The following is a 72,089-nucleotide window of genomic DNA, read 5'->3' on the forward strand; positions in this document are numbered from 1 at the left end:
CATATGTATAAAATTCATTCCATGTAGATTTACCTCATGTTAATATTTTAGTGTCATGATGTGAATATGAAAGGAAAAAATAGAGAGGGCAGAGTATCTTGTGCTCCAATCCCAAATTTCTGCCCCGTCTACTGCATCTGTTCCCCCTGCAAGATGGATGGGACAAAGCCAGGGGCTGAGTGTACAGTACCTTCTTTGCCAATGCAAGACATCACACCAGGGTCATGATACTAGGCCTTGTAACAGTGTAGAATACTAGGGCTCTACATAATGGTGCAGGTGAACTCCTTTGTTTTAGGCATCCTGTCAGGTATTTGAAGCCTTCGTGAAAATGCAGTGGAATTACTGCTGAGTTTCTTATATGAATTCAACTAACTTTAGTCAGGCTATAAAAGCTTCTCTTCAACATAGAATGAACTAGAGCCTCGGACAGGAGGTTGAGCAGGCAAAACACTTGGAACAGCCAACTGTCTAGGAAGCTTAGGCTAAGATTTGTGTGTGTTTTGTTGTTATTTGTGTCACCAGTTAAACCCAAACCCCAGGTAGGGAGTAAATTTGAGAATATTCAATGTATGTATAACCTATTGTGGCAAGAGCAGGGTGGGACTGACACCAGTTTACAGGCCTAACTACCAATTTTTTGTCAGTCTTAGCAAGCTGGTGCCATTTTTCCTCTTATTTTCATGCAGTCATATTTTTCAGACTGTTTTATGATCGGTGTACCGAATCTGTTTATACTGTATACCTAGGTGTTTGAGGATAGCTGTTATATCAAGTTTATAGGGATTATTTTATGTTCATGAAAAAACAGCTAATTGTTCCTGCAAAAGTCAGTATTATGTCATTTAAAGCTGTGCAGAGTTTCTTGTAACTTGTGATGGATTTTTTTTGGCCTTCATTCTCTCCAAGAAGCAATGATGTGTAAATTGCTTATTTGGGGCTATTTCATCCTTCTTTGTCTTGATCCATGCTCCTGTTTGGAATGTTCATGATCTTTCTGTGTATATTTAAAATAACAGAAGATGCAAGTGTCAAGCTAAACAGAATGTTGATGTTACACATCACTTTTCTGTGTGTGTGTTATGTATTGCATAAGTGATGTAAAAATAAAACTCTTCATGTTTTGTAATGGGAAGCTAAGGATATACCATTAATGAATTACCCCTCAGCAAGAAATGCTTATCCTTATTATCCAGGATATTTCACTCTTCTATGCAGCTGGGATACATCTGTTCCTACTTGGTTGTTTCTACAATTATATGAAAGTATCAGATGTTAATATGTCTCTCTCATTCAGGGTAGAGGAAAAAAAGGCAAATTATGGATTTGTTTTTCTTTGAGCTTTTCATTCAAGTCATTCTCTTGGGTTTCTGGCATTTGATCCTTAGCAATGGCATATCCATTCGCAGCTGTGTGTTTATGCTCGGGGATCGCAACCTATCATCATGGAATTCAAATTACAGTATTAAAATCTAGCTATTTTTTTGCCTTGCATGAGATACCATCTTGCACCAAGTTGTGTTAACCCAAAGTAAGTTGTCCTTGAATAGGCTGCATGTTTTAATTTGTGATGTTGGTTTTCATCTTGTAGCATGTGAATTGCTTGCTTGTTCTCAATAGAGAGCTGGCATCTGACTAAGTCATCTGACTTAGGTTTCTGCTAGACCTTGTTTTCAGCTACACGGGCTCTTCCTGAGAATCCCAGGCAAGTGGAGAGTGAGTTTAAGAAAATCCAGGGCAGGGCCCTGACAGGCCCTGTATCTCTGCCCCAATAGCCCCATGTCTGCACGGTGGTCCCACCCCCACACTTGGAGCAGTGCTGGGCAGCCCCCCGCTCATCCTCACCCAGAGAAGTAGTGGCATGAGGCAATATCAGCAGAGGAGCAGGGGCACCCTTTCCCTCTGGAGAAGCAGGGCGACCCTCAATACTTACCCAACAGCCAGAGTATATCTGCTTGTCTGGGTGGGTTGCGCCAGCTGCACTCAGACCTCTGCTTGGGCAGTGTTGGTGGGGCCTCCTGGGCACTGGTGCTTGGAGTTAAGACCCTATTCAGATGAATTGAACACTTCTTAGAACTGTTGTTTCATGCTGTCTGAAGAATCAGGCAAACATCATTGCATAGGTTAACTGTGATTCATGTTTTCAAGCTTTCCTTCACAACCATGAGGAACATAAGAATGCCCACGCTGGGTCAGACCAATAGTCCATCTAGCCCAGCTTCTTGTCTTCAGACAGTGGTCAGTGCCAGATACCTCAAAGGGAATTAACAGAACAGTTATTGAGCGATCCATCCCCTGTGGTCCAGTCCTAGCTTCTAACAGTAAGGGGTAAACATCTACTTTTTAAAAAATGAAAGCTGAGATTCTGATATAATCACATGTCTTCAAAGAGGCAGGGCCTAAGGGCCCAGAGCCACAAAAGTATTTAGGGTAAATCCCTTTATTGATCTGGGTCATAGTGTCTGGGCCTTAATGTGGTCCTGTCAAGTGAAATGAGGAGAAGATGACCTACAGCAGTGGTTCTTAACCAAGGGTACACAGAGGTCTTCTGGGGGTACATCAACTCATCTAGATATTTGCCTAGTTTTACAACAGGCTACACAAAAAGCACTAGTGAAGTCAGTACAAACTAAAATATCATACAGACAAAATGAGAAAGTCAGCAATTTTTCAGTAATAATGTGCTGTGACACTTCGTATTTTTATGTCTGATTTTGTTAGCAAGTAGTTTTTAAGTGAGGTGAAACTTGGGGGTACACAAAACTTGGGTGAAACAAATCCGACTTCTGAAATGGGTACAGTAGTTCCTTTCAGTGACGTAGGGGGTCTGTTGGCAGAGAAGCATGTACAGGAGCATGGGCAGGAACAAATGGAAGAGGCAGCTGATACAAAGAGCAGAAGAGACGGTGAGAGCAATCCTTTTTCAAAGAGGAGTAAATACATGTTGTATTAAAAGCAGATAAAAATACACAATGTCTTTCCCAATACTGCTTTTCTATATAAACAAATGCTTTAGTTGCCAAAAGGATGTTGCATGATTTTGAATAGGTGATGGTCTTTCTGAAGTGTGGTCCACATTTATGAACACTATTAAGAATCCCCTGATCTTTGGAATCATTGTTATGTTACTGTAAGTTAACAAGAAAAGTAACGTGTGTTACTGCTAGATGGTAGAAGTAATTCTTAGCTACAAATAAAATTATTGTATATCTTTGTTCAGGTAGCGGTAGAAATTTTAGTGAAATAGCTGAAAGAGCTCATGTAAAATAGACCTTGTTACAACATTGACTTTTCTCTTTCTAACATTTCTCTTTCTGTCATTTTGGCTGTACTTAATAAAATTGTTTCATAACTGCTGTTCCCCTTATAATTCCTTTACTGTAATTGGGTTATATTATGTTGTACAAAGGTGGAAAACATAGAAGTGCTCGGTACAAAGGGCATGTTATTACTTCAAAAACTCTGCTTGGGTGACAAGAATTAATTAGAATTCTAAATTATTACATAAATCTTCTGTTCTACGGTGGGAGCTTTAGTGAAATGCTGACACTGGATAATTAACAGGCACTATTCTGTCTCTTCATTTTGGGTTGTCCATAAAAGATTTGATGCTTCCTTTCCTGAAACAAACAAAAACAGCTTCTGAACTGTCAGAAAATAACAGCAGTTCTTGAAGGCTAATCATTACCAGCCTTTGTCATGGGGTTGTAATTGTTTCATGAATTCTGCTTCAATCAGGGAAAAATATGTTTAAGTGCCAATAAATTTTTTATGCTGCTATGATTTTTTTCTCCAATTTATGGCTTTATTCTACCGTTTGTGTCTAAGCAACACTGTACGTGTTAATGCAAATTATTCCAAACTCTCAGACAGTGAGGCAGAATCTAGTGCCAATAGCACTGGGTTAATTTTCTGATTAATATATGACAAAAAGAAATGCTGCTGCACTGGAAAAGGCAGATAAAAAGGCTAGGAAGCTGGGTTGAAGGTCGAAAGGAATAAAAGATTTAATATTAATTTGAGTGACTGTAGCAGTTCCACATTTAATAGCTGTCCATCTTTCTCGAACCAGATGCCCCAAAACTTCGCTGCCCAAGGTTCTATCACTTTGACTGGCATTGCTTTTAGTTAAGCAGCTCAGTGGTTTGCACCGTGTACATCCCATTGTGACACAAGTGCTGGCGTTGTGATTGTATGTCACTTTCATATGTATAGTAGAAGAGAGAACATGATTATACATCTGATATTTTACTTTTATTCTGCTCGATTTTCGGTATTGGTGAGTTTCCATTGAAGTCAATAGGAAAACCACCATCAATAGGAGCAGAGCTAAATCAACACTAAGAGCTTCCGACTAATCCCACCCATGCTATGCAACCTCTTAAATATTGTTCATTGCAAGAGATTCGAAGTTCTATTTTCTGAACATACAGTACTCAAGATAGTCTCATTTAACAGGCTAGAAATACAGTTTGTTCCTGAAAGTAATTCTTTAGGTAGAAAGAACTAAGGCAGACCCATCTCAGAATGGTACGAGAGAATGCTAGAAGCCACATTGAAGGGTCATGTTTGCTCACAGGAGTATCTTATTTCAGAATTGCTTTTAAGGCTTGGTTATACCCGCACTGAAGTTAATGGCAAAACTCTTAGCATCAGGCCCTTAAAATGTTGCTGAAATAAATTGGTGAAATATAGAATCTTCTAACAGTTTAAGTTCTGGGTGTAAAACTTCATGTACCTGCATGTATTTTTACATTTTTGATTGCTATAGTGTGTGAAGATGTAGATCTTTAAAACAAATTAAAAAGGGATTCAGCCTTGATTGGCCCAAACCATGTTGCCCCCCCCTTTTTTTTAAATAAAGAGCTGAAAAGGGACATTGAAACAGATTAGATTTCAAGTTGCCTAAGTATTAATAGTAATATAGCGAAAAATACCTTCAGATACTACTCCTGCCAATGAGTCCCCTCCCATTTTGTGTGGTTTTATTACTTGTTTTCCATTTAAAAAAAAGTTTTCTGTCCTGTTGTGAAAGATCCACACAAATGGAAGGAGAAACTGACTAAGCAAAGGAAACAGTTTCAGAGGAACAGCCGTGTTAGTCTGTATTCGCAAAAAGAAAAGGAGTACTTGTGGCACCTTAGAGACTAACCAATTTATTTGAGCATGAGCTTTCGTGAGCTACAGCTCACTTCATCAGATGTTTACCGTGGAAACTGCAGCAGACTTTATATACACACAGAAATCATGAAACAATACCTCCTCCCACCCCACTGTCCTGCTGGTAATAGCTTATCTAAAGTGATCAACAGGTGGGCCATTTCCAGCACAAATCCAGGTTTTCTCACCCTCCACCCCCCCACACAAATTCACTCTCCTGCTGGTGCTAGCCCATCCAAAGTGACAACTCTTTACATAATCAAGTCGGGCTATTTCCTGCATAGATCAAGGTTTTCTCACATCCCCCCCACCCCCATACACACACAAACTCACTCTCCTGCTGGTAATAGCTCATCTAAACTGACCATTCTCCAGGTTTAAATCCAAGTTAAACCAGAACATCTGGGGGGGGGGGGGTAGGAAAAAACAAGAGGAAACAGGCTACCTTGCATAATGACTTAGCCACTCCCAGTCTCTATTTAAGCCTAAATTAATAGTATCCAATTTGCAAATGAATTCCAATTCAGCAGTTTCTCGCTGGAGTCTGGACTTGAAGTTTTTTTGTTTTAAGATAGCGACCTTCATGTCACAAAGGAAACAGTGAATCTTACTGCACAGGGAGTGGTGTTAACTGTACAAAGTGAAATTTAGAAAGAGAGAAATTGGTTTTAGTCCTTAGATTTTACTTACAATAAAAGATAGGTTTCAGAGTAACAGCCGTGTTAGTCTGTATTCGCAAAAAGAAAAGGAGTACTTGTGGCACCTTAGAGACTAACCAATTTATTTGAGCAGATAAACATTTTCACACAGAAACCTGACTTTTTCTAAGCTGATGATGTCCTTTTAAAGTAATTGCAAATAATCTGAGGTAATAGACAAAGTCCACAAATAAAAGAGAGCCTCATCCTTTCTCCTTGTGTTTTATAGAAGTGTATTGGATTTAAAAACTAGAACCATAAGATGATAAAATTATGGATTGCATCCTTGATATTGTCCCATGTGTTTTCCTCTGTAGTTTACAGCCACTTTAACAGCTGTGGATCAAGTATTATCTGAAGGTTAAGAAAAGAACATGTATTGCGAGAATTAAGCATAAACTTTGATACAGTTAATCAAATTTAGCACCTGCCAGATCCTAAAAACAAGCCAAACCTGTACTTCATTAGCATTTGCAGTGTGTGAGAATGTGGCTACAACACAAATAGGGCATGTGTTTGCTAGTTGGTATATGCAGTAATTTATAAAGGAAAATTAACAATTCAGGCATGGAAATGGCTGATTTACTGTAGAATTAAAAAAAAAAAAACCAAAAAAAACCCCCAACAGCCTATGCAATTCATTGGGCCAGATTCATCAACCTTGCTCACTTTAAGTAGGCTCTTACTCCTCAAAACACTACTCAGCGTGTCTATAGCTGGAATTTATGGAGTCCTAGATTTGACAAAATACTGCTAGCCTCCTCTGTTGCACAGACACATTATCAACAAAATGGTAACACAGAAGAGAGCTGCTCTTCTACTTTACCATTACCACTTATTTTACAGAAATACAATGGGCCAGATTCTTTGATAGTGTAACTTTAAGTCAATGGTTAAGTTAATTTTTCAGAGAATTTGACCCTAAACCAGCCCCAAGATAAGCAGTAAAATGCAGGGTGAAAAATGTGTCCCTTGACTGTAACTTATTTAAAGTTTGCAGCGTTCCATTGGAGAATGGGTCAAAATTGAAGAACACAACTTAAGATTTTTTTAAATGTACCATATTATTTTTGTAACATTATGACAATACCATAGTTCCCTGGTTCACATAAAGGCAAAAGGTAATGTACTGATCACAAACCTGAATTTTAAGGTTTCTTTTTGGCCCTGATCCTGCAAACTCTTAGGCACATTCTTAACTTTATGCACCTGAGTAGTCTCACTGAGTTTAATAAGCATTTATAGTCTATCATGTAAACTAATTTACAAACCAAAATCATCGGCAATGTAAAAATCACATTATTGTTTCCTAACCTTTAGGAGTATATATTGTAGAGTAGACAATTTGCATTTCCAATTGTAACCCAGCATTCTTTTGTTTTGTTTTGTTACATATACTGGGACTTATTTAAACTGATTCTCTGTAGCACTGTTCAACCAAAGATATCACACTGGTATTGAGAGGCTTCATATTTTTAAAGCAGTATGATTTTTTTTTTTGGATGGGTAAACAAGTCACAGAGAGGTAAAGAGACTCTCCCAAGGTCACATAAGGTATGTCTACCCCACAGTCGGGACAACACGCTTAAGCATACCAGAGCTGGCTGACTGAGCTAGCTTGCTAAAAGTAGTGTAGTGTAGCTGTGGCATCATGTTAGCTGCCCATTTGTTTGCCTAGGATCTCAGGTGGGATTGTACTCAAATAGCTAGCCTGAGTTGCAGTTCATGCTGCCACGGCTACCTTGCTATTTTTAGTGAGTTATCTCAATCAAAGCTAGCTCAGATATGCCTACCTGTGCAGTGAGCCCTACCAGAGTCAGTGGCTGAGCCATTCAGAGCCCAAGTGTCTTGTCTCCTAGTTTGTACTGTCAAATAGTAGCCTCAGTAGGTTCACAAATATCCTGCTGAAGCTGAACACCTGCATTAGACATCATAGGCAAACAAAACTCGAACAAACCACCACTGGTTATGAACTGAAGATTAACTTGAACTAATGCTTAGTTTAAGTGCGGCTGAGGTTGTTTTAATGTTTCTGACAGCTTAAACTTGAGGGAAAACCTTTTGTGAAAAACCATTTACTATTTCTGAGACTAGTAGTATAATTGCTACTGGATTCCTCTCAAAATATTGATAGTCATGTATTACTAGTTTGAAAAAAATCTATCAAAATATCTAATATCTATTTAATGATTATGCAATAAACACATCCGCTGTTCAACTCTCATGTAAAGATTAAAAGAATGAAACATCAGGGATAATAGATAAAATAGGTAATAATCAAAGTTAGTGTAAATACCCCAAGGTCAGGCTTGACACAGCCCTGGCTGGGATGATTTAGCTGGGGTTGGTCCTGCTTTGAACAGGGGGTTGGACTAGATGACCTCCTGAGGTCCCTTCCAACCCTGATATTCCATGATTCTATGAAACGACTCCATTTATAAATATCAGATATATATCATTTCCATATGGAAAGCACAGAGATGCTTTGTGATATCATACGGAACTGTGTATAATATGGGAAAATACACACTATCTTTTCTGTATTGTTCTGGACATTCATACTAAAGTAATCACCTGAGCCAGCTTCTTTAAAAAGTTTCAAAATTAATATATTTTATTGTCTAAAATGTACACATAATAAAATCTGTTTATACCATATCATTGAAGGGTACACTGCAGGTCATTTACATTCTTTCTTGGTGGTCATACAGTGTACACAGTGAGGGGATGGGGGTGTGTTTAAACATCGTTGGCTTACCTGATTATTTTTCACAGTGAAAAATTACATTCAAAGTTACAAAACTAAATATATAGACTCATCTTCAGCTTTGATTTGTTTTTTTCTATGTATATATTTTATATATAGTAGGTGTATATCTTTTGGGTAATGAACTAAGGAATATGTGATCTCAGGTTATTTACGCATAGCTAATACACATTGCAGTATATTATAGCTTTTCGTGGCTATAAGATGATCTCTTGCAGTGGTTTTCAACCTTTTTTTTTTTCATTTGTGGACCCCTGAACAATTTCTGAAAACTGACAGAACAGAATTAAACGATGAATGTTGCATATGCTCAGTACAGCATTGGATGCAGCATGAGAAAGAAGCCCACAGGTTTGTGCCCTATGGTAATGACAACACTTCCGGGTTTTGACCTGTGGATGGGGATATTCACATGCTTTTGATTGATTGGAAAAATGGAATGCCTTTCCTGGGCTCTGAAATTTTTTATTTTCATAGTCCCCCTTTTATGGACCCTTAGATGTAGTCTGGGGACCCCCTCATGGCCCCCAGATCACAGGTTGAAGACCACTTCTCTATTGGGTTCTTGAGGGAAAAAAGGCAACTTCTTTTTATGAAAGAGCTGCCAAGCAGTGGCAACTAGCCACTAATAGATCCATCCCAAATGTTCTGGCCCAAAGATTTTTTTATTTTATTTATTGTGTGAGAGTTTTTATATTAAAAAGTCTGTTTTTATGAAAATTTTGGGGAAACTTTTTGTGTGCATGGGAAACATTGTCCCCCCCACCCCAAGAAAGCACCAAATTAAAACCTTTACAGTATTCTGTTTTTCCCCTTTTTTAGTGGCAAAGGGAGAAAAAGGGGCAGAAGGACCAATTTGAAATATTTTGTTACAATTTTTGGATTTAAAATGTAGAATAAATGGAAAAATTGCTCTTTTTTTAAAACCTGTGGGATGAAAATGATTTTGAAATTTTTGCACTTTTGTCAGAAATAAATAATCTTTATTCAGTTGGTTTCTAGCTATTGCCAATATTCTCCCCCAGTTAGACTGTAAGCTCCTATAGGCAGGGATTGTGTCTTCTCATGTGTTTGTATGCCTCCTATTAAAATGGGCCCTGATCCTGACGGGCCTCTGGGCATTACCACAATACAAATAATAATAGGGATCATTAAAGTACATAGAGACTAAGCAAGTTAAATAAAAATGTACAGGCCCAGATCTACTATAATCCTCCTCCTGTTTTCTACAGCGTGGAAAGCTCTACAAGGCTATGCCTACAGGGTGAGCACAGCTAAGGATTTGCATGGTTTTTAGAGTTCAAAACATGGATGGGAGTTGTGCCATTTGATTTCAGCCTAGAAGTTCTGAGCACTGTCTTTGGGCCCAATCCTGCATTCTTTCTGCAAATAAACACTCCATGGAGTCTGGTGCCTAATCCAATTTACAATGAAGTCACACAGAGTCTTTGCATTTATTTCAAAGGAAATTGGATCAGACCCTCCCTGGAGCACAAATGAACGCAGTATAGTATTAATTATGAGAACTTTGGTATGATTGGTAGTGATTGAGGACCAGAGCTAACATTTCATTCAAACTGCCATTATATTTGCCACTTTCTCTAGTTTTCAGTTTTTCATCATAACTCTAATACTTCTTGAGTATTTGTAATAAAATGGAAACATTTTAACTGTCACTCCCAACTGGCCAACATAACAGGAAAGCTGCACCTATGAAAAACATTATCTATTAAATGATGACCCAGGCATTAATGTTCATAATAAAGACAACAGAAGCAACTCTTATCCCATACAAGAGTAATAAAGTTACACAAGAAGGCTTATGAAATTTAAAATTATTTCTAAAAAAGCAACAAACAGTTAACATTCACCATTTTACAAATTATCTCCACAAAACCACTGCAGAAAACATTCTACATTTAAATCTTGTTGCTTAGTTTTTTTAAACGTATATTTAAAGTTATAGGACACCATACTAGCCACTACGGTTATCATTACTCACTGCTACACTGCTTTAAATTCATGTTATCCCCCCCAAAACGATCGGAATGAGTGTATACACATGGATTGGACTTAAGGCGTCCGTCAATGGCAATGAGCCTGACAACTCTTGCCATTGGGATTAGCAATGTGCTAGTTCAGGGTTGGTAGCAAGGTTGCTGGGGAAACAGACTTGATGATTGATAACACAGCCTCGTCAGCTTGCACCCTCAGGTGTCATGGGGTTTTTGCCAAGCCCTTCAGCATGATGTAGAGGAACAGCGTTGAGGAGACCTTGGCCTTGCAGTGGGATAACAATGGCTTGATGAGGATAGATAGATATTGTATAGCTGGATCCGGTTATGCTGTTTTCAAAGATATGCCTTTCAAAACTTTTTCTAGCTATTACTAACACAATGAACGGATTTTGTGTTTCATGTTATAACATCACATACTAAAAACAACTTTCTACAAACTCCAATGATGAAAATTTTCAATATAAGAAACCTCCCACTTTGTAGGGGTTTTTTTTTCAGTGTTTCTGACATTTGGCCCTCTTTCCTTTGCAAAACTTATCTTGGGGAACATCAGCATGTACAATTGTAATATACAGTATTTTTCGACAGAAGTCACATTAGATGAGAGACAAATCATTACTGGAGCTACACAAGGAAAAGAGAAAAACCTGGGAATCACATACACAGCCACTGATGCTGCCAGAATTTCAAGTACATGATGAGAATCTTAACAAAATGATAATTCTGGAAAATCAGAAAAGCCTTTTGGCATAATCACTCTGCAGTATCTTGATGAACACTGTAAAACAGAAATCATTAAGATAATGCGCCAGATTCATCCCTGATATAACTCTATTGTCTTCATGGGAATTTAGCCCAGTAAGTGCGCATGTATATGATGAAGCATCAGAACAAAAAGTACAAGCTAGGAGGATGTTCAGTATGAAACATGAGTTGTATAAAGTACTATTACACAATAAATAGAAATAAATATAATGCACATCTCAGGTATACCATTGCTTAAACATGATTCTGCCAGCAGAAAGGAAATACAAAATATTCATTCAAACATGGCAACAGCATATATGTGTGAAGTGACAGGAGTGGGTGAAGCAATTCCTGTATTTAGGGCTGTACACTGTCCTTGATTCACAGCTAGAGACTCCATTAACATCTGCAGGAGTTGCCCATACTAACAGAGAAAAGTATAGAGACAGATTCATAGTTGGTAAAGTGCTTTGGCCCGTCTCAGGATGAAAGGTGATCTATAAATGCATCTATTTTAAAATAGCACATTATAATGACCTCCTCACACATTAAGCTGTGGGCACCTTTGGCTGGCTTGTTGGAAAAGGTGTGTGCCCCTGTAAGGGCTAGAGAGCCAGGGAATGACTTTGCTGCAGCTGATGACCAGGTCAGCATGGGGATGTTGATCCATCCCTCCCAGGTTTACCAGAAAACAGGGGGGACTCTAAAGGTCCATGCTGGTGCAGGAAAAGCCCTCTTTTACCTGAACCAGACGGAGCAGCACCTATTTGTGGAAGTAGTGAAATCCCAGGTTTTGTCAGGCTTTGCTGTGGGTATTGTGTTATTTGCTCCTTTCTTGGGGTGCTGGGAAGAAATTTTTCCTTCACTGCCAGATTGGCCAAGGTGAAGTGGGGTTTTTCCACCTTCCCCACAGCGAGTTTTAGGGGGCTTAGTTGGGGCAAACATGAAATGGGAGTTAGGCTATAATATCACACATCCTCACATGGTTGGGCGGATGTCCATTGCCAGTACTCCTTAGGGAATGGATACAGGGATCAGATAAAGTGGATTGGTAAAGGATTTAAGAGAGCAGAAACAGGAAGTGTTTGGGGCTCCTCCTTTATAGCCACCCCCTAGCCCTCATTTTGGTGAGGTGCCAGCAGTCAGCTGGCTGGGGACCAGGATGGGTAAGGGGGTAGGCTGATGGAAGCCCCCTGGGTACATAGTGAAATGATTATGGAATTACCTACACTGTACACTTTTATCTGCTGGGTACTCCCAGACATTTAAGAATAAAGTTGTGGCCTAATTACACACCATCTAGTGTCTCCTGTTCTTCTTCCAGCGCATATGGACAATGTGTACAGTATATTTATTAAACCCTGTATTTATTAAGCCCTTAGGAGTTTGTTCTCCTTAGGCCTATATAACTAGTATTTATATTGAGGGCAAATTATATGTGCCTGATTAAAGGCCCATTGAAGTGAATGGGAGTCATCCGAAGTGTCTAAGGAGCCAAATCTTACTCCTTCCTTCTGACCATAGGCAAAGAGCTGAACTGCAGCAGTAGAACTGTCTCTCTTTCCCCCCCCCTTGGCTCCCCCCCCCTTACACATAGCCGGTTCAGGCAGACTGTGTGCAAGAGACCAAGACTTGGCTGGTGGAGAGCATTCCAGGGCAGGTTAGGAGGTATGAGGCACAGAAGCAAGAACACTTCTGTGCTGCTGCAACGGCCCATAGCACTAGCACCAGGGATGAGCCTGCCCTTAAATGTCAATTTGGTGGCTTTGCGGAGGGCCTGGGAACTGCACATATTGTCCTTCCCACTCTTCTGACTGTGTTTTAAAAAAGTTAGCAGTGCTGCCTCCACTTAGGGTCCCTGGAGGCTGCACACTTGGAAGCTTGGTCTTCCTTTTTTTTTAAGATTTCTTAATTTTAATCTGTAGTATTTGGGTTTCTTATCCACCATCTGTTAATTTGTTTTTGCAAATGCTAGACTAGGAACCACACACATTTAGCACCTATTCTCTTCCTCTCCTCCAATAAAAGCCATGACTAAAGAATTATTTAGCAAAAGATTAATCCCCCATTCCCTCTAATTACCAATGTGGGGTTGGCTGTTCTTTAAAAACACACCACGTGCACCCCTTCTCTACCTCTCCCCTAGTCACACACCAAGTACACATCTCTCTTATTTCCTCCAGGATTTGTACAGGCTTAGAACCCCGAGCAGTAGTTTTCCTGCACTTGTTACTAAGCCACAAGCTTCCCTGAGGCCAAAATGATCAAAACCACTGACCAGTGCACCTCCCTGTTCATTTTCTGCTGTTAGACAATTGTTTTTTCCCCCAGATAATTTAAAAAATAAAACTCGCCAGCCTGTGAGGTGGTTACTCCTATGGAACTCATACCCCAGATGGGAAGATGAATTGGCTTTCACATGCATGAGAAGACAGGGAGATCCTCTCTCATCTTAAGCTGATATATGAGTGTCCAACATACATAAAAGGCCTGGTCCACCAGATAGCATTCACAGCCAGCCAACCTGCAAATGGGAAAGATGGATGCTCTCTGGTAGATGAGGCCCTAAATATCAATGCATATATATATAATACTCCTGGTTCAACTTATTTTGTATTTAATGCAATGCAACTACTTTGGATACTATTCAAAGTATAATGGACCAAATTTTGCCTTCAGGTACGTATCTCGCCTTTGTTTTAACTGAATATCATGTACATATCTGAGAGCAGATTTAGCCTAAATGTAAGGTATTAAATACATAAGTAGAAAGTTTATTTAGGTAATTATCATTTACATATATTTCATTGTCTAATTCTGAGCTATACTTTTAATATTAAAATCAATATTACAAATAACGATAATGGTGCCTTTCATTTTCCACAGTGAAAATAAATCCTGGAATAATATTTCTCTGTGTATAATATCTATCTATATTCTGTGAGTTGTAGGATTATCCCTAACTTCTATCAGACTCAAAAACTAGTTAAATGTGTCATCTCTAATTTGTGAAAATACTACATTTAGGATAATAATCTCACTGTTATGTATTTCTTTATACCATTCATCTGAAATTATCAGGAACTTTTTCTGAAATTTTTATCTTTCTCTGCCAGACTATTTTGTAAACGGATGATTTGCTTTTGGAGACATTAGACAATTTTGAATTAGAATTGAACAAAGTTTTCTGGAAAGTTATTAGGTGAATTAAAAAGGAGGTAAGAAAATATGATTATATCATTAGTTTAGGTTTCCTCAAAGAGGTGTCACTATTCTCATTTAGAATTCTAGAATCTTAGAAATGTAGGGCTGGAAGGGACCTCCAGAGGACATTTAATCCATCTCCCTCACTGAGACAGGATTAAGTATACCTAGACTATCCCTGACAACTGTTTATCTAACCTGTTCTTAAAAATCTTCAGTGACTGGCATTCTGTAATCTCTTTAGGTAACCTGTTCCAGTGCTTAAATATCTTTTATAGTGAGAAAATTATTTTAAAAGTTAGAGGTTTATTGGCAAGAATTTGTCTGCAAATATTTTTTTTTATTGGGCCAGATTTTGCTCTCAGTTATTCAGGTGTAAATAGGGGAATAATTCCATATCCTTCAGGATATCGTTCATGATCAAATTCTGCTCATAATTACTTTGGTTTAAATATAGAAGTTGAGAGCAAAGTTTAGTCCTACATTTTCATTTCTATGATTGAGAGCAGAATTTGACCCAATAAGTATTATTACATTTTTGCTTTGTGGAGTTTTGCGTGTCCAGAAATACTGAAGAAAATGGAACATTTTTAGGAGTTTGGAAGTTCTGAGTGGATTGAATTAATGTGTTTTATTTTTCATTTAGTGCTGTAATTATTCTATGAAAATAATTTTGGCTGATCCTTTGAAGCTTGCTAACGATCTCTATCACAGGATGTCCATATTTTGCTAATATGGGGCAGATTCTGATTCTCTTACTCATATAAAGTAAAATTTTATTCCATGAGTAATCCCACTGAAGTCAATAGGGGATATTCATGGTCAAGTGAAAGTAAGACTGGTTAATATATAAACTATGGCCATAAAAATACCCACCCTACATTTAACATACTGATAAAAATGTGTGTGTACAAAGTAATGTTTCCTTGTATGACATATAACTAATAGAAACATAGATTTATAAAAATATATATATTTAATAAATAAAACTGCATTTTATTTCAGATATAAACTTTTGCCATGTTTAAAATGAATAATAGCAAAAAGGTATGTGAACACAGTCTTGAAGTCCTTAAATCTCAATCTGAGATGGGAATGAGACCTGCATATATCTATTTTCACCATATTATAAATGTAATGATACGTGATATTTGTATCAAGGAAAAATGGATATTTTTCATATTTCAGATGTAACTCTGTTCTCCACCATCCCCACCAAATATAATGTGAAAGAAAACAAACATTCTGTTTGACTCTCGTAACACTTTGTATAACAATTCCAAATGGTTAGTTTAGAATTGCTTATGTATGTTGAAAGCAAATTCTGCAGAGTTCATATAATTCACAAATGATCATGCCTTAACCTAAGTTCTGAGATCTTTCCAGGAGCATCATGTACGCTTCTTCCAAAGTTCTGAGCTCTGAGGCAGGATGCTAAAAGACTCCCAACTGCCATCTTCTTGGGTTGCTTCAAATAAAAATAACAAACAGTCCTCTTGACAATATAAAAGGCCACTTCTAAATCTTCCAAAGATGATATCTAGTAGATCATTTAAGTAATGTGCAATAAGCTGTGATGGTCAGGACTATGGGTGAACTTTGACACTCTTGCTATTTCATATACAAGGTTGTTCTAAAGCATATAGCATGAAAGACATCACTCAATGTCAAAAGACCCAATAGTCTTTTTCATGGATAAACTTAAGTTTTCTGATGGTCGATAGGAAAGGGAGCTCATTTTTGTTGTTAGCCTTGGATGTGCTCTGACATTTGGTGGAATGTATTTTAGTAGCTGCAGGAAATATTTTTTAAACTTTTTTCCAAAAAAACCATAAAGAAAGGGATTCAAGCAGTTGTTGAAGTAAGCTATGCAGATGGTGAAGGGCATGGCGGTATCCACAACATCAACAATTTGGCAATCTGTTATGATACGTAGCTGGATTAATACATCCAGAAAGGTAAACACTTGATGAGGAATCCAGGAAAAGAAGAAGAAAAGTACTATTGCCACAATCATCTTAAAAATCTCATCATTTCTGGTCTTGTTTTTCTGAATTTGGTAAGCCTTCTTCAGCGTCTTCCAGATTAAGGTGTAGCTTGTTAAAATTATCAAAAAGGGAATTAAAAAACCCAACATGTTCTTAGATAAACCTAGCCCAACAGGCAGTGTTGTATTATGGGTCTTGTACCGAAAAGCACAAATTGTCATATTCATATTCTCAACAAAAAATACATCACGGTGAATTAAGACAGGCAAACTAGCCAGTCCTGCTAGCAGCCAGATGCCGATGCAAGTTATTTTGGCAACAAGCATGGTGCGCCGAAGTCGGGACTTCATTGGATGTACTATAGCCAGGTAACGGTCAATGCTAAGACATGTGAGTAGAAACACACTGGCATACAGGTTGAAACTTACCACAGCTGATGCTATTTTACATAAACAGTTGCCAAAAGGCCAGTGGTATTCCATGGCTGTGTAGGCTGCCCACAGTGGCAAAGTCATTAGGAAACACAAGTCAGCCAGGGCTAAATTCAACAGAAAGATGCTAGCCACAGTCTTTAATTTCATGTAGAAGCAAATAACAATGACCACCAAACTGTTCCCAAATATGCCTACAATAAAGATGATGCTGTAAACAGTTGGAACCATAATGTATATATAGCCATGCCTTCCTGAAACGGGGCAGTCAACATGGATTCTTTTAACAGTCTCTTCGGTAGATGAATTAAGGCTCATCTTGATCTTTTCCGCTGCAGGTTGGTTTCAGGCACAATATAAACTTTATCTGGAGGAAAAAAAAAATCACGAGTGAGGATTTTTTGCAATTAAATTTCAAGATTGTACCTTATGTAGCAATGATGAATCCAGTTCACTGAAGGAAATTTTAACTACACTTCTAAGGAAATGAGGATGTGAGAAATTAATCTACTTTTCATTAACTGAACATCTTCATTTGATTCAGTTGAAGTCTGGGTTACAGGCCAAATCCTTAACGAGCCCTTGTTCAAGCAAAATTCCTATTGCAAACTGATGGGCAAACATTTTCCAGTTCTTTATATTTCTCTCAATGTGTTCTGTCTTCTCTTTGTATTAATGTACCCGTGGCTATACATGCTTATTTTATGTATTTAACACTACCAAAATCCTTAATTCTTTTTAACCTCTTATCATTGTATTTATTCTATTTCATTTTACACTCCCCTGGCCATATCTTGCCATCATTCTTTATGAAATCAGAATTTCAGTGCACAAATGGATGTCGGGATAGGACCTTTGGTTTGTTTCAGGTGGAGGCAAACATTCAGTGGTTTGTTCTAGGAGTACAAACTCACAGGTCTATTTTCCCCAGAGCCTTTGCACAAAACTCCCATTGATATTAACTGCCTCAATCCTGTAGTTGTTTCTTGCCTGGAACTCTTATTGACTTCAGTGGGAAATTCACACAGAGAATTTCTATGTAATTGGACCTAGGTGGAAATGATATGCCTGGAACAGGTAGAATATAGGTGTTGCTGCACAGGACCAAATATGGAGTATGATACAAGTTGTGTATGATATTTAAATCCCCTGCCCACGTTTGCTCTCTCATTGAGCCAATGACGTATCTCACCCAGCCCTGTTCTCTGATTTGGGATGAGATCTAAAGCCAGGTAATGAATTAAGGGCCTGATCAACTCTCGTTGAAATCCACAGGAATCTTTCCATGGACTTCAGTGGGACTGGATTGAGCCTCTGCATTGCACTGCCCAATACCAAAGCCGTAACAAAAGAACAAACCCAGCTAAGGGAATCCTCAATACTGGCCCACAAACAGTATGAGGCAAAACTCAAACAAGGAACAAACACAATGCCCAAAATGAAAAGGAGTACTTGTGGCACCTTAGAGACTAACCAATTTATTTGAGCATAAGCTTTCGTGAGCTACAGCTCACTTCATCAGATGCATTCTGTGGAAAGTGTAGAAGATCTTTTTATATACACACACAAAGCATGAAAAAATACCTCCCCCCACCCCACTCTCCTGCTGGTAATAGCTTATCTAAAGTGACCACTCTCCTTACAATGTGTATGATAATCAATTTGGGCCATTTCCAGCACAAATCCAGGTTTTTCTCACACCCCCCTTCCCCCCCCCACAAACTCACTCTCCTGCTGGTAATGTCAGTACTGTTCTGGAAGGTAAAAACCACTCCACTCCATTGTATCCAATTAGAGACAGGAAATTTTTTTCTTCCCATCCCCAGAACTGGAAGTCAGCTGCTTCTCTAAGCAAACCAGCAGGTATGGTTTATATACCACAGTCTTTAGTGGAGAACAGCAGGCTGAAACTGACAACACTCAAATGGAAAAGTATTACTTATAAGTTGCCTTATTGCATACAAAAGAAATGGGGAAAAGAAAGAGGATGTGTAGCGGCATTTCACATTTTTCTGTGGTTCTGTAAATAAAAAGGAAAGTTTTCATTTAGCATAAATGATTCCTTTATTTCTATGACACTATCTTTCTAATGTCACTGCAGTAAATACTAAAGATAGTAAATTTCCATGGTTCCAAATGTCCTTGCTTTCTGTTCCAGTTCAGTCATGGGGAAAAAATTGAATTTTAACCACCTAAATAAACAACTCTGAAATACGGTGAGAATTTTGTATCTGTCCCAACATATGTTTAGCTGCTCTCTGGAAGCCATGGCAAACTATATGAATTGTGTTGAAGAGATTTGCTTTGCAGCCTTCAGAGGTTTGCCAGCATTTCTAACTCTCCGAACATGCACAAAACCCAGAAGACCAGAGCCTCAGCTGCTATAAATTGTGATGGCTCCATGGATTTCAATGGAACTATGCCTGCTTACACCTTCTGATGGTTCAGCCCACAAAGTGTTCTTACAAATTCTAAAATGATATTTTTCATAACATTTTAATTGTAAATGTAAAATTCTGAAGTGCTTACTCAGGTAATACTATTAAGAAGGACAATAGATCTTTGCCAACTGAACTGAACATGCGTAAGGACTTTAGAATTTGGCTCAATATTGATAGCTTCTTTTTAAGGCAAGCTAAAACTCAGATTCAGTATAATTTTCAATGAGGCTGCAACTTAAAGCAGAAATAGCTAATGACTATATGCAAAAAAGCCTCCCTGTGATAATAGGCAGAGAATAAAAAAAAACGCAGGTAATTACATTTTAGAAGAATCTTCTGTCTATCCAGGCTACTTTTTCAATAATCGTAAAGATGATGTGCCAAATGGACCAACTTACTCGGATGTCTTTTAGATTCTATACTTAGATGTCATGTTTGCCAGTTCATACAGTAAATATGATACATGTGCCATAAGGCTAGAATTTTATCTAAAGCTGTGAATTCAGGCTTGGTACTTATTTTGTTCTATGGTATCTGTCCTCTAATGTTCTTTCGACATAGTAGTTTAAGCCTAATTTCTTAGGACTATTTAGTGGTTACATAGGCAGAACTGAGTGGGTCTTACAACTTAGTGGTCTGTTGCATTCACCAGAACTGTAAACACATAAACCACTTACAAATTACACATCCCAGTAATTTAGATTGAAAAATATGATGTTTAATTGACAATGGAAAACAAATCTGTAAAAATCCAGGGCCAGATTGTTTTTGTTCCACACTGAAACTTTTAGAAAGGTTTCAGAGGAAGGAATCACAGCTCCTGTTACCTCTTCAGTTAGTACCTAAATATGGATCTAAGTGCCTAAATTTAGGAGCCCAAGTGTGAAAAATGTTGGCATAAATCTACTAAAAATATGTCCACGCTGCGTAAACATGTGCAAATTGTGTGAAGTCTATTTTATGGGGCACCTTTGGCTTTGCTAGGGCTTCTGTGGTGTGCAAGGACAGGCAATGGAAAACTTCAGGGACTAATACTGATACTTTGTTGTTGCTCATTATTTGTACTGCAGTAGTACCAGAGGTTCCAATTAAGATCATGCTAAAAGTTTTACATAGACACAGTGGGAGACACCTCCTGTCTCAGACAGCTTAAAACCTAAATACACAAGACAGACAATGGGAGTATTATTTTCCCTTTTTTAAAAAATGGGAAACTGAGGCACAGAGAAATTAAAGCTCAGATTTTTAAAGGTATTTAGGTGTTCTGCTCAGTATTGCAACATCTACCTGACTTAGAAGTCTACGGGCTTGTCTACTGAACTAAAAGGTACCTAGTTTGTACCAATGTAGTCTTGTTAGAAGAGGACTAAGTTAACGCAAACTATGTATCATGCTGGCAGTGCCCGCATGGGGGAGTTACAGCACAACACTTTGGTGCTCACTGCAGTTCACACTCCTGTAGTCTGCACTGCAGCACAACATAGAAATAGCTTCGGAGTATGTCTACACTGCAGTTGAAGGTATGATTGCAGTTTGGGTAGGCATACCCATGCTAGCTTTAATTTTGCTAGCATGCCTGAAAACAGCAGTGAAGACACAGTGGCTCCTTACCCAGGATTCAAGGGAGGCTTGTAAAGCATACACAAGCTGCCATCACACCTCCGACTGCAGTGTCAACATAGCCTAAGTCTCACTGAAAGTTAATGGGACTTAGGTGCCTAGGTGCCCAAGTCACTTTGGCCTTCCAGTATTTAGCCGAGGAATGCCTGAAAACCTTTACAAATCTGGGCCTAAGTGACTTGCTCAAGATCACACAGGAAATCAGGCAGAGTCAGAAATTGAATTAGATCTCCTGAAGCTCAAGCCAGTGCCTTAGCCACCAGACCATCCTTTTACTTTAATAGGTTGCTCTTTTCTAAAAATGGAGTGAGCCTCAAATATGTTTTTTTCATGAGTAATGATCTGTTAATGCCTCATTTATCCTTCTGATACACTTCCTTGTTCTAGGAATAATGCTGGATTTACTAAACTGATTAATTTAAAAAAAGCTAAAAGGGCAATTTCAAGATTTCAAGCTTCTTAGGAATTACATGAAGACTGGAATATCTAATTAAATGTAGCTTTAAATACAAAACTTTTATCAAGAACTACAATTAATTCCTCCCAATCTCAGCAACTCCTTCTGTAAATTACAATCTAGGTACCTTGTTTGTTACAAATGCCTCAAAAAAACAAAACCAAACCTAAAAACCTCCTAACCAACCCTCAGTTATTTTTACCATTTTTTTCAAGTAAAAAAGTCACGCTAAACCCGCTAGCACAACAAATACCTTATATTCTGATTATCAGTGGCATGCTAATTTATTAACCCCTCAGGGCTCAAATTCATGGCTGTCCTTGCCTCACAAAATCTGGAATGTCACAGGTTTTAGCTTTATGGCCAGTCACACTATCCAGAGCTTATAAGGAAAATAGCTAATACGCCCCTGAAGCACGTTGTGGAGCCACCCAACACGATATGAACTCGTGTGAATGCATATTTTTGTAACTTGTGCTCTGCAACAACATGATCCATCTTTTCATAGCTTGCCTCAGCTCCAGGCTGGGACTGTACAGTCTATTAGTCATTATAGCCCTTCTTCATTCATATAGAATCATAGAAGTATTTGTCCAGAAGGGACCTCCATAGATCAACTAATCCAGTCCCCTGCACTCAAGGAAGGACTAAGGGCAGATTTACCCTACAACCTAAGTCGATATAACTTGCATTGCTTGGGGATGGGGAGACTTTTTCACACCCTTGAGCGACGTAAGTTTCATGCTGTCCACATCGACGCTATGTTGGCGAGAGATGCTCTCCCACTGACATAACTTCCGCTTCTTGACGAGGTGGAGTAATTATGCCCATGGGAAAGCGCTCTCTCATCAGCATAGCATGTCTTCACCCAACGTGCTGCAGCACTGCAGCTGCATGGATGCAGCTGTGCTGATGTAGCACTGTAGTGTAGACTTGCCCTAGTAATAACTAGCCCATTCCTGACAGGTGTGTGTCTAACCTGTTCTTAAAAACCTCTAGTGATGGAGGTTCCACAACCTCCCTAGGTGATTTGTTCCAGTGCTTAATCACCCTGACAGGAAGTTTTTCCTAATGTCCAACCTAAACCTCCCTTGCTTCAATTTAAGCCCATTTCTTCTTGTCCTGTCCTCAGAGGTTAAGGAGAACAATTTTTCTCCCTCCTTCTTGTAACAACCTTTTATGTACTTGAAAACTGTTATCATGTCCTCCCTCAGTCTTCTCTTCTCCAGACTAAACAAACCCAATTTTTTCAATCTTCCCTCATAGGTCATGTTTTCTAGACCAATCTAGACCCATTTCTCCACATCCTTCCTGAACTGGACATAATACTCCAGTTAAGGCCTTATCAGCATGAAGAAGAGTGGAAGAATTACTTCTTACAACACTCCTGCTGATACATCCCAGATTGCTGTTCAATTTTTTTTGCAACCATGTTACACTGTTGACTGATATTTAGCTTGTGATCCACTATGACTCCCAGATCCCTTTCCGCAGTACTCCTTCCGAGGCAGTCATTTCCCATTTTGTGTGTGCAACTGATTGTTCCTTCCTAAGTGGAGTCCTTTAATTTGTCCGTAATGAATTTCATCCTATTTACTTCAGACCATGTCTCTAGTTTGTCCAGATCATTTTGAATTTTAATCCTATCCTCCAAAGAACTTGCAACCCCTCCCAGTTTGGTATTCTCCACAAACTTTACAAATGTACTCCTTGTGCCATTGTCTAAATCATTTATGAAGATATTGAACAGAACCAGACCCAGGAATGATCTCTGCAGGACCCCTATTATATGTCTTTCCAGCTTGACTACTAATAACTACTCTATGGGAATGGTTTTCCAACCAGTTATGCACCCATCTTATAGTAGCTCCATTTAGGCTATATTTCCCTAGTTTGTTTATGAGGAGGTCATGTGGAACAATATCAAAAGCCTTACTAAAGTCAAGATATACCACATCTACCACTTCCTCTCATCCACAAGACTTGTTAGCATGTCAAAGAAAGCTATTAGGTTGGTTTGACATGATTTGTTCTTGACAAATCCATGGTGACTGTTAGTTATCACCTTATTATCTTCTAGGTGTTTGCAAATTGATTCCTTAAAAATTTGCTCCATTATCTTTCCGGGTACTGAAATTGCAGACCAGTCAGCTTAATTCCCCCAGGTTGTCCTTATTCCCCTCTTTATAGATTGGATTTATTTGCCCTCTTCCAGTCCTCTAGAATCTTTCTTGTCTTCCATGAGTTTTCAAAGATAATCACTAATGGCTCAGATATCTCCTCTGTCAGTTCTAGGATGTATTTCATCAGGCCCTGCTGACTTGAAGACATCTAACTTGTCTAAGCAATTTTTAACTTTGTTCTTTTCCTACTTTATTTTCACTGGCATTCACTATGTCAGATGTCCAGTTGCTACTAACCTTTCTGGTGAAAACTGAAACAAAAAAGACATTTAACACGTTTATCATTTCCAGATTTTCTGTGATTGTCTTTCCCCCATCATTGAGTAATTGGCCTGCCCTGTCCTTGGTCTTTCTCTTGCTTCTAATGTATTTGAAAAATGTTTTCTTGTTCCCCTTGATGTCTCTAGCTAACTTAATCTCATTTTTTGCCTTGGCCTTTCTAATTTTGTCCCTACATGCTTTATATTCATCCTTTGTAATTTGACTTATTTTCTACTTTTTGTAGGACTCTCTTTTGCATTTCAGATCATTGAAGATCTCCTAGTTAAGTCAGGGGAATCTCTTGGCATAGTTCCTATCTTTCCTACACAGTGGGATAGTTTGATCTTGTGCCCTTAATAATATCTCTTTGAAAAACTGCCAGCTGTCTCAAACTGTTTTTCCCCTTCGGCTTGCTTCTCATGGGATCTTATCTACCTACTCCCTGAGTTTGGTAAAGTCTACCTTCTTGAAATCCATTGTCTTTATTCTGCTGTTGTCCCTCCCATCATTCCTTGGAATCATGAACTCTATCATTCCAGGATCACTTTTACCAAAAGACAATTATAGATTTGAAGGCTGGAAAGAACAATTATCAATCATTATATCCTCTAGTCTTACCTCCTGTATGCTAGCTAAGAACCTGATTCTACCAGTGTTGTGCTGAGCAGGACCTTACTGCATGAGCAGATCCATTGATTCCAAGTAGTAAGGTCCTACTCTGTGTGTAAGGTTGGTGGAATTGTGACATAAGATATGTGCTGAATACAACTGTGGATTTCATAGTCAACAGTGTCATGTCTAATGCAACATTTGGTAATGTCCCTCTGCAGAGGGGTTAAGTATTTTCCTCTCAAAACAGGCTGCAGCTTTTTATGGTTGTGAAGTCTACAAATCTTGAAGCACTTCTAGTAACCAGCAGGAATACTGGGCTTTCTCAGTAGATTGGCCCCACCTTTAGAATTTATTCCCTTTGGCAATGCACCATGTAGCTAAAGTCTAGTGTGCTTTGGGGTATGCATCAGTATTTAGGTTTTGACTTCCCCCTCCTGCTCACATGGTAGCTAATGTTTCTGGTGACAGTGGTGACCTTGATTAATGCTAATTATTCTTGTCTGTGTTTTAAATGTTTGTAAACAAGCACCTACCTTATATGTTCTAAAATTCATTACAATCAGCAATAAAATCAAGTTTGGTAATTTGAGCCTGACCCTGTAAGTTTGTGAGCACTTTCTGTGAGGTACTGAATGGCCTCAACTCCCTTTGAAGTGAGGGGGGAAATAAGGAAGTTCAGCATTTTATAAATAGAATCAGGGTGTTGGCCAGGAAAGAGTTTTGAAATGCTGTACATGAATACTAAATTAACACAGCCATTTCAAAGTTAACAGGCCAAGCTCATTTCTGGTGTAACATCACTGATTTCAGTAGAGTTACACCAGGGATGAATTTGGCATGTTATCTCCTTCAAAGTATATCAAGCAATTGCAAATATTTTATTAATTATTCAAATGCACATGTACAAGAAAAGAAAATATGCTAATTCTAATTACAAAATGAGAAATACCAAAATTATAATTAAAAATACTACAGAGCTAAGGAAATGGAGAGTGGAGAAAGAGGTGATTATTAAGAAGGAATAAGGTAAGATACTTAATTTTGTTGCATTTTCCTTATAAGAGATTTTGAGGCATCAGAAAGAAAAGAATGTTTTTGTGGATATATTTGAAATGTTAGAAAAACACAGAGTAGCTCTGTAAAGTTTTGGATGCAATAGGAATATGGAAGGACATTTCCTTTGAGTGCAAATAAAGGGTGTAGACCATGTCTTCCTAGGAGATGTGTAAATTTCCCTTGATTGACTAACAGTGACACACACTTGTAACCTTATCACCTGGCTGTATAACCTTACCATCTATAAAAGAAAAGGAGTACTTGTGGCACCTTAGAGACTAACCAATTTATTTGAGTATGAGCTTTCGTGAGCTACAGCTCACTTCATCGGATGCGAATACAGACTAACACGGCTGTTACTCTGAAACTTACCATCTATGTTGTGCTCTATGTATTTGAGAGCACAAATGACTTTATATCACTGTGTGACTGAATTTCTGAATGGCCTGACATCTTAAGTTCCAGTAAGGAAAGCATTGCTAATGCTCAAATGGGACTTTTACCGTCCAAGGAACTCTTAACGTTTCAAAAGAAGACACAGTTGGTTTTGCTTCTCAGGAGATGCACATACTCCTCACTCCTCTGGAAACTTTAAAGCAATAAAAAAGCTTCATACCTGAAATGGAAACTCATTCCTTCTGAAGAACTACTCAAGATGGCAGCTCTGTAAGGTGTGATGGAACATCACTGTTGATATTAATTCCTTGCAGTGAACTGTGCTCTTTTTTGCTAGATGTCATTAGGGTTTAGTTACATTAAAGCTATACAGAATAGAATACTTTAGTGTAGAGACACTTCACCTACTGCAATCTGTATCATTACTTCATTAATAACTGCCAAAGCATCAAAATAGTCTGAACGGTGCATAAAAGACAAACACAGAGGCTGCAGACAGACAGATTTTATTCTAGCCAGTACCTGGGAACTTTAAGGGTGACACGGCAGTAGTGTTTGCTGAAAGGATTGATTTCAAGTGACTGAGAATGGGTGTGTGTGTGTGGGGAGAGGGGGGCTGCTTGACAGTCAATCTGTAAGCAGGTTTCAGAGTAGCAGCCGTGTTAGTCTGTATCCGCAAAAAGAACAGGAGTACTTGTGGCACCTTAGAGACGAACAAATTTATTAGAGCATAAGCTTTCGCGGGCTACAGCCCACTTCATCGGATGCATAGAATGGAACATAGAGTAAGAAGATAGATATAAGCAGTGTGTCTGGGGAGCTGCTAATCCTTGTTGTACATTACTGTCCTGTTTGACCTTTTATTTTTTTAATTACAATGATTATAATAAGTCACTGGTAATGCCGGGTTTCAGACTGTTCTACCAGCTATTATTCACCACTCTATTCATTTCCTGTGTTGGATGAGCATGCATCCTAATTAAACTGCCTGTGGTAACAAGGCAGGATGCTGGGCCCAGGCAAGGTAAATAGTGCTTTGCCAACTGAAACATATGATGAGATACCACTGACTCCAGCTTCCTGTGAAAACTTCATTAGCTATAAATGGGTAACCAGATGTCACAAGTCAGGTTTGAAACAAACAAACAAAAATGCTTTCAAAATTTGTGCTTTGGCACTGACTCTACTGATATAGGCAGACCCAGCCTTAAGCATTTAGCTGTATTACAGTAGGTAATACACCCTTTTTCTTCTCCTGATGCTGGCTGGATTATTTGTTCCCCCTATAAATGAGAAATAAGACTTTTCTGTGTTTATAAGGATGAAACCTTCTTTTCATGTAAGACGGCTGTGGATTTAAATGCTGACATAACTCAGAGTAAACTTCCCGAGACAGGCTGGAAAATGTTTTGGAATAATATGTTCTATACTAAAAAGTGTTTGCTTATTGTTCCTTTTTTAAAAAAAACTCGATCCCGGGTATTTAGTCTTCCTTTCGTTCCTTCTCTAGGTCTGTTGTTACTGGTTGCTGCAAAACTGTTAAGGTTTTACAAGCTTTTTATGTCATTGTCCTTTTCCTATACAGCCGTATAAACAACATGTTCATCCCCACAGCCATAAGTGACTGTAATTTCTTCTACCTCATATGATCACAAGTTCATCCTCCTTTCCTGCTCATCTACCAGGACCTCGCTTCTCATGGCAATGAGACAGACTGCATCTTGTAAACACTCTGCCACCAACTAGAGCCAAAGCCTACCCACAGAAAAAGCAGGTGGTGGTAGAATTTGTGTTTAACAAACACAGATACCAAAGATAAGGTAGCAGATATACCTAATGACATTCCTCTCTGCCTCTACATGACAAGATACTTGTTTGGCAGAAAAAATACAAGTGCTTAAATAGGATAGTTAATGCAGGGTGGTCCTAATTCTAAAGAGCCCTGTGATCGACGGATTGCTCCTGTGCCCATACTTATGGTACAGTGGGAAGACTTGATGGTGAACCCTGATGACCACTGCCAGAGAGGCTGCTTCCTCTAGGTTGCTGGTTCAATCCAGTACAAGTCAATAGAAACAATAAGTGTTTACAATACGATGGCTACTCAGTGGCCTGTCTAGAACAAGCTGCTGTTTCCAGTCTGTTCTCTAGTGGGCAGCTTTCCATGTAACAGCTGTAACTTGCAGTTCCAGATGGAAACATGTTCAGATTTAAAGATAAGTTTATTTACATTTTTTTTACAATGTATACATAGTAGGCTGATGGGCACTATACACCAGGCTTTCCAAACTGTGCAGCCTGACCCCACTTTAGTTCCAATCCTAAATAAGAATATGCAAATAGCTGCAGGGGATTTTCTTTCATATTTTCTGTGTGCCTGTCCAGCTCCAGCTAAAACCTATCACACACCCAGCAGGGCTTGAGCGGAGCCACAGGGTTTTCCCTGCAGTTACAATTCCTGGACTTCAAGAGCTCCTGTGGTGCTGCCACTGAAGGCAGGGAGACTGGCTCTTCTCTGCTCTCAGTGCTCACCTTAGTGGCATCCAGCTGGCATGGAACAACCAGGTGGGAGAACAGGCAGCAGCAGCCTCAGGGCCTTGCTGGCAGGGAGGCAGAGACCGGAATTGAGGGTGGCAGGGCTTCAAATGGGATCAGAATGCTGCTTGGATCAGAACTAACAGCCGGAGACTTTCCCCGGGGTGTTTCTTATAGGTTTTTAGGGAGCTATGACATGTGCCCTGGTCTGGCAAGACACGAACGCCTCAGACCTGCCAAGCTCAACCTGCTGTTCAGCCACAACCTGCCCTTCTGCTGGGTCAGGGCTTTCTAACCAGTCCAGAGTTACTGCTGAGGAGCCCACATGGAGGCTGAGGAGACTGTAAGAAATGTGTTCCCGCCTTTAAATTACACCACGTATTTTATAAGTATTGGAGTCTTCCTGTTTGCATGGGCTTTACATTCACGTGACAACCTCCCCACATGTTCCATGATGCTAAGACTTTAACCTTTTAAAAATGTAATCATGAAGAATAGAATTAGAGAAATACAATTCAGAATTGGAAGCCTTTCTCCAGATATGCTCATTTGTATCATACCAGCATACAGAAAAGAAACCTACAAAAACAGCTTTAATAATAATTGTTGAATTTGTTGCTGCTTGGGCAAATTTTGGAATAATTAGATAAAACAGTGGTTTAGCATGTGCCACCAGAAATTCCAGGAACTATATGCCTTCCTGTCCATTTCTAATGTATGTGGACTCTTTCACTAATCAGTTACCATAATCACATGAGAACTCACTATCAGTATTATTTGTTAAGTGCTTTCTTTCTGCTACAATCTTTTGAATTGGATTAAGCTACTTTTTGGTTTTATATTTCACAAGTATTAGTGAATGTATGTCCTTGTATTGATTGTTAAAACGTACTGTGAAAAAGTGCTATTGTTTGAAAAACAATGCCTATATGTAATATCAGCAATGATATGCTTTTGGCTGACCCTGTGCTACTCCCATGTAGGTTCCAGTCCATTTGTACAAGTATATAATCCCAGTGAGCTCAGCAGGACTACTCCTGTGTGTTCAAGTGTTTGCAGGATTGGGGCCCTAACTTGCAGTAATTATTTTGGTTGCTTTCTTTCATTGTGTTTCTATTTAGGCTTTGTCAGAATGACACAATTAGGCTAATTACTTGTGTACTCTATGTACCTGGTTAATATTTTCAGCTGAAGTCATGCATGAGTAGAGAGACTGAGTTATTGCTTGCCCTGGACAGTTAGATGATCTAAATATCATTTTTTTTAGAACAAAATACTTTTAATTTTAAATATCTTAACATTTTCAGTTTGTGACAAGAGTTTTCAAATACTTGACAACAGTTTTTAAGCTGCCATGGTAAAAGCTAGGCTGCTTTATGGTATCATAAAGCATAGTTCATAGTCAGCAAATAAACTGCAAGGGTGAGGCCTGACATCTTAGGAGGATGTGAATTTCTCCATTAGAGCGAAACACTGACTTTCCTTGTCAAATTAGATATCATGTTATTGGCTCTGGAGTAGCAGAGGCCCAGCTATTGTTAGCCTGTAAACTGGTACTATTTATGCACTGTGATGCTGAGAACTCTCCTCTATATTTATTCCTTCTGCATACTTCAATACTTAGAAGAATCAAATTATTTTCATTTTCTTGCTTTTCTTCCTTACTTCCAGTTGGTTTTCATACTTTCTTTCCCCCCACCCCTATCTGCTTTCCTACTTTGATTAATTTTTTCATTTCGTTCTCAAACCTCCTTCAACTTTGCTCAGTTTTACTAGTGCAAGTTTCTGTAAGGGAAAAGTGCAGATTAATGTGAATTCTCTGTGGGAAATCATCTGCTTTCAGAAGGAGTAACCAAGGTTGAAATTATGGGGAATGTATTTTGAAGGATGTTTCTGTGTTTTTTGGAATGGAAAAGCAGTGGAAAGAAGATAATAGCAATAATCATAATGATGCTGTTTAATTTGCTCCAAAATCTACTTCACAATATATATGACATTCTGACCACTAGAGGTCTGTATTTCCTATTTTAAAAAATACAAAAAACGTTCTTTTATTCTCAAGTGTCATTCAGTGTCAACCCCAGAATGTTGTTTACGTGAAGAATTGCTTCAAAGACACAAACGCATTTAAGCACCAAAGAGTATACCAGAGGAACAATTTTAGGATGGATTATGGGACATAATAGTTTTCTCTCTCCAATTGCTATTAATCTAGGATATTCCTGGTTTTGCTGACATCTAACCTAGTATCCTGCTCTAGTAAATCATGGAGCAAGATCCTGACACTTGTTTTTCTAAGGACATATGGAGTTTGATCTCCCTAAATTTCCTGAGGCAAATTTTAAAAAAATGTATCTTCAGTCTGGGAAAAAATTATAGTGTCCTATAAAATTTAAATGAAAATACTTGACAACTAAATATTATTCTGTAAGATTTTTAGCTCTGTGTTATTAATTATACAGCATTTTTTTCAAATACCAGCCAGAGAATAATACTGAAAGTAATTTTAGCTAATTCTAGGTCCACTTGACTTAAACATTCATTTTCCTATTTAGTGGGCAGTGTTTTTGTTGTTGAAGTTGTATGAAGATTCCACTTCAGATCTACTTTGGTTGTTATTAAAAGAGCACCATTTTTTTTAATTGGAATTTTGGAAAAGTACATGGCAATGTGATTCTATATTGATTTTTAGTGCCCAAAACCGTCAGTTTTAGCCGTAAAAGTCTTGACATATTTAATTTCCTGTAAAATCAGTTCCAGGTTTTAAAATAGTAGTTGTCTGGTTTTCCCGCCCTCCCTCCCCCCCGCTTCTATTTACACACCTAACTCTCACATTAACCCTTGGGACCTTTGTGAGACATGATGGTGTTTATATAATTGTTATACTAAAATAATTATCTGTTGAGCTAGGCAGTCCTCTAGTCCCCATAAAAGTAAACATCATTATAGCACTTTCCTCCATATGAGACTTCTAAATCTATGGAGAGGTGAACCTCTGTAGTAGTTGATTGCTACAGTGGTATTTATTTATATGAGGACTGGAAGACTATCATGTCAATAGAGGAACAACAGGGAGCCACAAATGAGTTATATTACTTCATGCCAGACAAACAGAAATAAATTGTGTATTCTATTTTTCACTACCATGTCTCATGTTTGTGTCAAATAAGGTAGTTACGTTCTGTCCGATGATGAATCCTTATGGAGTTACGGAATGACAGGTTGTATCATCTCAGAGCCAGCAAAAACAGCAATATTTTTGAGAGAACACAAAGGGATCTGAGAAAATGAGAGGTGACGGGGGGAAGAAGGGTTGGACATCTGTGGTGGCTGTAAAACCCAAGGTGAATGGATGTCATCAGCGCCATCAATATTCTAGGCTGGGTTTAAAGAAATAAAGAAAAAAAGGCTTTCACCTGCACAGACCCAAATTCAGCACTTTGCATGAGAGTGGACTATATCAGCAGGAACTATATCAGCAGGCCTCACATAAATGCTGGGGTGGGGGACACATCTGCCCTTTTGCAGAGGAACACTCCATGAGGCTCTCCTTGGGAATTTCCCCCAAAGTAATGTCATTGGAGGAGGACTGGATTTGCCCCTTACCCCTACCAACACACAAAATGAGTTCTTCTGCCCCCAGAAGTCAGCAGATCCTTCAAGATTCAGAAGAAACAAGGAGCATCTGCATAGAGGGCCTGTGCTTTGAGGTTCCAATACCCTTTTCACTCCAATGTCCTATCTGTGCAGCTCCAATAGGACTATATTGCCAAGGCCTCTCTTGGCCAGGATTTCCCTGGCACTCCAACTCAAACAGGGGTTCCACAAGGTTCAGCCTGAGGCAGCATTCTTTCTTTCTAGTAATCTGCATGGGGTTGGTGAGGAGAATACAGCAATTACAGCCTTATTTCCAGCCCACCCTCTTATCACAGAATCACAGGACTGGAAGGGACCTCAAGAGGTCATCTAGTCCAGTCCCCTGCACTCAAGGCAGGACAAAATATTCTCTAGACCATCCCTGATAGGTGTTTGTCCAACCTGCTCTTAAAAATCCCCAATGATGGAGATTCCACAACTTCCCTAGGCAATTTATTCCAGTGCTTAACCCCACCCTATTGACCAACCTAAACTACCCTCGCTGCAATTTAAGCCTATTGCTTCTTGTCCTATCTTCAGAGGTTAAGGAGAACAATTTTTCTCCCTCCTTCTTGTAACAGCCTTTTATGTACTTGAAAACTGTTATGTCCCCCAGTCTTCTCTTCTCCAGATTAAACAAACCCAATTTTTTCAATCTTCCTTCATAGGTCATGTTTTTTAGACCTGTAATAATTTTTGTTGCTCTTCTCTGGACTTTCTCCAATTTGTCCACATTTTTCCTGAAATATGGCGCCCAGACCTGGACACAATACTCCAGTTAAGGCTTTATCAGCATGAAGTAGAGTGGAAAAATTACTTCTTGTGTCTTGCTTACAACACTCCTGCTGATGCATCTCCAATTGTTGTTCAATATTTTTGCAACAGTGTTACGCTGTTGACTCATATTTAGCTTGTGATCCACTATGACCCCCAGATCCCTTTCCGCAGTACTCCTTCCTAGGCAGTGATTTCCCATTTTGTGTGTGCAGCGTATTGTTCCTTCCTAAGTGGAGTCCTTTAATTAGTTCGTAATGAATTTCATCCTATTTACTTCAGACTATGTCTCCAGTTTGTCCAGATCATTTTGAATTTTAATCCTATCCTCCAACCCTCCGAACCTGGTATTGTCTGCAAATGTAATATGTGTATTCTCTGTGCCATTACCTAAATCATTGATGAAGATATTGAACAGAACCCTAGGTGTGCTCCATCACTGCTCTTTGTCTGCATGGACCTGCCCATTCTGAAAGCCAAGAAATTGGAATAGGATGAGTGACCCACCTGCCGTGTATGGGGCAGAAGAGAGCTGCATGGGCATCTTTGGACAAAGTCATACCTCCAGTACAGGGGTGGGCAAACTTTTTGGCCTGAGGGCCACATCAGGGAATAGAAATTGTATGGCGGACCATGAATGCTCACAAAATTGGGGTTGGGTGCGGGCGGGGGTGAGGGCTCTGGCTGGGGATGTGGGGTTGGGGATGAGGAACTTGGGGTGTAGGAGGGTGCTCTGGGTTGGGACCGAGGGGTTCAGAGGGCAGGAGGGGAATCAGTGCTGGGGCAGGGGGTTGGGGTGTGGGGAGAGGCTCAGTGGTGCAGGATCTGAGCATCGCTTGCCTCAAGCGGCTCCCAGAAGCAGTGGCATGTCCCTTCTCCAGCTCCTACATGGAGGCATGGCCAGGTGCTTCTGCATGCTGCCCCATCTGCAGGCACTGCCCCTGCAGCTCCCATTGGAGCGCTGGAGGGGGCCATTGGAGCATGTAGAAGCCGGAGCGGGGCCATGCCGTGACTTCTGGGAGCCACGTGGAGTGGCCCCTGACCCTGGTCCCCGGATGGAGCACCGGAGTGGGACCGAGCTGTATGGTGGGGCCCCCAACCCAGAGCCCTGGCTGGAGCGCTGGAGCAGGACAAGCCCTAGATTCCGCTCCCCAGCGGGAACTCGCAGACTGGCTTAAAATGGCCCGTGGGCCATAGTTTGCCCACGCCTACTCCAGCATATCAAAATCATAGGGCCTGACTCCCGTTGACATCAGTGGGCTTTTGATCTGGCCCTTAAGGCAGGACTAGCCACGTACTAACAACAACTTTTATTCAGAAAAATTTTTGCTTTAGTAAAACATCTTGTTACTACTAAAAGGAAGAAATAATGTTTAATAATACTACAGTGTATCAATAAAAAAGTGTGCCAAATTGTCTACACATTTGTTGTGTGTAAGCCTGTCAAGCGATTAAAAAAATTAATTGTGGATAATCGAGCGATTAAAAAAATTAATCGCGAATAATCACGCAAATAATCACACTGTTAAACAATAATAGAATACCATTTATTTAAATATTTTTGGATTTTTTCTACATTTTCAAATATATTGATTTCAATTACAATACAGAATGCGAAGTGTACAGTGCTCACTTTATATTATTTTTATTACAAATATTTGCACTGTAAAAAACAAAAGAAATAGTATATTTCAGTTCACCTAATACAAGTACTGTAGTGCAATCTCTTTATCATGAAAGTTGAACTTACAACTGTAGAATTATGTAAAAAAAAACCTGCATTCAAAAATAACACAATGTAAAGCTTTAGAGCCTACAAGTCCACTCAGTCCTACTTCAGCCAATTGCTCAGACAAACAAGTTTGGTTACAATTTGCAGGAGATAATGCAGCCCACTTCTTGTTTACAATGTCACCTGAAGGTGAGAATAGGCATTCGTATGGCACTGTTGTAGCCGATGTTGCAAGATATTTATGTGCCAGATGCGCTAAAGATTCATATGTCCCTTCATGCTTCAACCACCATTCTAGAGGTCGTGTGTCCATGCTGATGACCAGTTCTGCTCGATAATGATCCAAAGCAGTGTGGACCGATGCATGTTAATTTTCATCATCTGAGTCAGATGCCACCAGCAGAAGGTTGATTTTCTTTTTTGGTGGTTCGGGTTCTGTAGTTTCCGTATCGGAGTATTGCTCTTTTAAGACTTCTGAAAGCATGCTCCACACCTCATCCCTCTCAGATTTGACGGCACTTCAAATTCTTAAACCTTGGTTCGAGTGCTGTAGCTATTTTTAGAAATCTCACATTAGTACCTTCTTTGTGTTTTGTCAAATCTGCTGTGAAAGTGTTCTTAAAATGAACATGTGCTGGGTCATCATCCGATACTGCTATAACATGAAATATATGGCAGAATGCGGGTAAAAAAGAACAGGAGACATACAATTCTCCCTCAAGGAGTTCAGTCACAAATTTAATTAACGCATTTTTTTTTAACGAGTGTCATCAGCATGAAAGCATGTCCTCTGGAATGGTGGCGAATATTTAGCATATCTGGCATGTAAATACCTTACATCGGTGGCCACAAAAGTGCCATGTGAACGCCTGTGCTCACTTTCAGGTGACTCTGTAAATAAGAAGCAGTCAGCATTATCTCCTGTAAATGTAAACAAACTTGTTTGTCTTAGTGATTGGCTGAACAAGAAGTAGGACTGAGTGGACTTGTAGGCTCTAAAGTTTTACATTGTTTTGTTTTTGAGTGAAGTTATGTAACAAAAATAATCTACATTTGTAAGTTACACTTTCACGATAAAGAGATTGCACTACAGTACTTGTATGAGGTGAATTGAAAAATACTATTTCTTTTGTTTATCATTTTTACAATGCAAATATTTGTAATAAAAATAATATAAAGTGAGCACTGTACACTTTGTATTCTGTGTTGTAACTGAAATCAATATATTTGAAAGTGTAGAAAAACATCCAAAATATTTAATAAATTTCAGTTGGTATTCTATTGTTTAACAATGGGATTAATCGTGATTAATTTTTTTAATCATGTGAGTTAACTGCGATTAATTGACAGCCCTAGTTGCGAGTAACCTACAGAGTGGTAATTCCACATGTAGGAACCACATCAATTGTAACAATGATGAAACTTTTGGTTACAATTTTGTGTTTGCACTAATATATATAATGTTCCTGGACATTGTAAGTATTTCTTTACATTTAGTAGTATATAGTTAATTCTACATAGACCTAGGAGCTGTAATTTCCCATCTCTCATTTGTGCTCTGCTGCCAGAAGTTGGGATATCTTGATGTACAATTTCTATTCATACATGATAGATTGCACTACCCTAGGACTGTGCAACTTTACTGGGATTCAGACATTAACACTAAACTGGCTTTTTGTTTTAAAATACTTTATATATACCAAAATTTGTTGTATGCTGTTTGCTGCTTTGCAGCACATTTGTGGAAGGTTTAGCTGAAACAGTGCTATTTTCCAATTTGCCATACAGTTTTAGCAAAGTACTTCACTTTGTAAGTTTCATTTTTCAGATCAGTTGGATTTGGTTCAAAAGGTGACCTTTGATTTCCATATGCTCTTCTTCCTTATAAAGGGCCTGACTCTGCTGTGACTGCAGTTAACGGAAAAACTTTCTCTGACTTAGGACTAAACTCAAAAATGCTGCAGAATCACTACATTCCAAAACATTACAGATTCACTGGATGTTCATCACAACTTCAAAAGCCATTGGTTAGGTGATGCAGAGTGGGCAAAACATGATGCCAACAGAGGCCACTTCTCTCCACTGAAAAACAGCCTATAATCAGCAATCCCCATGTCATGGTGTACTCCTTGCTCTCTCACAGACTTCTGCAACCTTGTGATACAGGAATTGCCCAGAATCCACATGTTGGCAACCCTGGCTGTATACATATTTATTTTCCCTCAGCAGTCAAGGTACCTGCATTGTTAGTTCCAAACCTTGACCCTATGTCTCTTTGCAAATGCCACATTAATTTGTCCTGAGGTCAGGAAGAAGCCACTTGCCCTTCCCTCTCTCTCCAGGCCTAGTAAAATACAGATTTTTTCATCAAACAAACACTTCAAGGTTTACTTGCTACCCATCCTCATTGCCCACCTTCTCTGCAGCTGCAACCCCTTTTCCTCTCCCTCATCCTCATCCCCCCTATGTCTCTAGTTCCTCCCCCACTGATATAACAAACATTTGGATTAGACCAAGTGGTGACTATTCTGCTGTGTTCACTGTAAATCTTCCCATAAAATAAAAACATATTCTATTATAACAGAGACAACTTGTGGCAAGCAACATGAGTTATTAAATCTTTATTGCACAGGCGTACAAAGATTTGGACTGGACACATCAGTGTCAAGGTGTTCATCAGAGTAATGGCATTGACATATTCCTTCCTACTGCCTAGGAAAACAAAGTGGCTGCATAGAAACCTTCTCATGTTTTCAGGCCCAGTGAGAGAAATTTGAGGCCCTGGTACATCATATTCAGTGGGGTCCCAACCCCTCCCATTTCACTTTATACAGATGTTACAGATGTTTTGGGGCCTACTGAGTTCGGGGCTCAATACAATTGACACTCATTCACTCCCAGTTCGCCCTGCGTGTTTTTTTCTTTATTGGTGCATGCATATTGTAATCCTTCTGGACTATACATCTTCACAAGCGAAGAAGTGAACTTGTTCTTAAATACAATAGTCAATTTGAGTCCCCCAAAGATTTAGTGGGGGCTGTGCACTTCCTTAGCAGAGTGAGTTTGACCTGCATGAAATCAATAGTTTGAGCTGTAGCTCTGTGCAAAACTACGCCCGTAGAAACTTTTTGAAAAATGGGCTATTTTTTTTTCAGGGTTATATCTCTGGAACCCCTATCTCAAATGACTCTCTCCCTCCCACACTTTGGGTCAGTAACCCTACCCTGAACTCTCCAAACACAAAATTTCAAAGGAATCTGACTAAACATGTTGATTTTAGAAGCCTTAAAAAGGTCAACCTTTACACAGAAATTGTGACACAACCATAACTGTTGCACCACAGTAATAACAGAGACAGTCCCTAACCAAAGAGCTCACAACCTAAGTGAATTTGTGGATGTGGCCAGGAGTTTGAGCATGAGTTGGCGGGCACTGGCAGAGTTGTAGGATGTAGGGGGATTGGGCTGCACTGGCAGAACTGGGGAGTGTCATGCCTCCCTCATCTTTGTCCCACCCTTTCTCCCCTCCCCTACCACTTATCCCCATTTATCCCACTATCTATAACCTCCTTCCCCTCGCTGCAGCCCCGAGCCCCTTTTCCCCCCTATTCCCTCACTCCACCCCGAGACCTCTCCTGGGAAGCATTCATATGTTCCTCCTCCTCCCCACAACTTACATGGCCCCCAAATTGCCACCCATGACTCACAAATTGTAGCAACCTCCAGCCATTCAGTCCAAAACTCCTTTTGTTTAAGGTGGGGGGCTTATCATTCACTTATCCTTTATTACACGAATTGAAAGGTGAGTTCACAGCCATCAACCTCAACAAGGTCTGTGACATCCAGGCTTGATTATTATAACTTGTATCTAGAACCACAGGTGCTGGCTTCCTCTGGGCCCCAGGGGTGCTCACCCCATGCACTGCCCCAGGTCCTGTCCCCACCCCGCCCCATCTCTTCCTGTTCCCGCTCCACCACTGTCCTGCCTCTTCCCACCCAGTTCCACCCCCCCGCACCCCATCCCTGCTCCTCCTCCTTTCTCCCAGAGTCTCCTACACACTGCAGAACAGCTGTTCATGGCAGGCTGGAAGTGCTGGGAGGGAGGGGGAGGAGTTGATTAATGGGGCTGCTGGTGGACAGGAGGTGCTGGGGGACATATGGGGGAGCTGGCTGCCAGAGGGTGCTAAACAGCCACTGATTCTTTTCCATGGGTGCTCCAGGGCTGGAGCACCCACAGCGGTGCCTATGTGTATAAATGAAGCCACTGCCTTGATAGAGCTGAAGATGCTACTAAAAACAGTGCATTGTCAACACAGGTCACAGTGAATGCATCTCTGCATTGGCTGTCCCTTCAATAGAGTCCAAATGAAAATCTTTGACCTGATATTCAAAGCCCTCCACAGGATTGGGCCTCACTACCTGAGAGATATTCCTCCCCCCATGGCTGTGACAGCTACATTCCATTGGAACAATGAAAGTGTTGACCATCGAGGAAAGGATGTTGAGTGTGAAAGTCAGAACGTTCACAGGGCTGAATGTACACTATGGAATTCACTTCTGCAAGAAATAAGGATGATCTTGGAAGTAACTACATTCAGAACAATATACATAACCTATTTCTGTGATTTAGCTTTCCTTCAATAAGTTACACACAAACACTAAACTACTCAAGCTATTTCTCCTACAGGCAGGAGAGCTAGAGAGATTATTATTGTTATTTCTATTTTTATATACTTGGGAGGCACCCAGATGCTATGGTGAAGAGGACCATATAAGTACCTAAAAGAGAGAGCTGAAAGGGTAGATTAAAGTGGATATAGAATTTACATGCCAAGTTTAATACTCAGCAAGCCAGGAGCCATTTTTAAAATGGTCAGAAAGGAAAATTGATCAATATTCCTGTCACAGGTTGCTCTACTTACCGCTGGATGGCACTGCCTCTTGGCAGTTCTGGGGATTAGCTTGGTCAGGCTAACGCTCCTTCCAGTGGTTACACCCCATCAGTTTCTCCTCTGTAGCCCCACTCGCATGAGCTTCAACTGTCCTCTTCAATGGCTATTCTCCATGAATTTATCTAACTATTTTATGAAGCCAGTTGTACTTATGGCCTTCACAACATCCCCTGGCAACAAGTTCCACAGTTTGATTGTGTGTTATATGAAGAAATACTTCCATATATTTGTTTTAAACCTGCTGCCTATTAATTTCATTGAGTGACCCTTGGTTCTTGCATTATGTGAAAAGGTAAATAACACTTCCTTATCCACTTTCTCCACACCAATCCTGATTTTATAGACCTCTGTCCTATTGCCCCCAGTCGTGCCTTTTCTAAACTGAACAGTCCCAGTCTTTTTAATCTCTTCTGATACGGAAGCTGTTCCATACCCCTCATCATTTTTATTGTCCTCTCTGTACCTTTTCCAATCCTAATGCATCTTTTTTGAGATGGGGCAACCAGAACCGCACACAGTATTTAAGGGTTGGGAGTACCATGGATTTATATACTGGCATTATGACATTTTCTATTTTATTATCTATCCCTAGCCTAATGCTTCCTAACAGTCTGTTAGCTTTAACTGCTGCTGCCCCTGGAGCAGATGTTTTCAGAGAACTGTCCATTATGACATCTTGGTTCTTCACTGACTTCTGACCCAAAGAGACTCCTGGAAACACCTGAGGAACAAAGACTGAACTGGGGGGAAGTGCTGGACCCAGGCTAAAGGGATTTTTAGCCTGTGAATGGAACACCTGGTGATTCCAAGCTGTTAGCAAGTGCAGCTTGCCCCTTAAGAATCTGCAGCCTGCTTGTATCATCAAGATACAAGATCTCTTTCTTGAGTGGTAACAGCTAATTTAGAGCCCATCATTTTGTATGTATGGTTGGGATTATGTTTTCCAGTGTGCATTACTTTGCAATTATCAACTGAATTTAATTTGCCCTTTTGTTGCCCAGTCATTCAGTTTTGTGAAATTTGTTGCCCAGTCACTCAGTTTTGTGAGATCCCTTTGTAATTCTTCCCAGTGAGCTTTGGACTTAAGTATTTTAGTAATCTTATATTATCTGTAAACTTGGCCACCTCACTTTTACTGCTTTTTCCAAATCATGTAAGAATATGTTGAACAGCACAAGTCCCAGTACAGATCCTTGGGGGAGCCTGCCATTTACTCCTCTCCAATATGAAAACTGCTGATGACTTTTTGGAGTCTGACTCATAACTTTTGAATGCTTGTGGCTGGCAATACTAAGTATACAAAGGGGACAAAGGGCAGGGAGCAGGCACACTCCTAGTTAGTGTGGTTGGCAAAAGGACGATGTCCTAGGAGAAAAATGTCTGAGGCACAAGAACCCAAAAACTGTATTGGGTGTAGAGAATCCTCTTGTGTGACAGCCTTTTTATTTGTCAAAGACGACAATGGAAAGATGAAGACATCAGGTAGAAGTTTCAAACATATGTTGAGAATTCAGTTTGTGTGATATTGGTGGAAGTTATTTTTATACAGGACTAAGGACTGTTCCAAGATTAATAATCTCAAAAGTACTCCTTAACTCTCTCTTTTGTGAGTTTGAAATCTTTCATCCTTTGATTTTTTTCCCTATATACACTTTTGGTTTTAATTTATTGAAGATCATAGTTGTGACACAAGGAATCCCATGGGGCTCAATTCACCAAATAATTTTTCAGATATTTAGTCTTTATCCACAATGAAATTTAAGGGACTTCTTGCATGAGTAAGGACTCTTCACATAAATTAGGGATTGCAAAATTGAGCCTGTGATACTGCACCCCACATTCTTCATAGTGATATAATTATGATATGATTATGGCATAATTATGATGTATTATAGGCAAGATAGGTCATGTGAGATATTATTGAAAAGGTTATGATTTACTGAATATGATTATACTATGTGTATGCATGTATATTTTTTGTATCTGAAGTTAGGAATATTGACTATGTATCTGTATTTCAAATGTGTTTATATCTGGGGAATGCCCACTAGACAAGATGCTTTAATTCTGAAAAGCTGTGTGGGAAAGGGCGATTAGAGAAAACAACAGGCCTTAGAAGAAGCTTATCTCCCACCTGGGGGCCCTCCTGAGGATGTTGCAGACAGCCTCCAAGTCATGGCTGCTGTGACACTACAGGGACATGTGACCAGGTCACCTGGTGCTGGACTCCATCATGGGATATCAGTATTTTTCCACTGGCTGGCGTGGGAACAAAGCTTTGAAACAAAGGGTTCCCGCCATATGCAAAAGCTATATAAGGCAGGGGAGTGACATCATCTTGGTTCTTCACTGACTCCCGACCCAAAGAGACTCCTGGAAACACCTGAGGAACAAAGACTGAACTGGGGGAAGTGCTGGACCCAGGCTAAAGGGATTTTTAGCCTGTGAATGAAACACCTGATTCCAAGCTGTAAGCAAGTGCAGCTTGCCCCTTAAGAATCTGCAGCCTGATTGTATCATCAATTAGGGTGAGAATTTGCTATTCGTATTGGATCTATGTTGTATATTAAACTTAGTTTGTTTCATTTATTTGCTAGGTAATCTGCTTTGATCTGTTTGCTATCCCTTATAATCACTTAAAATCTATCTTTTGTAGTTAATACATTTGTTTTTACTTTGTCTAAACCAGTGTGTGGGAGTCATAACTCGGGGCAGAAAGCTATTGTGTATTCCTCTCCACATTGAGGAGGGAGCGAATTTCATGAGCTTGCGCTGCATAGTTCCCTATGCAGAGCAAGACGGTATAATTTTGGGTTTACACTCCAGAAGGGGGTATGTGGCTGAGTAGCTGGCAAGTTCCCTAGCTGGAGCCTTCCCATGCAGGGCTGATCACAGCATCTGCATGTAACTGCAGCTGGGTGTCTCCCTTCCTGTATGTGTGCTGGTGAAAGTGTAGGCTGGTCACATCAGTACAGTGTAAAGGGAGTCCAGGCTGGTGGGTCAGGGCTCCATGGTACTCGGGTTCCAGGTGGCACCCCCGGGGGAACCCGTCACAGAGCCCCTGGGTATTAGAGTCTCTTGGGCTTTCTTTGCTCATGGAAATAAATAATTCTGATTCTCCAGAATGTAAGAGACTACAAATATACATAAAGGGTTTTCTACCAGTTCACAGAGTGTGCAAATATTTTAAAATTTTGTTTTTATTAACTTCAATTCAGAAAGTTAAATCTCGTTTAACAGCTCTTTCTGCCTGAGTCATTCCTATAAGAGTAAGAGATTCCTATTCCACAGAAAAGTGGTGCTACTCTAGTAGAATGTCTGCAGGGAAATGATTTGTAATTGTCTTAATAAAGTTCACTTTTCTCCTGACTCTCCTGTCCCTTGCACTGGGGAGGTTTACCACCCTCAACATTTGTTAGCTATGGATGAGTCAATGATTAAGGAAAATATCAGATAGCTGTTTCTGAATCATGCAGCGTATCAAGGCTATTAAGTTTGGATTGAAGTTTTATGCACTTCAATGGGGGCCTATGCTCCTTCTCAGCCTGGAGAGAGAAGGAAAAGCTGATGAAACAGATTTATCATTCATATTCTCTTGCATTTGCAAAAGCCATAAAAAGGCCTGTCACATCAGAGAGGGGGAGAGTATGCTGTGCTGGGAAGGTATAGGAGAGGATTCAGGACACTTGGCTTGGGAAAGTCACTTAATCTCTCTGTGCCTCAATTTGTCATCTGTATAATAGGGATAATACTTCTCTACCTCCTAGGGCTGTTGTAAGGATAAATTCATTAATGTCTCTGAAGTGCTCAGTTACTATGGTGAGGAATGCCGCAGAAAAGCCTGTAAGTAAATCTCTATCGACACTTGGCACCCATTTTTGATTTACAGTAATTCCAAGCAAGAACATATGTAGTTTATTTGGGGTGCCTGACAATTAACCAAAAAATAGGGTTTTGGAAATCTAAATTGGGGGATTAGAATATTCCAAAGCATTTTCATATGGAGGTAATATGCACAAGGCAAGAGACCAACATCATTAGCATCCTTATTACTATGGACAGAGATAACACATCATTACAAAAAGAGAGACCGAAGATATAATCACCTTCTGGGCCAAGTCATTCACTCACACAGAAAAACTTGTGGGAGAGGAAGAGTCCTGTTGTAACTCCAAGCATTAAACTCTTGGGCCTGACTCTGATCTCATGTATACCATTATGAATTAAAAGTAACTCCAGTGAAATCAATGGAGTTACACCCTTATGAAAATGGTGTAAGTGATGTTCTAAGCAGGTCCTCAAATTTTCTGTGCCAATCTTGCTTTAATAGGGAAGACTTTTTTCTGCATGAAGAAAGAATGGGACGTGGCTGGCAAACCCTGAAGAGCTCAAGAAACTGTGGGCAAAGACTGCAGGGACTTCCTCTACTTGCTGTCAAATTTTGCTTTTTGCCTTTCCATCCCTCTCCTCTCTAGTAGCTTGGCTTATTCAGGGACCATACTGCCATTGGCCTTCTCCCTCACAGCTGCACATTTCTCTCCCTCTGCAAAGGCAGAAGGTGGTTTTTCCCAGCCAGCTCTCAGGTCATCTGCATATGACAATATGTCTTGTAAGGAACAGGGGCTACCACAAGCACATTACACCGGTCCTCTGCTCTTTATGCTGGCTTCCCATGGAATATAAAATCAAGTTCAAGGTCTTGGTCCTTACCTTTGAGACACTCTCTAGGCCCAGAACACCTACAAATTTGATTAAAACTCTGGGATTAGGAATGTGGCTGATAATTTCATCCCTTAAGTACAATGCAGCTATGCACAGGCAGGGTAAAGCTTGTCTATGCAGGAGACAGAGCCCTTGGGGGCTAGTCCCAGACAGGAATAAACTCCCACAGGAACTCAGGCTCTCAATCCTCTCCACCTTCCATTCACAGCACAAGGTGTGCAACTTTGACTTTGCTGATATAAGACGCACAACATAGTGTACATATAATTAAATAACAAGCACTGTACTGCACACACACTCTTACCCCTGGGAAGAGGATGAGAAAGAGATGAACCATACCTGACAGATGTTAATGCACTATTCGAATGTGCTTATGTACTCCGGTGATGAGGGTGGTGTAAGAACCTGGATAGAATAAAATAGCCCCTTCTGCAATGGCAAACTGTTTGGCCCCTCTAGATGGTGTGCCCTTGGCACACCAACATTTGACAGCATCGTGGCTACACAGAAGGCTTTAGTTCCTTCCAGGTAACAGGAGCAACAGTGCTTATATTTGGTGTGCAGAGCCCCATGGTTTAGGGAGAGATTTTCAAAGACACAGTGCTTGACTGACATACGTGCCTTTGAGAATCTCCCCCTAAATTCTACCCTTATTGCTCATTCCTGATGTTCAGGTGTGGTATTTCCACCAAGTTAGTCCTTGGCAAGACCACCTTTCCACGTAACTTTCTCAAAGTCACCAGATATGAGCAGTAGTTCAACAATACACTGTTAGAGCCCTGTTGCCTTAAAAAACAACCTGGAAGAGAAGGAGAGTCTTTTATTCTTGGAACTAAGGTGTTACTAGGATTCACCTGCCGGACAAGTATAATTTCATGGCTCCAGGATAATAGATTTGCCACTGAAACCTTTCAGATAACCACATTATAGCACATCATGCATCTTCATCTGCAACTAGGAGTAACCTCACCAAAATAAAACCAAACTAACTCATCTCCACACACAAACTGGGAAGAGAAACCAAGTAACTTCATGTTGGCATACTGCACTCAGGCATCATCCCCCTGAAAATTAAAATCTCCCCACTCTTTAGCCAATGTAAAGAGCCTATATGACCAATTAATCAGCTGTAAAAAGTATTTGATATTACACTTTATACTTATGAAGAGAGGGTTTCTCCCATCTACTAAATATAAGATTTACTGACTATGATTTGGTATAGTACATAAGAATATTCCCATTTGGTACCAATGAGGTTAAAGTTACTGACAGAAGCTTTTACTTTAAGAATGTATGCCAGCACTAGCTTATAAAAATATTTACTCATGCTAACACTATTCTCACACGCACGCATACAAGTGTGCCTGCATTATGTCCCCAGATAACAGGCATGCTTAGAAATCCAACTAACACACAAATTTTATGGCATCACGATCTTCACATTATAGTAAAAGAGCTGTCAGGAATTCTATTATAATCCAAGGTTTTGGGGAGAAAAAAATCCTTTGTGCTGAAATGTTTTAAGGCTTCAAACTGAAAAAGTAATGTTTGTCCTCTGATTAAGTCTGAAAATAAAAAGACAGTTTGAGTTCAGATGCACAAAAATAGCTGTTTATGCCCCCCCAAAACCAAAACAACTTGTACTTTTATAACTCAGAGATACACGTTTTCAATGTGTTGTTTTGATTTAGTCTTCAGTAACAGGATGCAAGTGTGACTGAGCCACTGGGTTACTCTGACCCTTGGGTAATTAAGTTTGACATCCTCCCAGCAGGGGCAACATCCTAAGACACTATGCTTCAAGAAAGGAGACTTTAAAGAAAGGGAGGATGTTAGAAACAGCCTGAAGGAAAAACGTTAAAAGAATAAAAGCCACAGAATTAGCATTAGTCATAGTCATTATAGTCTATAGACTATAGTCATTATAGTCTCAGAAGGAAACCAAAGGTGAGAAGGTAAAACAGTATGGTTAAATGGCAAGGTACAATAATTTACTCAGACAAAAAAACAAAAACAAACAAAAAAACCACCCCACCACGGTAATGCAGCCCAGCCCAAGTGAGCCTAGTAGGAACTTAAGCATGAGCAAGTATGATGCGGAAAATATAGAGGGCCCAATCCTGCAGTCCCTACTTACACAAAACTTCTATCTAATTTTGAATGCAGAGTTGGGTCCTAAGAAGGCTAGAAGGACATTTGATGAACAAATAGCCAAAGATATAGACGAACGATAAGTCTTTAAATACGTCGGTAATTTTGGGCAAGTCAATGAGACCACTGCAGTGCTAAGTGGACAATCAAAGAAGATGAAGAACCAAATTCTGCCACATTTATCCATGTATAAATGGGGATATTCACATAGTAAATTAGTACTCCCTCTGAATAAAAGTGGTAGAATCTGGCCCCAAATTGTTTGTAGCAGACTTCATTGTGGAGAGTGATGGCAAAATACTTATGCTGCCAGAATTGTACAACCCAGTACAGGTTTAATAGTGTTTGTCTGCAAGGAAACAATGTAACTTTTAGCAGTCTGAGTGAGAAATTAATTTAATTAGTTTATTATTAGGTTTACAAATATCAAGTTCTTATTTCTGTGTATTTCAAAGATGTATGTTACCGGTAATAAAGATGAAGCCCAATCAGAGAGAAAGTTACCAAAAACAGAGATGATGGAACAAGTTGAGAAATTAAATAGATTGCCATTGTACTTTATGTTGTGTGGGGCCTCAAGCACCTTCTACTTTAAAAATTAAATATTCTTCAATTGTAATGAATCACCAGGACCAGCTGGTATCCTCCAAAGGAGATCTGAAAGTAGTGAAGAATGGAGCAGCTGCACTACTAACAAATACTTGTAGTCTGCCATTGTAATACAATATATTTTATATCATTTCAACATTTATGGGTCAGAACCTGCTTCACCTGATAAGGGAGGCAGAATCTGGCTTTAACATATAATAGATCATTAAAACATCTACAGTGAAGGTTGGAAGCTGACAATAATACTTAGCATTTAGGTAGCTCTTTATATACGGTATTCCAAGCACATAAAAATGGCCACACTCAGTCAGACTAGTGGTCCATCTAGCTCAGTATCCTGTCTTCTGACAGTGATCGATGCCAGATGCTTCAGAGGGAATGAACAGAAGAGGGCAATTTATGGAGTGATCCATCTTCTGTTAGATAGTTCAAGCTTCTGGCAGTCATGATCACTTTCACCCAAATTGTCTTCCACCTTCAGATTCCTAATGACATTGGCCTGGAATGGCTAATAGCCACTGATGGACCTATCCTCCATGAATTCATCTAATTCTTTTTTTGAACCCAGTTATACTTCTGGCCTTCACAACATCCCCTGGCAACAAGCTCCACAGGTTGACTGTGTGAAGAAGTACTTCCTTGTATTTGTTTTAAACCTGCTGCCTATTCATTTCATTGGGTGATTACTGGGTCTTCTATTATGTGACAGGGTAAATAACCCTTCCTTTTTCACTTTAACCAGACCATTCAAGAATCTGTAGACCTCTCTCATATTACCCCTCAGTCATCTGTTTTCTAAGCTGACCAGTCAAAGCCTTTTTCATCTTTCCTCATATGGCAGCCATTCTATACCCCTAATAATTTTTGTTGCCCTTCTCTGTAGCTTTTCTAATCTAATCTATCTTTTTTTCAGATGGGGCTACCAGAACTGCACACACTATTCAAGGTGTGGGCTTACCATGAATTTAGATAGTGGCATTATGACGATTTCTGTCTTCTTATCTATCTCCTTTCTAATGGTTCCTAACATTCTGTTAACTCTCTGAACTGCGGCTGCACATTGAGCAGATGTTTTCAGAGAACTATCCAGGGTGACTCTAAACACAGTACAGACATTAACAAATGTCATTAGGAATCTGAAGGTGGAAGACAATTTGGGTGAAAGTGATCATGAAATAATGGATTTCATGATCCTAAAGGAAAGGAAGGAGTAAAAGCAGCAGACTAAGGACAACAGATTTCAAAAAAAGCAGACTTTTACAAACTCAGAGACCTGGTAAATAAGGTCCCATTGGAAGAAGTACCTTTAAAGATAGTACCTATCTTTAAAAGGGGGAAAAAAGAGGACCCAGGGAATTATAGACCAGTCAGCCTAACCAGTGATACCTGGAAAGATACCAGAACAAATTATTAAATAATCAATTTGTAAGCACATGGAGGATAATGAACAATAGTCAGGTTGGTTTGACATGGTTTGTTCTTGAGAAATCAATGCTATTTTCCATCTGTGACAGGTTTACTGGCTGAGTGGATGGGGGGAAGCAGTAGTTGTGATATGCCTTGATTATAGTTAGGCTTTTGATACAGTTGTGCATTGCATTCTCATAAGCAAACAAGGGTGCATGCACATCTGGTTGAAAGACCATACTCAAAGAGTCGTTATCAATGGCTCACTGTGAAACTGGGAGGGCATATTTAGTGGGGCCCCACAAGAGTCAGTCCTGGGTCCAGTACTTTTCAATATTTTCATAAATGACTTGTGTAAAGGAGCAGAGAGTATACTTATAAAAAATTGCAGATAACACCAAACTGGCCAACTGGGAGGTTTTGTAATAACTTTGAAGGACAGAATTAGAATTCAAACTTCCTTAACAAATTGGAGAACAGGTCTAATTCAACAAATTGAAATTCAATAAAGACAAATGCAAAGTGGTTCATTTAGGAAGGAAAACTCAAATTCACAACTACAAAATGGGGAATAATTGGCTCAGTAGTAGTAGTGCTGAAAAGGATCTAGGGGTTTGGGTAGATTACAGAATGAATATGAGGCAGTAATGTGATGCAATTGCAAAAAAGGCTAACATAAGAATATAAGAATGGCCATACTGGGTCAGACCAAAGGTCCATCTAGTCCAGTATCCTGTCTTCTGACTGTGGCCAATGCCAGGTGCCCCAGAGGGAATGAACAGAACAGGTAATCATCTAGTGATCTATCCCCAGTCGCCCATTCCCAACTTCTGGCAAACAGAGGCTAGGAACACCATCCCTGCTCATCCTGGCTAATAGCCATTGATGGACCTATCCTTCATGACCTTATCTAGTTCTTTTTTGAACCCTGTTCTTGTCTTGGCTTTACAACATCCTCTGGCAAAGACTGATTGTATGTTGTGTGAAAAAAATGCTTCCTTTCGTTTGTTTTAAACCTGCCTATTAATTTCATTTGGTGACCTCTAGTTCTTGTGTTATGAGAAGGATAAATAACACTTCCTTATTTATTTTCTCCACACCTGTCATGATTTTCTAGACCTCAATCATATTCCCCCTTAGTCATCTCTTTTCCAAGCTGAAAAGTCCCAGTCTTATTAATCACTCCTCCTACAGAAGCCATTCCATGCCCCTAACAATTTTTGTTGCCCTTTTATGAACCTTTTCCAATTCCGATAGATCTTTGAGATGGGGAGACCACATCTGCACGCAGTATTCAAGATGTGGGCATATCATTGATTTATACAGAGGCAAAATGATTTTTCTGTCTTATTATCTATTCCTTTCTTAATGATTCACAACATTCTGTTCGCTTTTTTGACTGCCATTGCACATTGAGTTAATGTTTTCAGAGTACTATCCACAATGATTCCAAGATCTCTTTCTTGAGTGGTAACAGCTAATTTAGACTCCATCATTTTATATGTATAGTTGGGATTATGTTTTCCAATGTGCATCACTTTGCATTTATCAACATTAAATTTCATCTGCCATTTTGTTGCCCCATCACCCAATTATGAGAGATCTTTTTGTAGCTCTTTGCAGTCTGCCTTGGTCTAAATATCTTGAGTAGTTTTGTATCATCTGCAAACTTTGCCACCTCACTGTTTACCCCTTTTTCCAGATCATTTATGAATATGTTGAATAGGACTGGTCTCAGTACAGATCCCTGGGGGACACCTCAATTTACCTCTCTTCATTCTGAAAACTGACCATTTATTCCTACCCTTTATTTCCTATCTTTTAACCAATTACCAATCCATGAGAGGACCTTCACTTTTATCCCATGACAGCTTACTTTGCTTAAGAGCCTTTGGTGAGGGACCTTGTCAAAGGCTTTCTGAAAATCTTAAGTACACTATATCCACTGGATCCTCCTTGTCCACATGCTCGTTGACCCCCCTCAAAGAATTCTAGTAGATTGGTGAGGCATGATTTCCCTTTACAAAAACCATGTTGACTCTTCCCCAACAAATTATGTTCATCTATGTGTCTGACATTTTGTTCTTTACTATAGTTTTGACCAATTTGCTGGAGTACTGAAGTCAGGCTACCAGCCTGTAATTGCTGGGATCACCTCTGGAGCCCTTTTTAAAAATTGATGTCACATTAGCTATCCTGTAGTCATTTGGTACAGAAGCAGATTTAAATGATAGACTGCAGTTAGTAGTTCTTCAATTTCACAATTGAGGTCCTTCAGAACTCTTGGGTGAATAGCATCTGGTCGTAGTGGCTTATTGCTGTTTAGTTTATCAATTTGTTCCAAAACGTCCTCTAACGACACCTCAATCTGGGACAGTTCCTCAGATTTGTCACCTGAAAAGAATGGCTCAAGTTTGGGAATCTCCCTCACATCTTCAGCCGTGAAGACCGATGCAAAGAATTCATCTAGTTTCTCCACAATGGCCTTATCATCCTTGAGTGCTCCTTTAGCATCTCGATCATCCAGTGGCCCCAATGGTTACTTAGCAGGCTTCTGCTTCTGATCTACTTAAAATGTTTTTTTGCTATTACCTTTTGAGTCTTTGGCTAGCTGTTCTTCAAATTCTTTTTTGGCCTTCCTAATTATATTTTTACACTTCATTTGCCAGAGTTTATGCTCCTTTATATTTTCCTCACTAGAATGTAACTTGTACTTTTTAAAGGGTGCCTTTTTGCCTCTCACTGCTTCTTTTATTTTATGCCTCTCACTGCTTATCATTCTGGGGTGTATTAACAGGAATGGTGCATGTAAGACATGGGAGCTAATTGTCCTTCTCTACTCAGCACTGATGAGGCCTCAGGTGGAGTATTTTGTCCAGTTCTGGGTGCCATACTTTAGGACATATGTGAACATATTGGAGAGAGTCCAGAGGAAAGCAACAAACATGAGAAAAGGTTTAGAAATCCTGGCCTGTGAGGGAAGGTTAAAAAAACTGGGCATGTTTAGTCTTTTCTCAAGGAGCATAAGCTCTGGCAAATGAAGTGTCAAAATATAATTAGGAAGGCCAAAAAATAATTTGAAGAACAGCTAGCCAAAGACTCAAAAAGTAATAGCAAAAACATTTTAAGTAGATCAGAAGCAGGAAGCCTGCTAAGCAACTGATGGGGGGGACCTCATAAGTCTTCAAAGATGTTAAGGGCTGTTATAACAAGGATGGTGATCAATTGTTCTCCCTTTCCATTGAAGGTAGCACAAGAAGCAATGGGCTTAATCTGCAGCAAGGGAGGTTTAGATTAGATATTAGGAAAAACTTTCTAAGGAGGTCGTGGAATCCGCATCATTGGAGGTTTTTAAGAACAGGTTGGACAAACACCTATTGGTGATGGTCTAGGTTGACTTGGTCCTGCAACCTTCTCAAGGTCCCTTCAAGCCCTACATTTCTATGATTCTATGAAATTACTCATCACAACATTCCTGTAAGACTGGTGGATAAGTGTTGTTATTCCCATTTTACAGAAGTTGAAGAAACTTGCCTTGGATCATAGAGAGAGTAAGTAGTGACAGAGCCAGGATTAGAATTCAAGCTTTCCTGACTCCCTGTCCTGTGCTCATTTCTCCAGCCCTCACATAGGTCCAGGGTAGTCCCCACCAGAAAGTTCTAAGAGCAATCCCAGCAATTATGTTCCAGTGAGCTTTACTTTGGTACCACGGATATAGTAGAGAAAATTGATACTAATAAAATTACCTTCTGTGTGAAGGTAGCCTAACTGTATGATAGGAACATTATCCACTATTTTGTTAAAGGAGAGTAGGAAGATGTAATTTAGTTAGACTTTTTAAAAAAAGTTCCCTTATAAGATGCTTTTAAGAAAATTTGGTACCTGGGTTAGAGATTAATCTTGTTGTGAATCTACACCCCATATTCTTCATAGAAATATTGTTATGATATGAATATGGCATAACTAAGATGTATTTTATGCAAGATGGGTCATGTAAGGTATCATTGGAAAGGTTATGTTTTACTGAATACGATTATCCTATTTGTATACATGTATCACTTCTGTATCTGAAGTTAGGAATATTGATTATGTAACAATTACAACTGTGGTTACACCTGGGAAACGCCCACCAGACAGTATGCAGTTGGTCTGGATGAGCCATTAGGAAAGACACGGGGTCTTTGAAGATGTTGCTCTCTCATCTTCCTGGAGTTCCTTCCGGTGGACGTTACAAATAAACCTTGTCTGATGGTGGCTTTAACACTGCAAGGTCATGTGATAATGTCACCTGGTACGGAGTACTACCTTGGACACTGCTGGTATTTTTCAAAGGAAACAAAGGATTCCCGCCTTATGTAAATCCTATTTAAGGGCTGGGAAGTGAGTCAACCAGGGCTCTTCTCCCTTGCCTCCCCACCCAAGAAGGAAGACTGTTGAAAGCACCTGAAGACAAAGGAACTAAGCTGGGGAAAGGCAAGGGCTGAGTCCAGACTGAGACGGGCTTTAGCCTGTGAAGAGAAATAACTGGAACTCTGAGCTGCAGAAACTCTGCAACCTGCCTAAAACAACATTTAAGGTGAGAAATTACTATTTGTAACCTGTTTCTTTAGTGTATTATGCTTGTTTGTGTGTGTTGTTTTATTTGCTCTGTAATCTGTTTTGTTCTGTTTGCTGTGCCTTATAATCACTTACAATTTACCTTTTGTAATTAATAAACTTTATACCAAAACTCAGTTTGTGCAATTCATAACTGGAGGGGGGGGGCGGCAAAGAGCTGTGCATATCTCCCTCCACCTTGAGGGGGTGGGTGATTTTTAGGCGCTTATGCTATATAGATCTCTACACAGCACAAGATGATATAATTTTGGGTTTACATTCCAGAGGGTGTGCGCACAGGAGAGCGGGGCATTCCCCTAGCTGAGTCTTCCCACATAGAGTTAATCTCAGACTCTGTGTGATTCTACAGCTAGGTGTGTCCCTGTGTGTGTGTGTGCTGGAAAGGGACTTGATAGCCTAACACAGCAGCACAGAATAAGGGAAATGCAGGCTGGTAGGACAGGTGGGCTCAGTGGGACCCCAGCACATCCGGCGGCATCGCGAAAAGGGGGTCCAACCTGTCACACTTGTCATAGGTTAAAAACTGATTAAGACAAAGAAAGCAAAGAATAGGAGTAAATGACATGGAAAGATGTTAATAGTGGGGAGGTGTACCTCTGTGCAGGGCAAGAATAGCACTTCTAAAACACCTGTTGATACCCACTCAGTGCATGCAGCTAAATGGAGCAGGAGCATGGGTATAGAAAATGCAGTGTATTCAGTAGGGAAGAGGAACCAGGGGCTGTTGGAGGTTGCTGCTGCTAGGGAGAGGTGGGTAGCAGAGTGTCTCTTTCTCTCTCTCTCTCTCCATTCCAGGACCTCAAAGAGGCACTTGCCTCTCTGTTTCCAGCTCCTCTCATGCTTACATTAAACAACATTGAGAGAGAACATTGAACAGAGACAGCTGACCTACCCTCAACCCTTCGGGTACCTGGAGCATAGGTGGGGGGATAGTGGGGCAGAGGGAAAGGAAGCCTCCCAGGAGAAAAATGATAGGGAGAAAAGGAGACAGAAGTGGAAGTGTGGGGAGATAAATTCAAGGACAGAGTGAAAGAGAAAGGCGAACTTCAGCGGTGTGTGGAGAAAAGCTTGTTACCCCTATGAAGGTAGATTGCATGGTACATATGTTATTTAGGCAACAATGTTCAGGGTGATTGCTCACCTTTTGTGCCAGGTACTTCAAGCAGACAAGCTTGCTAGGAAAGAGCAATACTAGAAAGAGGGCCAGCCGCAGGATATTGCCAAGAGAAAGAACATTTTCTATTGAAGTCAGACAAAATGTTTCTTTTCCTTGCACAAGCCTGCCAAGATGAAAGGAAAGTTGTTGTGCAGAAGTTTCCAGGAATGTTTCTCCAGCTTTACATAGTCTGTCTGAGGTAGAAATGCTGAGGCACAATACTCCATTCAGTATACACCTGTAAGTTTTGGGCAAGGTTAGAGTGGAGTGAGAAATCTGTTCTATTTGGGGTCTTCTACGGCACCTATCAAGTGGTGTCTAAGCACTGTGGTGTCATTAGCCAGCAATCGGGAAATGTGTATGTTCTGAGAAGTAAGGAGCGGGGCAGTAGAGGTACCCACTCTTGCTTTTCTATCAGGGAGTCTCCCCTCAGGGGACTCTATCATCAGACGCTTGGTAATATCCATTATTTCTGTGGTCTTGTATCTAACACAGCTATTTCCTAAAAGGCACCAGGGAGAGCATCTTCCCTTCATGTGCCGCCTTGTCACCCTACATCTTAGGGTGCTTGACTTTAGCACGGTTCTTCAGATACTGCCAGTGCTGCCTTCTGCTGCTGTTTCATTTTTCTCTCCCCCACATCATGCCACTAACTGATGCCTTGTTTTATCAGTGTGAGGTTGCCTTCAGTTTTTACCCCTTTTCTACCCCTACAGGAGATGTGCTACTGAATAATGATACCAGATAAACACCACAAACGATAACCAAGCATGCTAGCCAATATTTGTACACAGTTGATGCATGTCGTGCCTGGATAGTTCTGCTATCTCGCAGATATCATATGGAATGAAGATTGCAAGAGGTAATTAGGAGAGTAAATCTGTAATAGTTTGAGGAGGTAGCACAACAGTGAATAGAAAGATCACACCTTGCTGATCATCCTGTTTTCCACTTTTAGTTATGATTCAGTTGAAAGCCCAAAGTCATTTTAGCCTGGTCCATCATTTATCTAAAAGATAAGTCTGTAAATGATTAGACTAACCATTTAGTTTCATGGACATTTTTGTTGCGAGCTATCACAGTTGCTATGATTTATAGTAAAAACAATCTCCCAAGACTGCTGGCTAAAAAAGACCCAAAACAAAGTACCAGGAACTATATATTTTATGGTGTCTAAAATATTCTTATTATTCATTGAGTTCCCCAAAGTGTTCAAAATAATGCAGATTCTTCTTAGTGCGAAGACATGGGCTAAACACCTTTACCAAATACTATTTTTTGCCAAAATATATTTTGCAAAGTATAAAAGTTAGAAACAGCAGAACAATAGGGATTAGTTAGAGCAGGGGTTCTCAAACTGGGGGTCGGGATCCCTTAGGGGGTCGTGAGGTGATTACATGGGGGGTCGCCTCCACTCTAAACCCTGCTTTGCACCCAACATTTATAATGGTGTTAAATATATTAAAAAGTGTTTTTAATTTATAAGGGGGGTCGTACTCAGAGGCTTGCTATGTGAAAGAGGCCACCAGTACAAAAGTTTGAGAACCACTGAGTTAGAGAAAGTTGATCAATATTTCAGATCAGGTACCTGCAAAGAAGGGAAAGAAGCATGAACATTTGTATGTAGCTGTCTACTTTTAACTTTTCTTCAGAAGCTCTGATTTGCTACTGAGTATTTGACTGAAGAGTGCACAACTGTATTGGATGAGAAAGTATGGTGTGACATACTTTTACACTCATGCTCCTTTAGGCAGTGGTGTTTTCAGAGGGCCTGCTCTGTAAGTGGTACACGTAAATGGAAATGATATTGGGGGAGAAATCTGTTGATGTCATTTAAACTGGAAGAAAATGTGTCTAACAAAAGCTTGCCCTGATCCGATACCTTGCTCTACACCTTGTAGAGTGTGGAATTATGTTAGAGTCCTAAGTGGGAACAGGAGATTAAAATTATGCCACGTTTAGTAACTTTGCTATATGCTTGCAGCTCCTGTTGTGTTCAGTAGGAGTTCTGCATATGAAACCACAGACAGGAATTGATCCTTTGTGAAGTTCACTGGGGAAGAAAAGGAGATGGAATTGTTAGGCACATAGCAGTGTGCCTAAAATTCAGAAAACACTGTAGGTTTTACATAACAGCTCAGATGCTGAAAATGTGAAGAATTATAGTCGAGAGCCGTTACTTATTCTCCTGCTACTGCTTGGCATCTTGTTGGGGCCATACTGGGAGGTGGTTGCAGTCTGAGCACTGCAGGAGAATACTGATCATTATAGAGGAGCTTTGGGCTGGCAAGGACCTTGGCTGGTTTTTTTCCACATGTGAAAAAGATGTTCCAGAAATATCCTGAAGAAAATGGAAGGTTAGTTAGTACTTGAATGCATGACTGTGAATGTTTGGTCTAGTATCCATACGTGGGGCTCTCCTTTCTTGCTAGTGAGGGTTGTTTAATTGGTACTCTGTTTGTGACTGGAGCTTGTAATTTATATAACTTTTTTGAAACAATGACATTCCCATTGTGTAGTTAATGTGAACCATGGTATGGAAGCACAGGGGATTGCCAGAGAGATTGGTAATACTGAAATAAGAGATTGGATTTTTAAATATTTATTCCTTTACAACATATGGTATTTAAAATGATTACAGTACAGAAACGTATGCAGTGGGCCCAAATAAATGCAGTGCTTTCCCACCATCTGAAATGAAATTGTCAAGAATGTGAAGTATCGTACTCTGAATATTAGCACTTTCTGAACACTTTCTGCTCCAGAGAGCAGCTCCCTTTATATATTCATGATATCTGCTTAATTTACTGAGTAAAATAAATATTTCCTACCTCTTACACATAATAGCTCTGGAGATCCCATACAGCACCAGGAGACTGAAATGGAATGGATTCTGGCTCATGCATTATCAGTAGAATTGTTAATTAAATTCAGATTATGGAGACTCTAGTGGTGTTAATCCATGAGCCAGAAAAAAAATCCATTTGATTTTGAGATCCCAGGCTGAGTTTGGATGGCTGGTAGCCTTCAAAACTAGCTTTTAACTGAACAGATTTTATCCAGAAGTTATTGAGAAGCAATAAATATGTAACACCATGATGACAATTTCAGTCAGTTCTCTTAGTAGACCAGCACTTTAAAAGAATAGATTATCTAACCCAAGAAGAGTTTCATGTATCAGTTATGCTGCAGACTTCAAGGGGGGAAAAATCACCTTTATGTGTGCAAATACAGTCCAATATTTCAACAGTGTAATTAAAGTGTAAATAGGACTCTATTTCTACAATCTGTCTCTCTGCCTCTTTCTTTTACACACTTACAATAGTGACAAAAAGGAAGCCACCAGGCAGACATTATTATCAGTTCGCAGATAAAATGTAGAACTGAACTTCTTTTTTGTCTTACACTGGGAGATTAATTAACAATTTCTAGAGTGGTGATGTAACCTGACAAGACAGCATGCTCTGCCTTTCTGCAATGTTGTGGTACTAACACCTCTGGCTGTCATTATTGCCATAGAAACGGATAGCTTCCCATTACCATGGGTTGTATGGCATGTGCAAATTGCAAAGTGCTGTTCCCTGGCTAGAAGATAGGACATGTCACGCCCCTGAAAACAATGGGCCTGATTCTCCTTTCCCCTTCTCTGGTGTAAATCAGGAATTAACTCAATTTCAGTCAACAAAATGCACAAGTGTAACTAAGAGAACTGTGCCCACTATTTTCAAATCTCAAGATGAACATCGTTCCCCCTACAACAAGCAGTAAAGGGGCAGATTAGCTTCCCACTCTTGGCAATACTCTTAGCAAATACATCAGGAAGTACTCAAGGGATGTATTCCTGACTTAACATTGCTGTGAGAATGTGGTGCAGGGTTTGTAGAGATGAAAAGTACACAACAGATGCTCAGTGCCTGCTGGAGAATTATACCAGTAAAGCAAAAACTAGTCTAAGCTCCACCCTTCCAACCCTCAGTTTAATTGTTGCTTAATATTTAGACATTTTGTGGTGTTTTAAAAGATTATGATGGCAATAAAACAAAAAGGATCACCCTAATCAAGAGATTGAAAGGTTTGTCTAATCATAAAACGCTGCTGCCACAGCACTTTAACATCATCACATTAATTACCGGCTTTAGGCCATATTCAGCCCCTCTTATTCAGGCAGATCCTACTGACTTTAATTCTAATGTACTGTAGCGTTGTTGTGTTCATACAGCTATGTTAAAGGGAGTGGTGATTTCCCATCAAGAATATAAGAACAAAACCTCTCCAAATTCAGTACTTCCAGCAAGTACAAGTGACAGGTTCACTGAGTTTATTCACTGAACTTCCCCACATTATGGCACTTGGTTTTTAAAATACACTATTGTTACACTCCAATACCTGTGGAAATTCAAAATGAATTGCAAACTGTTGTGGTCTGAATCCTGCCATTCATTCCAATTGACTCTCTATTAATTTCAGAAGAGTTGCATAGGTGTAACAAAGGGCATAATTTGACTCTGCAAGTTGATTACTTGTAAATACTGGGAACCAATTGGTGATTTATCCAGTTGCTTTGCTGGCACCAATGGGTTTGCTCAAATCTTGAGATATTCCAGGATGCATGTCTGTAAATAACATATCATAGATTTTTACAAGCATTGTACCTCACACATTTAACAGCTGCAGTCACTTAAATATTAAATGTTAAAATATGGAAACATCCTGTTGTATTTTTTTTTCACATTCAGAAAAAACTGAATGAAATTTGGTTATGCAGGTAGAAATTTACAAAATCTAGACCAAACCAATATCTGATACGAGATAGCAAAAGCTGCATTTCGAATGTTCAGTCTGGATCTGTAATAAAAGCAAATAGAAGAGATTTCACCATTGGCATCTCTGGTGCCTTTAATGGAGTTACACCAGGACTCCCTATGGCCCGTTATGAATAGCTGGAATAATCTCCTGAGTCAGAGGGGTCACTGCTCTAAATTCCATCACTTTTGGTAAGTGGCATCTTTACTCTGTCTTGGAACTGTTGACAAGATATTAGAGAGCATCCGCATGCCATGGCTGCGCATTTGCAAGCTGGCCCTATCTAGCTAGCCGCAAAATAAAGATAAATATGTGGCATGGTTTCAATAAATTGGCCTTGATGCAACGGTACTATCTTCATGCTGGGGTCTGCTTGGAGATGATTGCATTTTGGCAAGGGAAAAGGGATTCCACTTCCAACTTTATACAAAGTATACATTTATCATAAAACTATGTAACAGATCAGAAACCGTGGATACATTTTTTCATTAGGCAACTGGACATTTTTTTTGTGAAAATAAGAGTAAATTAAAATAATCTGAACTAATACTCCCCTGATGAACATGAAACAAAAACACCTTCCAAGGGAAAATGTATTGCTCAACAAATACGAATTAACTCCCTCAGATATGTTGTACCCGTATCGTCCTGCAATTCTGTCCTATCAATTAACTTTAAAAAGCAATTGAACCAAGACACAAGGCAGAATAGATTTTAGTGCTCTCATAAAGCAAATGCAAAAAAGCCTTAAAACTTTTCACTTCTGTCTAGAAAGCAACCCCCGCAGTGCTTGAGCGGCAGATGAGCACAAAGCCAACTTACCTGACCCTGGCGTGGGGAGAGGGCAGGAAAACCACAAGGGCGGTTACTACCTCAGTTACTGGCAGGCTTAGAGTTACTGCCCCCTCCTCGGTGCTGCTAAAGCACCCGCACCCCAGGCGCCCTCAATACAGGCTGTGCATGAAGCCCCGGCTGGAAACACTTACGAGGCAGCAGGAACTTACAGGCTGGTGCGCACGCCGCGTGGGGAGCGGGCGGTGCAATGGCCAAGCCGGGAGGTCCCGCCCGGGCTCTCTGCGCGCTGTCTGGAGCTGTGCAGCATCTAGCCGGGCGAGCCGCTCAGCCCTGGGCGAGCCAGGCTCCTCCGGGTCTTCCCCGCTCTGCTCGGAGCAGCCCGCCGCCGGCCCGCCTGTCCCCTGGATAATTGGCCGCGGCTGTCACGCGCTGGTATCCCTTTGCGGCTCGGACCCCCAACATTTATAGCAAGAGGCACAGCCGGGTCCCGCTAGTCTCTCACTCCCCCGGTTCCTCTCCCTCCTGGGAGACCCCCCTGTGCCCTCTGCCCCTCCCACTTCCCCCCACGCAGGAGTGGAGCCGAGAGACTCCCCCTAATTCATCAGCCCCCTTCCTCTCCTCCGGTTGCTGCCGCTTGACCCCCCCCCCCCCCGGGGTGCAGTTTGCATCCAGAGTCGGGCAAGGCTGCGTTGTCTGCCTCTTCCCACTGGGCTCCGCCGCCGCTGCACACGGCGCGGGACTGGTCTTTCTACCTTTTAATTACACGCCTGGAGCTGGGAACTTTTCGTTCCTCCTCCAGAACTTGGCCCAGTGGGAGGGGAATCGAGGGGACTGAACGAGCTGCAAGTTCGCTCTGCATTGTCTGGGCTGCTCTGTTTCCGATATTCCCCTTTCGGTTGTTCAGCTGTTTGCTGGCCACTTGCGTGCGTTGGAAGGGGAAGGCACACATGTTGTGGCGAGCGCTGAATAAAATAAAGGCGACCTTGTACACGGGTTTCCTGCTTCCCTGCCATTAGTACAGAAGAGCTCAGTGTCCTATATTTCACACCCTAAAACAGCGTCCAATAGACATGCTGCCCGGCAGCCCGAGGGAAAAAAGTTACTTTAGAGGGAGGGCCAACTCCACCATAAATGCGGATAGCCTAGTTTGTGTGTGGCTAATACATGCATGGTGTGTGTGTGTTGGGGAGGGGGGGAGGGAGGGTTGGTTCATTCTCTATGGTGCATGCTGCAAGAAGAGGCCTATACATTTCCAGTTTGCATAGAGTTTCAAAAGCCCACTTGTAGGCATCAACAGAGCCATGTGGCAAAACATTAACAGTGATCTGAGAATTAATAATATACAATAAATCAGTCAAACTTTACTACTTGCAGTGGAATACCCAAACAAACAAAGGTGAAAGAAGGGGACAGGGAAGCAGTCACTTTACATCAGGTTGGAAAATATGCCCTCTAAATGGGCACACACTGAAGGTCAGTGCCCGACAATGAATTTTTATTTATCTTACATCTGATCTCAGTTAGCTTGAAATAGAGAAAGTTCACAAGCAGGCTATCTAAGCCCCTTATGATGTTGCTGGATCAGCACAGAATTTTTTAGATATGCTACTGGGAATGTGTTTAAATGCCACCTGTCCATCGTTAAATACATAGACCCTTCTGTGAAGGGTGGTAGGTGCTGGTATGATGCTATACTGCGAAAAAGGCTGATTCTAAATGTCTATTGTCCAGGGTAAATTGTCCACTAAAGAGGATGATCTTGCTACGCAGGATAGTAAAACTCACTGAGTGTTAGTGTATTTTCATGGTGTCTAGAAGTAGTTGGAACCATGGAAATACATTACTATGCCATACCACAAAAGAAAAAAAAGCAAATGAGGAAAAATTCCAATTTTATACTAATGCTGACATTAGCTGGAATAACATATGTTCTTCAGCATCTGCATATGTGTATTCGATAGGGATTTGTCTGGCTACAGGTCTTTTTAAACATCTGTTAGCTAAATCAGAGATTCAAATGAGAAATATAGAACTCGGAAGCATGACATGGACTTAAATTCTTTTAAGGAGTGTCTTATTGCACTTAGCAATGAATGAAATACCTGGAGACACAAATACATCCGTGGACACAATGTTGTCCTAATATTGTTCAAGTTATGTAAAGAAAAAGTATCTTTCCACCAGAATAATACTGTGAAATTTCTAAAGGAGAGAAGCTTCTCTGTGCATGAGTAAAATGACTAATGTATAACAATATCACACCACATTTAAAAGCTCCATAGTTCTGTGATTAGCAATTTAGGCACAATTTTCCTTTATTTTAAAATCCCATGTGTTCAGTAACTCACTAGAGTGCTTATCCAAAGTGCATTCTGAGGTTGCAGTAATTGTGGAATGTGTTATATGTCAGCAAAATGGGAGGCATGTCACACGGGCTTTTTTGACAATGATAGAGCAATTTGACTTTGCCATGTGTTAAACTAACAGTGTTGTAGCAAGCCCACATGACTTTGCACAGTCCAAAAGCCATGTGTCCCAGACAGGGTACATCTGGCTGAAATTGCCTTCTCCTCAAAAAAATGTAAGGCTGAAAGGGCCCAGAAGAAGTCAGCAAGTCCAGCCCCCTGTACTGAGGGTGGAACGAGTAAACCTAGACCGTTACCAACAGGTGTTTGTCCAACTTGTTCTTAAAAACCTCCAGTGATGGGAATTCCACAACCTCCTTTTAAAGCCTGTTCCAGAGCTTAACTATCCTTAAAAATAGAAAGTTATTTCTAATATCTAATCTAAATCTCCCTTGTAGCAAGTTAGGACCATTATTTCTAGTACTACCTTCAGTGGACATGGAGAACAATTGATCATAGTCCCCTTTATCACAGCCCATAACATATTTGAAGGCTGTTGTCAGGTCCCACCTTAGCTATCTTTTCTCAAGACTAAACATGCCAATTTTTTTAACCTTTCCTCAGAGGTCAGGCTTTCTAAACCTTTTTAATTTTTGTTGCTCTCCTCTGGATTCTCTCCAGTTGTCCACATTTTTTCGTAATGTCTGGCACCTAGACACAGTACTCCAGTTGAGGCCTCACTAGTGACAATTAGCTCCTGTGTCTTACGCAAGCCATTCCTTTTAACACACCCTAGAATGATATTAGTCTATTTTGCATCACACTGTTGACTCATATTCAATCTGTGATCCACCATAACTTACAGATCCTTTTCAGCAGTACTACTACCTAGCCAGTTATTCCCCATTTTGTAGTTTTGTAGAATTTGAGTTTTCCTTCCTAAATGAACTACTTTGCACTTCTTGTTATTGAATTTCATCTTGTGGAATTAGTCCAGTTCTTCAGTTTATCAAGGTCATTTTGAATACTAATCCTATATTCCAAAGTGCTTGCCAACCCTCCCAGCTTGGTGTCATCTGCAGTTTTTCTAAGCATACTCTCCACTCCATTAACGAGCCGTTTATGAAAATATTGAATAGTAGTGGACTAAATATTCCCTCCCAGTTTCACAGTAAACCATTGATAACTACTCTTTGAGTTTTCTTTCAACCAGCTGTGCACACACCTAAAAGTAATTTCATCTAAACCACATTTCCCTAGTTTTGTTTATGAGAATGTCATGTGGAACTGTATCAAAAGCCTTACTAAAATCAAGATATATCACAACTAGTGCTTCTGCCTATTCACTAGGTCGGTAACCCTGTCAAAGAAGGAAAATAGGTTGGTTTGGCAGGATTAGTTCTTGACAGATCTATGCTGGCTATTGCTTGTTATCCTATTATCCTCCAGGTGTTTATACATTGTTTAATAATTTGTTCCAGTATCTTTCCAGCTATCACAGTTAGGCTGATTGGTCTATAGTTCCCCAGGTCCTCTTTGTTCCCCCTTTTAAATATAGGTTCTATGAAAGCCCTCTTCCAGTCCTCTGGGATCTCACTCATCCTCCTGTGTTCTGTGACTGACTGATATTCCCCGCTGGACAAAGCTAATGAAAACAACTTTGAATTATCTCATTGCCTTCATGATCAAGTTGTATTGAGTGGGCCCGAATGAGGGAAATCCATTTCCATGGCATTTTAGATAAATTCATGCAAGGAGCCTTGTCACTATATAGAAAAACATTCCTTAGGCAATCAAAAGACCTCAAACCCCCTTCACAGAATGGAAAAGTGAACAAACCTATATTCTGAGCATAGAAAAGATCCTCCTCTGCCACACAGGCTGCCTGGAAAACTTTTAAAAATCATTGGGGCTTCAAGATACAATCTTTTCTTAACTAATCACTCACATTAGACTACAAGATATGCACCTACCCAGGGGATCTAAACATATGGGGTATATCTTGCATTCAGTGCCCCCTGTGATGGGGTAATATCAGGCATTCAGTGCCCCCTGCTAGAAGCCCCACTGCCTTGGTATACCCACCTTAAAAAGGTGCCCAGCTGGAAGGGAAGAGTAGTGCATTCAGACCTCTAGGGGTTATCTAGAGAGGCGTCCCACAATCAGTGACTGGCAGAACCAGTGAGAGTTGATCCTCCAGCATCTAGAAGGGCTAGAGGCAAATTAGAGCTGAGCAGAGATGAGGTCTGGCTGCTTCTACTTGGGGACAGTTCTGGGGAAGCCGGGACAGGGAAGGAAGGTGCTCCCTGCCCTAACCCAAGTAACCTGGCCCAGTCGGGGCTGAGCCTTGACATCATTGTCTGTGGGTCTCTATGAAGGACTAGCATTTATATTATGGACTTTAATGCTCCAATGGCTATTTTGAGTTAAGATTTCATTTGTTTTCAGTTAACCCTGGAAGGAAACTGGACTGAGACCTGATCTGGCCAGAGGGCTAGGCCATGGAAGTGACAGACCATTTCAGAACCAGGACACAAGGGAGAGCTAGAGGCAAAGATGCAATGCCATGTGCTGACATGAGGGGGCCCTGTTGGTGAGTGCACCCTATAACAGATCCCACCCCTGTTCTTTTCCTTTCCTACTTTTTACTTTTCCCTCTCTTGTTCTTCTCTCATGACCAAAACCAACAGCCTGCCCAAATCTCAACTACACAGGCAGGAATCCCTTTCCCAGAAGCTGTCAGTGCTACCTCAGGATTGAAGTGTGCTGCCCCCTGCCATGTGGCGAGAAAGTCACAGGCTTAGTCTATACAGAAATTCTATCGGTATAAATTATATTGTATTAGCAGTGTAACTAAGCAAGCTGTGTTGTGCTCAGAGTTTTCAAGACAGGGAATACAATCCAACATGGAGGCTAGCAGTTTTCTGGCCTTTTATAGCACTTGCAGCAAATTCCTGCGTTTTTTTCTTTAAGTCCCGTGTGTTACGGATTTGAAATTTAATAATGATACAAGATGTTGAATAATCAGGCTCCATTGGAATTTACTTGTCAGAGATTATTAGTCAAAGATCAATACAGAAAGAAAGGTTATGCATATCAAGTCAGTGTGGGGAAGTGACTTTCCAGCTTGATTCATTTCCAACTAACACCCAGGAACTCTCCCTCCAATATATCATGCATGTTTACAGCAAAAGAAACAAAGAAAATGACCCATTGACCCATGGAGGTCTTTTCATGGTATCTGGTTTACCTAAATGATAACTGAAAGACACCTGTAATAAAGTCATTATGACAAAAACATCTGTAAGAAGTTCCTGCTAAGCTCAAAGTATCTCCCAATAGGTCTTTATCAATCACAGAAAACATCTTCCCCTCCTCAGTCACATGTAGGCCCTTTCTGACCATGTGGGCACACGTCTTAAGCATCAGAAAGATGACATCCAATGTATCACTGATAACAAGGTTCAGTTTATTGATAAAACACTAGGTTCAGCTAAGGTTCAGTTTAAATTAGGGCTGTCAATTAATCGCAGTTAACTCATACGATTAACTCAAAAAATTAAACACAATTAATTGCAGTTTTAATCTCACTGTTAAACAATAGAATACCAATTAAAGTTTATTAAATATTTTTGGATGCTTTCTACATTTTCAGATGTATTGATTTCAATTACAACACAGAATACAAAGTGTACGGTGCTCACTTTATATTATTATTTTTATTACAAATATTTGCACTGCAAAAAGGATAAAAGAAATAGTTTTTCAGTTCATCTCATATGAGTACTGTAGTACAATCTCTTTATTGTGAAAGTGCAAATTACAAATGTAGATTTTTTGTTGTTGCATAACTGCACTCAAAAAACAAAACTATGTTCACCTTTAGAGCCAACAAGTACACTCAGTCCTACTTCTTGTTTAGAAGTTTAGAGTTGCTTAGAATTGCTAAGAAAAACAAGTTTGTTTACATTTACGGGAGATATGCTGCCCACTTCTTATTTACAATGCTACCTGAAAGTGAGAACAGGCGTTCACATGGCACTTTTGTAGCCAGCATTGCAAGGTATTTACATGCCAGATACGCTAAACCTTCGTATGCCCTTTCATGCTTCAGCCACCATTCCAGAGGACATGCTTTCATGCTGATGACACTCATTAAAAAAATAATGCATTCAATAATATGTGAATGAACTCCTCGGGGGAGAATTGTATGTCTCCTTCTCTGTTTTACCTGCATTCTACTATATATTTCATGTTATAGCAGTCTCAGATGATGACCCAGCACACGTTTATTTTAAGAACACTTTTACTGCAGATTTGACAAAACGCAAAGGAGGTACCAATGTAAGATTTCTAAAGATAGCTACAACACTCAACCCAAGCTTTAAGAATCTGAAGTGCCTTCCAAAATCTGAGAGGGACAAGGTGTGGAACATGCTTTCAGAAGTTTTAAAAGAGCAGCACTCCGATGCGGAAACTACAGAACCCAAACCACCAAAAAAGAAAATCAACCTTCTGCTGGTGGCATCAGACTGAGATGATGATCCAAAGCAGTTGGTCTGCACTGCTTTGGAGTGTTATCGAGCAGAACTCATCATCAGCATGGACGCATGTCCTCTAGAATAGTGGTTAAAACATGAAGGGACATATGAATCTTTAGTTCATCTGGCACATAAATAGTGCTACAATAGTGCCATGGGAATGCCTGTTCTTGCTTTCAGGTGACATTGTAAACAAGAAATGGGCAGCATTATCTCCTGCAAATGTAAACAAACTTGTTTGTCTTAGCGATTGGCTGAACAAGAAGTAGGACTGAGTGGACTTATAGGATCTAAAATTTTACATTGTTTTGTTTTTCAATGCAGTTATTTTTTGCACATAACTCTACATTTGTAAGTTCAACTTTCAAGATAAAGAGATTGCACTACAGTACTTGTATTAGGTGCATTGAAAAATACTATTTCTTTTGTTTTTACAGTGTAAATATTTGTAATAAAAATGAATATAAAGTGAGCACTGTACACTTTGTATTCTGTTGTACAATTGAAATCAATATATCTGAAAATGTAGAAAACATCCAAAATATTTAAATATTTGGTGTTCTATTATTATTTAACATTGTGATTAATTGCAATTAAGTTTTTTAATCACTTAACAGCCCTAGTTTAAATACAAAGAATTATAGACATAAGCCGTGTGAGACTTTGGCTCACCTCTAAAGAATCAAGGAAATCTGGATCACCTACTAACATTTAATGTAAGCAATATTATAAATGTCTGACAGGACACATTTATTGCTATTCAAATGTCACTCTATCTTTTGTACAACTGACTGTATCAAACTTTACTAAAATGGACATTGTCAGTATAAAAGCATGGTTCTGATCATTCTTTCCTATGGTAAAACCCACAGGATGGGACTAAAAGGGAGGAAGTCTTCGCAAGATTATGCTTGCAGAGATTTGTCCCCTATTGTTCCCTTGGCTTCAGTGGAGCTGTGCTGATGGACTCCTGCAGCCAGCCCTAGCCCTAGGGAACCCTCTTTAAGGAAGATCCTCACCACAGAGGGCTATTATTTCTACTCTGAGTTCCACTGTTTGCACGGCAGGGAGGTGGAAGAGACTGATGTGCCTAAGGGAAGGGACAGGTGCAGTCCATAAGCAGACAGTTTCCACCAGGTATGGATTGGGATAGGGAATATGAAGGGGCTCTGGAGCACAAAACACCTGGTATTTTAAAGTTTGAATGTGAGAGTCACTATTTGTGCTGTTGGTTTCCTTATTGCTCTCAGCTGGAAGATTGACACTAGACTAGTCTGCTTTAGTTCTGCTTCTAGTCAGTTTTAGTTTTCTGTCCTCATGCACAAGCACCATGCTGCAATGTTTGGATTGCAAACACTGCCCTGTAGGATGATCAGATGTCTCAGTTTTATAGGGACAGTCCCAATATTTGGGGTTTTGTCTTAGATAAGTGCCTGATACCCCTCATCCCCTGTCCTGATTTTTCACCCTTGCTTCCGGTTACCCTACTGCCAGGAGGTATTTATTTGGAGAGGGGCGGTGGCTAGTGGAATGATGATGGCTTTCTGCTGGTATAACATGACAACTCTTAAACATTTTTTATTGATACTGGGATTAAGTTATGTAAAAGTTTATTTTTACACAATGTAAATTTTGGAACAAATTTGATGTAACACTCTTCTTGCAGTCAGTTCATTGTGTGTGTGTAGTAGGGGTCTGATCATGCAGTCCTTACTCAGGCAAAACTCCCATGTAACTCCAAGATCAGGCTTTATACCAGTCCTTGTACTTTTATCAAATAAGGCATTAAGTTTGTGTGGCATGATCTCTGCTAAAGAAGCCACAGTGTTTATGACTCATTAGGCTTTTCTAAGTGCATCCAAATCAATTATTATTTGTTAGAATATTTTCCCAGTATTGATATTAAACTAACTTGTTGATAATTTCCTCAATCTCTATTTTGGCACATCTTGAAGAACAGAATGATTATCATAATTACTTCTTCGTATCTCGCTGTAGTCAGTCCGTTTCACTGTGCTTTTCCTGTACTGTTTCTGAATTAAATCAGATCTCCATGGTTTGTAAACATTGTCGTCTAAATTAATCTCAGATGTAACTCAACTGAAGTCCATGGAGATACATCCAGGATGAATTTGTCCAGTTTGTCATTACCAATCAAGCAGCATGTTGAAATGACACTAATCATAAAAACGGAGTGCTCATCGCACCCTTTCACTTATTTTAAAATGACCCTAAATAGTCTGTAATAAAACTAGAAACTAGCATTGTATAAAATTAGAATATATTTCTTCCCAAAGGAGGAAATTGATAAGATATGAGGGCTATGCTTCTCAGGCAACCTTGTGGTAAATCTCCTCTTTTCCCTTAACCAGGGCAGGGAAAGGTTTGTAAACTGTAGTCAAATTTGCCTGATCATTTGGGCTTGTAACTTAGGTAAGAGGCATCTTCTATGTCTGAACTTCCTGTGGACTGGAACCTTGATCAGAGAATCACTACTACAGTAGACTGAGGATTTCTATGTCAAACGTTAGCAGGTTCATTGGAGGATTTGCAGCGTTACCAACTCTTGTGGCTTTTCTTGTAATCCTCCTCATATTTAGTGGTGTTCTTAAAGCCTCAGTTCCCGGAGTCATGTCATTATGCGAGAAACTCAGCTTTCATTTTAAAAGAACACCTACCTCTCATGACTGTGAAGAAAAGCTTGAAACAAGAACCCCAGAAGGCAGATGAAATGAACTCCCGTCTAAAAAAACCCTCATCATTTTTAATCCACTTTCTTGATGTTTTTGAGTGGGGGGCAGCTCGTGATTTTAGAGGCATGGGAATGGCGTTGTTGTTCTGGAGTGACATGGATGAGAGAACAGGCCTGACTGAATTGCAGTTTCAGAGCAATTGAGGCAGAAAGGGAAGGGGAGCTACAGACCATAAAGGGGATCATGGCTGTGCTCTTGCCTGATTCCCTGGCCCCTACTGTCCATCACCCTCCAGTCTGACTGCCTTGCCCAGTTCTCCTAGCCTAACCTCCAGACTGGCTATCGTGTTCATGGCTCCTCTCCGGCCTCCATTATCCCCAGTACATGTTATGGTTAAAGGGGTTTTAGAGATGGTAGTTGCTCTTCACTTCTCCCCAGTTTAAAAAAAGTTTATTTGTATTAACTTGAACTATTTTGTATCAATAAATATTAATTGGGGGAAAAATCTATCTGTAGAATGTGGTGGGCACTGCAAAGAATAGAGTGAGCGCCATCGAAGAGCTAGGGAGGGTATAAAGAGCCACAGCTCCACTACCTTTTCTGTGTCAGGTGTAGTCTGGCAATCGCCGTTGGTAATTAACAGTGATGTATTGTGCAGGAAGGTAGTATAATGAACACACACACACACTTTTTGCTTCAGTGAACACCCTAATTATTTGGTGTAATTTTAAGGTTACACTGCATTTACCTTATTGTGACCTTTAAAAATAGTTTGATTATCTTTTATTTCCATTTTTGTTGCATCAGCCAGAATCGAGCATCACGAAGGAGTGCCATATACTGCTAATGACAGGAGGCCAAATGCTGGACCCTGCAAGGTGCTTTGCTGGATTGGGGTCATAGTGCTCAGCAGCTTGCAGGACGGAGCTCTAAATTAGCTCTCTAAGAAGAAATGCATGTGAGATCATTTAGGTTTCATTCCTACCCTACGCTTGTCCAGGTTGGTGGGGGAAGAAAGAGTGTAGGTCACATCTGCTTCCAGGGCAAACAGCAGGGCTGAATTCAGGGGTGCTGGAACAATTTGTAGAATGGGAGTGCTGAGAGCCATTTAACCATAATGTAAACCCTATATATAATGGAAACCACTTCAAGCCAGGGGTATGGCAGCACCCGCAGCACCTCTAGTTCCAGCGCCTTTGGCTGCATCACTGAACAGTGTACCAGGACGTGAGCCAGGTTAATAAGCCAGCCTGTGCACCACAACCCTAAGTGGGGGTATGCTCTTTAGGCTGGGTTTTCAGCTCCTCAAATCCTGAAGCACAGGTGCTGCCATCAGCAGCAAGCTTTATCTGGCAGAAGGTGGAAATGGATATCACTCAGAGAAACAGCAAAATGCACCCCACAGTGCCCTACCCCTTTCCATGGATCCTTGCCTTTGCTGGCAGGCTCTCTCTGGCAGAGGATGCACCAGGCAATATTTTTGTACCCCAACAGCACTGGCTAGAGCCAGATTTCAGTCTTAATGAGAAGATAATTAAGTGCAGAGAAGTGCAGTAAAATGTGTATGGTATGTACAATATTTCCTATTGTGTGTTTCCCCTTTTTGAAATGAGCATATCCTCTGTCACTCTAAAAGAGAGGATTCCTCCAGGAACTGTGTTTCCTGGACTCAAATATTGAATCATTTCTAAAATGACATGGGCAAAATTCTGTGGACTGTAATAAATCAAGCAGATTTGCATACATGTGATTGAGAGGAATTTGGCCTAACGTTTATTATACATTGCTTTATAAAAATATTTTATGTATTACAATTACATCACCATCAGTGCAATATTATACTGGGGCTGAGGCTTTGTGTGGGCTGCTGGAGCAGTGCGGTGAGTGTGTGGAATCATAAAAAATAAAACAAAACAAAAAACCAACAGCAACGAAGGGCTTGTTTTATTGTTTTGGTTTTTTTTGTTTCCCTCTTAGTAATGCCAAACTTTCACTTGTTTAATTCCAGGGGAGTTACTTCTGATTAAAGCCCTGGTTCAGGAAAGTACTTAAGCATGTGCTTAACTTTAGAGCTCTTCCAGGATAGGGATGCTTTCCTATGTTGGGTATTAAGAGCATGATATTGTAAGCATGTCTGCAGGTAAGTAGCTTTAGTCACATAAGTAGTTATTTGAAATCAGTGGAACTACTCACAAGAGTAAAGTTATTTATCGGTCTATGAAATTGCAGGATCAGATCCTTAAACTTGTGTGTGTTAGAACAGATTTTGGCCCTAAATTACTTTTTAACACTTCACTGAGGGAAACTCTAAGGTGTCCAAGTAGGAGGCCTAAAATATTTCTTCTCCAAATATGACATCACTGAGGCCAAATAAATGAGATGGAACGGAGAGCATAATAGCGGTTCCAAATATAACTAAAATCAGTTAAATAATTTTATTCTAAAAAGTCCTCTCCATCACCGTTAACACAGACCACTGGTACTGAAAACTAAAAAGTTAGATGAAAAACCAAATAATTTTTATCTTGAAAAATATTCTTTTAATTATATTTATAAATTATTTAAAGGGATACTAACTATTTA

General features: G+C 40.1%; 1 protein-coding gene across 2 annotated transcripts; it reads right to left on the bottom strand.

The window, feature by feature from the left end:
• Positions 1-16,057: 16,057 nt before the first annotated feature.
• Positions 16,058-60,284, bottom strand: AGTR1 (angiotensin II receptor type 1). 2 transcript variants are annotated; one of them, XM_073358777.1, is made up of 2 exons: positions 60,137-60,284; positions 16,058-17,380 (listed from the first exon to the last, which is right to left on the bottom strand). In XM_073358777.1, exon 2 carries the CDS (start codon positions 17,329-17,331, stop codon positions 16,252-16,254), a length of 1,080 nt encoding a protein of 359 aa, XP_073214878.1. In that variant the 5' UTR covers positions 17,332-17,380; positions 60,137-60,284; the 3' UTR covers positions 16,058-16,251. The 2 variants fall into 2 exon arrangements, with proteins under 2 accessions (XP_073214878.1, XP_073214877.1); XM_073358776.1 differs by having other exon boundaries at positions 60,119-60,284.
• Between the last annotated feature and the right edge of the window lie 11,805 nt (positions 60,285-72,089).

The sequence above is a fragment of the Lepidochelys kempii genome, chromosome 9 (assembly GCF_965140265.1).
Source record: "Lepidochelys kempii isolate rLepKem1 chromosome 9, rLepKem1.hap2, whole genome shotgun sequence".
Lineage (NCBI taxonomy): Eukaryota > Metazoa > Chordata > Testudines > Cheloniidae > Lepidochelys > Lepidochelys kempii.

Bases quoted from the DNA above. Each gene is read 5' to 3' on its own strand.
- AGTR1 (XM_073358777.1), bottom strand. From the start codon at position 17,331: ATGAGCCTTAATTCATCTACCGAAGAGACTGTTAAAAGAATCCATGTT.